This window comes from Crotalus tigris, unplaced genomic scaffold (genome assembly GCF_016545835.1).
Source record: "Crotalus tigris isolate CLP2741 ecotype Arizona unplaced genomic scaffold, ASM1654583v1 scf7180000017866.186403, whole genome shotgun sequence".
In the NCBI taxonomy this organism is placed as follows: domain Eukaryota; kingdom Metazoa; phylum Chordata; class Lepidosauria; order Squamata; family Viperidae; genus Crotalus; species Crotalus tigris.
Window position 1 is genome coordinate 114,349 of NW_024096687.1, and position 72,055 is coordinate 186,403.

The window sequence follows — 72,055 nt, forward strand, 5'->3', positions numbered from 1 at the left end:
TAATCAAGTATTCCAATTTGTAGAATTTACCAAATAGGATACCATATGTTAATGAAATTAAATCAGGAATAGAAATTTCTGATCTAATATAGAAGTTATTTCTGCATTTATGCTTTTCCAGTTTATTATAATTCCATTATGTTATGCTTAACTGCAAAAATATTTTCTTACTTCCATATTAAACTGAATGATTTATCTGACTAATGAAAAAAATAGGTTCATAAACAGACTTCTAATCTCGTTTCCATTTAAAAACTTCCTTGATATCCTGTGTCAGAAATAAATATTAGGCAGAAGGACTGTGTGATTTTTTTCCTGATGTTCATCCATTTCTCAAATATAGAATAATTAACTTTTTACTCAGGAGATCGTCAAAGTAAATTTGTCCTGCATGAACTCACAGTAACTCTATTACCTTGTGTCTGCCAAGAGAGCTTTTAGGTTGAAAATATAGCACTGCTTCAGCTGGAAAAATACAATCCAATATTTAGATGAGCAATGTTTACCTGCTAAAAAGGCACTATAGTGGAAGTATTTGTAACTCTTTTGCTATTTTGACTAGAGAAGAATCAGTTGGTTTCCCCTGCTACTCCACAAATTTGGTATTTTTATAAAAACAAAACAAACTTTATTCAGGAAAACATCTGAGAAATAATTAATATAATCACTCCCTTAGCAAAAAACTTGCTCCTTGGAAAAATTACTGTATGTACAGCAAGTACCTGCTGCCAAGCTTCTTCCTAACCTGGCATTCGTGACCTCTAGCGAACCACATTGGCTGATACTTTATACATCTACCAAAACCCAATTGTAAAATAAGAATAGAAATATGTGCATATTTACATAGGATTCCAAGTTCTCTGTCTCAGCACTTACTTACACCATATCTACATAGTGTATGCTCTGAACAAAGATTAACTACAAAAAACTTGCTCTGGTTATCCAATGCAGCCTAAAATGTGCCTTTAATTTCCCACATCCCAAGCTTTCTCTCCTCCCCAGGTCACTTTGCTCATCACTCCTTTCCCTGGTCACTATTCCCTGTAACTCCTAGTTGTTTGCTTTCTTGCTTTGTGTCCCACAACCCTTTTTACTCATATCCCACCACTGTCCTTATTATCACTACAGCCTGGCCACCTCTTCCCCCATCCCCTCTATTTCCCCAGTCTGATGAATTTTCCCCTCCTGTCAAACCATTTATCATTCTGCCCATTTCTCCCAACCCCTGGATAATCCTTTTTTCCTTCCTTATTACGCTGCCCATCTGTCTCTAGCCACCCTACTCCTACAGCCAATAATCCTCTAAAGAATAAAATAAGCAAAATAAAGCATTAACTTGCTACACAAAGGTTGGGCAGCCATCAGAGGTCAGAGTTGCACACCTGTATACAAAAAGGTAAAGATGACTGACTGTGTGTGTGTGTGTGTGTGTGTGTGTGTGTGTATTTGTGTGTATGTATATTGTTTAGAAATTTCATATTGCAATTTAAATGGAATTGAAAAACAATATTCATTTTAGATGCCAAGGACTCTTTTCATCATAATTTTTGCTTAACAGAGATGTAACATTTAAGTATTTGAACTGTGGATTATCTGGTTATTCACTCTGATTAATTTTGCATTTACTCTTCTAGTCTGATATGATGTAATCCATTTTTATTATTTAGATTTTAATTTCCTTTGGCAATAAATGGGAAACATTATTTTAAATGTATAAGTCTTTAGAGTAAAACAAACTGACTTGAGGCATGCAGTTCATCTAGTTCCAAATTAAAGTGATGTACAGGGCAGGCAGCAGAATTCATCATATGCTTGATCAGTGCTAAAAAAAAAGTCTATACCAATTATATATTATATAATTTGATCTAACAGTAATACTGATGCAATATAGCACAAGGAGTTTATGTTCAGTGAAAACTACTTGGAATATATTTATGTAAATTAACTGTACACAGTAATTTTCAGAATGAAATTGCAATTCTCCATGCTTACCTGGAAATAAGTTTAAACAAAATTAGGATTTAGAACCAAGCTATTGGGCACTGACTGGTTGAAGTGCACCAATAATCACAACTTTAAAATAAATGAAGCATAAAAACACAAAGCCATCCTGCTAATTTTTCATATTACTTACCATGGATTTTCACATACCCCCACCCCCAAAATCTAAAAAAGCATAGAAATTAAAAATTATAGAGATACAGCCACTTAGTTTTAGTTCTCCAACATTTTTGGCAATACTGTGGAAAAAGAGCCAAAAACTATTGCGTTCAGCAGAAGTGGCAGCAAATCCATCTGAAAGATAAAGCATGTCCTAATTTACTGGGATGAAAGTACTATGAAAACTCATCCTGCCAGATCTGCAGTTAAGACAATTAAAGAAACAAGATTAAAAACCTTTACAGTATTCTTCTGGAATCCCATTAATTTCGTTGGCATTACTATAGCACTAAGAACTGAGATTTTATTACCTAGCAAATGGGGCTGCTAGCGCCGGTGAGAGGCTCACAGCTCAGCTAGTGCTGGCACAAGACTCATGGCAGGGCTAGCGCCAGCGCGAGGACCAGCCACTCACACAGCCCAGTGGCCAAGAGACATGGCCCGGTAGTGGGCCACGGCCCATAGGCCGGGGACCTCTGTATTAGAATCCAGTAACTCCCAGAGAGCTCCATACTGGATGATCATTTCTAACGACAATTAAACCAGGAACAAACTATCTCAAGTTAATGGATAATGACACAAAAGCATATACTTGGAAATAAAAGACATGCAGCACTAAAGTATGCAAATTGAGCAGCCATTTAAGTTTGAAAAAGAGATAAAACAGACACCAAGATGAGTAACTCCATCATTTAATGTTATTACAGTTACAACAGAATGTCTAGTACTCTCATCAATACCTTTTCTTGTGATAGGTTTCTCACTCATGAACGTGTTAATATAGATAAGTTGCTATAAAATTACTTTTTCCCATCTATCTACTTAAGTAGGACAATAAAGGAACATTTTCTGCTAGTTTTCAAACCATGATTATTGAATCAAAGTTTGATTTCTACAAATAAGGCAGTTACAACCAAATGTTTGTTTGTGCATGCAATTCATGCCATAATTACTAAAAGAGATCTGCACTGAATGGAGCCGATTCCTCCTCCTAATTCTACCTTGTATCATATGCATTTCAGTGGACAATAAATTCCTTTTTGCACAATCTAACTTCACCATCTTTCTTTCTGCTTGACGAAAAATCTGAGAAATGAGAGAAAACAGAAATACAACAAAGGAAGAAACTAACAAAAGGAGAACTAAATAGAGACAGTGGTGTTTATATTCTACAGCTCCACATAATCACACCGAATATGGTATATTAGACATGGATCAACTAAGGAACCTATGTATCTCAGAAAGATCCCAATAACTGGTTTGGAAATTAAATTAAATTAAATTAAATTGAGCAAGAGTTCTTCAAACTCTTGGCAAATGACAGAACCAGCAGTATTATTTAATATATAAACTCAATCAAGAGAAGAGGTATATGCTGGTATCTTCAGATTCGCCATATTAGTGAGAAGAAGTGCTTTCAATGCAACTGTACATGAAGGAGATGCAGTGAGTAGCATAGGAGGTAGGATATGCTCGCAGATGGCTAACATGATCAGAATGCAAAAAGTCAACAGTCTTAATAAGGACCTGATGCTGTCGCCGAGCCTGTACCATGTCCTCGATGTCCCTTGTTAAGATGACAGAATCAGCTTTGGAATACAAATACAGCTCAGGCCATTTAGAAGGTTGGTTCAACATTGCTTCATAATGGCTCTCATGTATAAAGCGAGTCACAGGATACAACACAATCCGCAATGTCACCACCAACACCGCAAATGACAGTAGAAGAAAGTACTTTATGCATACATTGTACGATGCTAAGACAACTGAGAAGGCACGAACCGCACCCTTCAAGTTCCTCCTGCCAGGTGCACTATCAAAAACAGTCCCCACTACCCTCAGATGCTGGAACTGCTGTTGAGTGTGAAGAAGTTCCACAATGTAACGATAGAGCATGAACCCACCGTTGCTGAAGACATGGAAGAGTAGAGGCTTCGTCTCCACTTTGTAATCAAAAAGGACCTCCAACAGCTTTGTAGCCAAAGTCTGCATGGATTTTATACCCAAGGATTCTGAAAAGAACACAAGTCTCCATGGAGCTGTATATCGGATCACTACACACCCCTGTGAGGAATACACATATTTTAGAATGGGTTTATAATTTCTCTTTTTTTAAAAAAAAATGACAAAGTGTGTCAATAGGACTCATATTTAGTATAATTAATATTACTCTTTTCAGTGCCAATAACTCAAGCAAGTGCTCATAGCTTATGATCGCTGTGCAGTTAACATGGTATACAACCATTCACAGATAGCACAGCAATTGAAATGTTAGACCAGGAGTGGAAAATTCAGGTTATACTTCACCCTCAAATACAAAAGTTAACTGGGTTGTCTTGAACTAGCCAAACTTTCTCATCCCCTTTTCCCTCTGGGTTATTCTGTGAAGAAAAAAAATATGAAGAATTCTGTATGTGCCGCTTTGAGCTACTGAATAAAACACAGGACATACACCTACCTACAAAGGTGGTAAAAAGATGGACTTATGACAGGTCCCCTTAGTTACGCCCATTGCAATGGCTCTGCAGCCACATGATCAAAATTTGGGCACTTACAATCACAGAGGTCCTTCAACTCTCCCCAGGTTAAATTCCATCTTAGATTTTTTTTACATAGAATTTTCATGAAGAAACTGATTTCTAGTTTGATATTTTAAAAATTCTGAATAGGTGTTTTGTGGGAAAGGTGAAGATACTACTCCTGGTATTGTTTTTTTCTTGCTGATTTCTGAATGGGCCAAGAATGGTTCTTTCATTTACAGATAGATAGCAGGTGTACATCGGCCATTAAGGAAGCTGAATTTAGGTATGAAAAATAATATTCACCTTCTGTAGATAGATGGCGCTGTATTTCTCTAGATACCTGTCCTTGCAGCCAGCCCATCCGAGCATTATCACCACCGGAGGATTGATTTTATCTCCTTTTTCCGAAAAAGTTTCTGAAAATAAAAATAAAAATAGAGTCTGCATCTTAGTAGTAACCATAGCGCTACGACTCTAAAAGGATACAGGTGCATTTCAGCATCGGTGGCCAGAAAAACCTCGTCGTTGTACAGTATAGTCCTTTTTTTTTTTTTCCTGATAAGTTCACACAAGGTTAAGCACCTGAGCGCTGGAACCCGATTCCAGACCTCGGCCAAAGAAACCGACCTCGGCTCTGATTACGACACACTTTGGACGTGCCGTTTCCACTCCAGCGGGCGCCTCACCAATTCTGTGCCAGGCCATTTTTTCCCAATTCACTCACTCACCAGCGCTTCGTTCCGGAGGAAATTCCACCACGCAGCCCAACTCCCTCGCTCGCCTCCCCATTGCTGCACCGGCGTTCGCAACTGCCGCTTCCGTTTTTTTCCTCCTCTTTCCCCCCCCCCACCTCCGCCCCCGCCGGAAATGCCCGACTTTTTGTCCACCTAAACAGGAAGGATGGCCGAGCACGCGCGACAATTCTACCGCGGGTCTCCTTAGCAACTTAGCGGCCCTAGCAACCGAGGCACCATTCGGCCCTGCAGGAAGAGAAGCCGTGGTTGGCCGCTTGGCAGTCCGCTGGCCGAAGGGCATCCTGACCGAAAGGTGCGGAGCGGAGGCTCAAAGCAGTTTATGTACGCCGGGGACGTGATGCGGGTATGTGGCGCTTATATGGGGAAAAGCGAAGCGAGATGGCGTCTGTGGAGGTTCGCAGTCACCCAGGTCATGGTTGTCCCAAAGGTGCTTTTTCAGGAGGCAATTGGACTTTCTTGTATTTCTTTGAAGACGTTTCGCTCCTCACCCGAAAAGCTTCTTCGGCTCTGACTGGATGTTGGGGAATGGAAGGATTTATATTCCTTGCAGACAGCTGGGCATTTGCACGGTGCGGGAGGATGAACGGATTTCCAGAAAACATTGCAGACTACTACAGGAACCATTTGCAGTTCAGTTTGAGATGCAGACAACACAGACTCGTCCCCGACAGCCTGCGCCGATCTTCAACAGCCAGCGAAGGGACACAGGGCAGAAAATACCCTGCAGCCAAGAAGGCTCCACACACATCTGCACTACTCAGGTGATCCTGAGGACACAGGTAAACCTCCAAATGGCTTCAAAGACTCTCTAAAAGAATGCAAATGCCTAGCTGTCCGCAAGGAGTATAAATCCCTCCATTCCCCACCATCCGGTCAGAGTTGAAGAAGCTTCTTGGATGAGAAGCGAAAGGTCTTCAAAGAAAAACAAGAAAGTCCAGTTGCCTCCTGAAAAAGCACCTTTGGGACAAGTGAGATTATACCATAATTGAAAATAGGGATTCTCCTAAGCAGAGAACGGAAAAGGAGGGAGGGCTTTCAATAGCCTGAAATCTGAGCGAGCTTTGGGGGCTCTTTAGGTAGCTCTTAAGCAAGGAAGATTTTAAACTTCAGTTACATTTTGCACTTCACAGCTGATCTCTGAGAAAGAAACAAAGGAAGAAGAGCAAAATAGAATAAACATTGCAAGTGTTTGTCCCTTGAAAACCAGGTTTTGTTTTTACACTTCTACTGTGTGCACGCGTGTGTACACACACGGTGTGTGTGTGTGTGGGTGAACACACACAAACACACACACACCAGGAGTACTGTGACTCTAACAACTACATGGTGGAATAATTCTCATCACAGACCTGAAGGCAAGAAGGGGCTCACTGTTGGAGGGCTGGGGTCAGTTTTTAGCTCAAGGTTTAGCAAAAAACCTGCCTATGAATATTGTTGTTTTTGCTTACATACAAGAAAACCTGCTAAATTATAAATAGCACCAAGACAGCTTTAGCTCAAGATGCTAAAAGGGCTGCTCTTGATTTGACATGCAGAAATTTTTTTCAGAAATTTCAGAGATGCAGAACACTCAGAAGTCAATAAATAAATAAATAAATAAAGTCGGGCAGAAGGCAGCAGTAAAGTATATATTATTTCCAGGAAAATACTTGAATGTATCTATGAAGTTCCAAGTTGTTCACTGCTGTTGTTGTTTTCTGGTAACAAGTGAAGCTTCTAGCTTTTGCTCTCAATGAGCATTCTAGCATACAAATTAGTAAAGTTAAATCTAAATTGCTCTTTTTTTGTTGGCAGTACTCAGCTATTTCTGAGGATGTATTGTGCTGTAATCCTTGCCTTCTGGGCTCAATTATCTAAAATGATTTTGCATTGTCAAACCTCAAATAAACTTGAGCAAATAGACCAGAAGCGGCCAATTAAGTTTCAAAGAATAAATTGCATTAAAGGAAATGTGTTGTTGCCAACACTGTTTAAGGCTATTGCATATTCTGAGTTTAAAAAGCTGAAACCCAGAAATGTTTGTTTCATATTATACATTATACATAATTAAAACAAATGTGTATGTTTGGAATAGCTATTTTTTCCTACAGAACATTAAAATGAGATGAATTTTATCCAGAATAACAGAATTAGAAGGGACCTTGAAGGTCTTTTAGTCCAACCCCCTGCTTAGCAGGAAACCCTATACCATTTTAGACAAGCGGCTGTCTAGCCTCTTCTAAAAAGCCTCCAATGATGGAGCACTCACAATTTCTGAATGCAAGCTGTACCACTGGTTAATTGTTCTCACTGTTAGGAAATTTCCACTTAGTTCTAGGTTGCTTCTTTCCTTGATTAGTTTCTATCCATTGCTTCTTGTCTTGCTTTCTGGCGCTTTAGATTAGAAAATAGGTTGACCCCCTCTTCTTTGTGGCAGCCCCTCAGATATTGGAACACTGCTATTATGTCATGCCTAGACCTTCTTTTCACTAGACTAGCCATACCAAATTCCTGCAACTGTTGTTCTTATGTTTTAGCCTCCAGGACACTAATCATTTTCTTGCTTATCTCTGCACTATTTCCAAAATGTCAACATCTTTTTACAATGTTGTGACCAAAACTGGATACAGTATTTCAGGTGTGGTCTTACTAAGGCTTTATAAAGTGGTACTAATATTCACATGATCTTGAGTTTACCCTTCTATTAATGCAACCTAGGTTAATTCTCTCCATGTAGATGCAGTTCCATTAAGAATTACACGTTGAGTGCAGTTGGTCAGCCAGTTACAAATCCATCTGGTGGTGGTTCTGTCTGTCCCACATTTTTCTAGCTTACCAAGAAGTAGGTTGTGGTCTACTTTATCAAATGCTTTACTGAAATCCAAGTATTCTATATCCACAGCATTTTGCTGGTCCACTAATTTAGTCACTTTGTCAAAGAATGCAATAAGATTTGTCTGGATGATGTTTTTGACAAACCCATGTTGGCTTTTCATTATAACTTTGCTTGCTTTTAGGTATTCACAGATCTGTTGCTTGATTATCTTTTCCAGGATCTTCCCAGATGTCAGACTGATAAGTCTGTCATTTTCTGGATCTGGTTCTCCTCCCCACTTTTTTTTTGAAGATGGGAACCACATCAGCTCTTTTCCATTCTCTGGTAGTTCCCTGATGCTCCAGGATATTTGAAAGAAATGGTTCAGTGGTTCTGAGATCACGTCTGCCAGCTCCTTCAGAGCTCTGGGATGTAATCTTTCATGTCCCAGTGATTTTAACTTGTCTAGAGTGGACAGGTGTTCTCTTACCATTTTCTTGCTAATTTTAACTTGCATTCCTAGTCTATCTTTTATGGTTAGGTTTTTGGTATGTTGGGCTATATTTTCTTTTTGGGTGAAGAATGCAGAAATGACTTAAGCAGCTGTACTTTCTTTCTACTGCACATTACTTCCTTGCCATCTTCTTCCATTAGTGATCTGATTGTTTCCTTGACTTTTTTTTTATATGTTGAAACAAACTTTTTTTATTATTACTTTTGACATTTGTTGCAAGTCTTACTTCATTCTGAGCCTTAGCTTTCCTGACTTCATCTTTGCAAGTTCAGGCTATTTGTTGGTATTCTACCTTAGTTATATGTCCCTCTTTCCATTTTTTGTACTTATCCTTTTTGTCTTTCAGTTTATCAGAGCTATGTTGTGCAACCAAACCACTTCTTGGATTTCTTGTTTTTCTTTTTGTTAGATTCCATTAAACCATTTAAATGCCTAGCAAAAGTGTTTATTTGGACAAAACAGAAGCCAAACATGAATAAATATACTATGGATATATCAATTAATACAATGTGCTAAACAGTTCTGAATTTTGAATATTATCGTACACAGATGAATCATTTGGCATGGTTGCCAAAAATTAATAATCAAGAGAAGATGACAAACAAAAGGATACTGATCACCAACTGAAGATGATGTTTTTGGAGCTTTTTGCCTTCAAGAGTTATATAATACCTCCAATTTTCAAGTCCAATTATGGGATTAATGGAAAGAGGATGTCTTCCTTGATTCTTTTAGCCAACTTAATACTTAAGACAAAATATATACCAGCTTTCAGCTGAATACAAAAAGCAATGTGTATGTTAATTGCCAAATGGAATAAATAGGCAGCCTCTAGGAATCAATATATTGTAGGCATTATTCAAATAACTACAAATAATAATATTTGGAGAATTATACAGAAAAGTTTGAAAAAGGGATCTAATAAATTCAGGTTATAGTCCGGAAATACTATATGTAGAAGGGTAGTTCCAAAATGCTATTTATCTAAAAATAAATAGTAAATGTGGTATGAAAAGAGAATTGTATAAGAAAATAGCCTACAGCACTGCTATCTTACTCTTTATATAATCTCCATATCTCATTTCTTGCTAGCTAAATTAGAAAATGTAATTAATGGAGGGATTTAAGAAATAGGGTAACATTTTATTAAATTTGCTAGAGCTGTTTCTGGGAAGACAGCCTAATTAAAATTAATAGAATTGCTGGTTCTATTTCCTAAGGTTCTCAAATTATGACTGTTAAGCATTAAGATGAATAATACATTTTTCAGCTAGTTGGATGTCATTAAAAGAACCAAATCTAGCAACAACAATATGCACCCTAGCACTTAGAAAGTCTAGCTGGCTGATATAGTCTCACATATGTAACAATTAATTAATTTAAAATGTTGGCTTGAAGTGGGCTTGAAGCTAAAATTGTCATACTGAATTTATGATTATTTGCTCATTTTGTTCAGAATATACTATTTCTCACCATTTGGTTACCTATTCACAATATCAGTACAGCATCAGGAGAAATCTGTCTTGTGCAAAGGGACTTTATTTACTCGTTATTTCTTTTCTATTATTATCAAATGATTCAATTGCCCCTCCAAACCGCTCCTTCATTAACTGTCTGAAGGCAGACATAAGGGACTGTGAAAGTTGCAAGATAGAAAGGAATTAAATTCCCCTTTCCAATTCCTTTAATGGAAGAAGTGGAAGTTAAACTCTAACTACATATTGTTATGTATTGTGTGATATTAATTGTATCAATAATAATAGAGTCTTAAATTGGCACTTTTTTCAGAGATACCTCAAGTCATACTGATATATTTATTTTGGTTTGGAATGGATTTCTTTATGATAGATTCTATGCATAGTCTTTTTTTTTTAATCAGCTGATTGTTTGTCCATAAATGTTGATTTGCAACCTCAGGTTTCAACAACAGAATCTTATGAACTCAACAAGATAAAGTTACTATATATTCAACTTTGCTTTGTTTTAAATTCATTTATTTGATACATTCATTATATTTCTTAAATTATTTGAATGTGATTGAAGAAAGAGAGTTGGCATGGTCCTATTAATATGTGTTATCGACTGATTTGCATTATCTGATCTTCAACTTCTAGTGTGTAAAAGAAAAACATACCCATATGTACAGTACGTTTCATGAACTGAGAAAAAGATGCTATTCAAAAGTTATACATGCAGATTGCATTCCTGCCTTGATCTCTCAGTTACTTCTAAAATCTGTACACAAATAGTGGTCCACAGTTCCCATTCTGTCTAAAGTGGGACTACAGGCAATCCTTGACTTACAACCATAAATGGAACCAGAATTTCCATTGCTAATCAAGGTGGCTATTAAGTGAATCGCACCTGATTTTACAAACTTTTTTTTTGTTTATCCTGCTTCTCCCACTGACTTTGCCTGTTGAAAGCCAACTGGTAACATCACCAATGGCAATTATGTGATCCTGGGACACTGCAACCATCTTAAATTCATGCCAGTTGTCAATCACCTGAATTATGTTTATGTGACTGTGGAGATGCCATGACTGTTTTAAGTGCAAGGACCTGTCATAAATCACTTTTTTCAGTGTTGTCACTTTGAACAGTCACTAAATGAATAGTTGAAAGTCAAGGACTCCCTGTATCCTTTCTTTCTTCATAGCTCTGTTGTTGTACTCTGTATATTTTCTATAATGGAGTTTAAACATAAATGTCTTGATAATGGATGATATTACTCATTTTCTTAAAGGGTCATTGCACATAGTTGCTTTTGGCTGGAATGGGTTATATATTAAATATGTTGAATAACTTTATTCTCTTTTTTAAACAGTGACAGAACTCTGGTTACAAGAAAAAATGGAAATCCCATTGTATGAATGTGGGCTTGTTTTAGGTATTAAAGTTCTTAGTAACGTTGAAGATATGCAGTAGATATACCACACTGAGGTATAAATTAAATATGGATGGTTCAATAAAAGTAGTATCTTTTTTCGAATGCAAATATTAGTTATAAGTAACAGCTCAGAAATTTTCTGTAAATGAAATGATTGAGATATGTACTTTATATTTTGCTCTCTTGTCAGTACTAATATTAGTTATGGCTAATAAATTTTCGGCCATAACTCTTTGAGAAAACTGATTTATTCTGAACTTTTTCCCCACACAGATATTCTGCCATAGACAAAAACTCCAACAGATCAGTTTGCTAATTTTGTAATGGATTTATGTGCTTTTGTCAGGACTGATTTGGTTTTGAAGATGTGATAAATTATTTACATAGATTTAATGTTGCCCCAATTGTAGTCTTTTTCTAACTGTTAACACCAACATTCTTATGTAAGAATCAAATGTGAGTTTTTGTACTATGTATAGAACATAAATACATGGTTCAGTGTTTTTATTAAATATGCATTTATTATCAAGCTGGAAGATGTGAAAAATATTTTTTGGTTTGAATGGGATTGAAAAAATGTTGCAAATTTATGAAAATATTAAGATATAAAATGAAAGCATGAAGAAACCAGAGTTGTGAATAACCTTTAGCAAAGGAGATTAGTAGAGAAATAATGATATTACTATCAAAATAGTTGTGTGGAGAGTTTGTTTCAGATCTATTTTAATTAACCATTCTGAACCACTTCACCAAATTTGCCAACTTCTTGAATCAGGCTATTAGCTGGTAAATCTAAACTATGCAATTGAAAGTTGGCTTGGATTCTGGTCTTGAAATAATTCTGATAAATATCAGAAAAAACAATATGGCAGTTTTTGTTCTGATTTAAAATCCTGAACCAGAGGATTCATCCAAATAATTTGTTCAATTTTTAAGACCATTTAGGAAAATATCAAAATTGAGATAATATATTGGCTACAATTAAGGTATAATTAGTATTCTTCAGTGGGCAGATTGGAAAGCTAATCTGAGAAAGTTAGCTAATTTGAATCTTAATCTGATCTTTGTTTTACTTATCAAAAAGAAAATTAGTTTTTCTACAAGCCTGCCAATATTTAAACTCACTCTCATAAGAATAATTTTCTTATTGGCAGATGTTGTTATCAGAGATGAAGGAAAATGACTTTAATGGGTTACACAGTAAAGTTATAATCTTGTTTCATGAAGCTTTTCATTTGAACTCATATGGGTAAATTGACCATACAATCTTTTATTACATTATACATAATATTGTGCTCGTTTTTTATTCCATCCATTTGTTGAATGAGCTATAGTACCCCAGTTTACACTAAACCACAGGTCGGCAACCTGCGGCTCCGGAGCCGCATGCGGCTCTTTGAGCCTTGCCCTGTGGCTCCCAACCTCCTCTGCCTTTGCAGAGAGAGAGAGACAGAGAGAGGCAATTGTGCTTCCCTGCTTCAATCTCTCTCTCTCTCTCTCTCTGTGTGTGTGTGTGTTTTGTGTGTGTGTGTGTGTGTGTGTGTGTGTGTGTGTGTGTGTGTATGTGTAAAAGAGAGTGTACTCACATGTTCTCCGAGGAGCTGAAAAGCTTACTGGGCGGAGCTCCTCCCTTTGCTGCATCTCTGCAGGAAGCAGGAAGCAGGAAGGGCAGGAGAGAGCTAGCTAGCCCAGCTAGGCTGACTCAGGAATTCTGGGAGTTGAAGTCCATGAGTCATAAAAGAGACGAGGTTGCCTACCCCTGATCTTGTTGGACAACAGCTTGAAGCTTGCCAGGTGAGCAGCAGATAGGAGAGGGGGGGGGGGAGAAAGAGAGAGAGAGAAAGAGAGAGAGGGAGGGAGAGAGGAGAGAGAGAGAGAGAAAGAAAGAGTGGGGAAAGAGGAGTGGTAGACCAAGGGCAGATAGAGAGGGAGGGAGAGAGACAGAGAGAGAGAGAGACCCTCTTGACATCTAAAATGAAGATAACATTGCATATATCCTTTTTTTAACCTGTGTGTGTGTATGTATGTGTGTGTGTGTGTGTATATACACATACATACATACATATACATATACACACACACACATACACACACACAAATACCCCACCACACACAAACACACACACCTATAATAAAGGTAAAAAAGGATATATGCAGTGTTATCTTCATTTTAGATATCAAAAGGGTTTTGCGGCTCCCAGTGTTTTGTTTTTGGTGGGAAACAGCTCTTTAAGTGTTTTGGGTTGCCTATCCCTGCACTAAACCATAAAGGGTAAGTACACAAATCAAATTTGATTATAGATTCATTACCTACATTACCTGCAATGGCATCACTTTATAAAATAACCTTTCATGATTTATTATTTGTTTGAATTGGATCTTTCTGTACTCATTTTATAAAAGTGTCTATTTAGGGTTCAATATAATTAAAGTTACAGTTCTCTCTTTGATTGATACATATTAGTTTTATTATATTTTTGTATTGATGTGTGTATAAGCACATGCTTCAGTGGCATGATTTTTGAAACACTTAAGAAAATGGCTGAGAACTATCTTAACTAAAAAGCCCTGGGAAAATAGATTCAAAGAAAGCTTTTGCTGCAGTAGAATGGGTTTGCATATTTGGAATAAATTTATCAAATATAAAAATGTGTGTGCAAGTTCTTCCAAAAATATGAAAAGGTGTAGTTATTTTGCGAAGCTGTATATAATGAAACTTAGAAAGGACCTTTCGTCTCTATCAATCATCAAACTAGATAAAATGTCTGAAGATTTTCTGAGGTTGCAAATATTAATCTAATAAAGTCTTAATCTCTCTTTTTCATTTTCTCACTAGAAAAACCATACCAGACATGACTTCTATAAAGGAGCAAGCAGCAATCAGTAGATTAATAACTTTCCTACAAGAATGGGATAGTGCTGGCAAAGTTACTCGAAAACGTATTCTTGAAAATTTCATACTTGCTAACCAAGGCAAGACTGGTCCAGAACTTGAGATAGAATTCTCTCAGGGAGCCAGTTTATTTCTGGCTCGTATAACTGCCTGGCTCCGGCTGACGTATCCCTTTCGAGAATTGATGGTTAGGTAGAGCAAGGAAATACTAGGAAACATTGTTGAAATTACCAGGATGGGCTACATATTTAACTACCCCAAAAAGCGCAGTTTTTAAATTTGTAGTCTTGGATACAGAAACAAATTCTGAAAGGGTATTCACAATTTTTATTCCTTCATGGCAAAATAAACAGCCTGTTTGATAGTTTCTTAAAGCTAGCCCATTTATTGTAACATAAATATAAGCCCAGACGCAGAATTTTTGTAAATAGCTTTAAAATGGACAAAAAGGATAGGGGAAAATAAATTCAGCTAAGGCTTATTTAGCAGAATATATTAAAATAAAAGCCTTAACTAAGTAATGATAGCTATATGTACGGAACATGCCTGGAACAACAGTTAAAATCAGTTGGCATCTTTCTTTCAGCTGCAAGCGGGTGAGTAAATGATTTTCAGGAGTCGGAGGAACCTTACAATTGTTAGCCTTCTATGTTGTTGAAAGAAGGAATGTTGTTTATATTCTCCTTGTATTATCAAAGGATGTACAGGTAGTTCTTGACTGATGGCCACAACTGAGCCCAAACTTTCTGTGGCTAAACAAGACAATTGTAAACTGAGTTTTGCCCCATTTTATGACCTTTCATGTCACAATTGTTAGTGAATCAGTGCAGTTTTTGAGTTAGTAACATAGTCAAGTGAATCAGGCTTCCTCGTTGATTTTGCTTATCAGAAGAATGCAAAAGGTAGTCATATGACTCTGGGACATTGCAACCATCATAAGTACATGCCAGTTGCCAAGCATCCAAATTTTGATCACATGACCATGGGGCTGCTGCAACGGTCATCAGTGTCATAAGTCACTTTTTTCACTACTGTTGTAACTTCAAATGGTCACCAAATGAATGGTTGTAAGTCAAGGACCATCTATATAGGACGTTTTGTTGGTTATGCTTCTGTATTTTCTTGTTTGATGAATCTCTGTTTTCTGCACATTTACTTATTTACAAGTTCTTGAAAATAAAATATGGTTACTGTTTTAAACATTCTTTGGTAGCATCAAGGATACGTTGCTTGAATAGTAGCTTATCCCAAATTGGAGAAATGTTATATAATCCTTTATAATACATTTGCAGATTTTATCACATGTGAAATCATGCAACATAGCTGCATACCAAGGATAGAAGCAATTCTAGAAATAACCCTTGAAAGCATTTTAATGAAATCTGAACCACTATCCCCTTCAGTTTGTCTGGATGGGATACAGATTGCTACATGTTAAACGAAAATTGCAAGTTCTAATTTTCTGTGATAAAAGTATTGCTAATTCGTATGTCATCACAAAAAAGAAAAAGAAAAACATTGAGGGTGATGACAGTTTACTGAGAAGGCATCAACAAACTTCTCTTTAGGAATGAGTGAAGTAATGTTAAATAGTATTCTACTTCACACACACACGCACACACACACACACACACAAACAGAATTGCCGTAAAGCCTTTTGTTCTTCAAATTTTTGCAGCCAGCGGTACCTTCTTGAATTTCTGGAAATTGGTGGTATCCTCACCTTATTGGAAATACTTGGGCTGAAACAACTGAAAGAGGAAGACAAAATGGAGTCTGTAAAACTTCTTCAGTTAGTGGCAAAATCTGGCAGGAAATTCAAAGAGCTTATCTGTGAAAGCTATGGTAGGCTTATTTCAACATCTGTTTAAGATAAGCAGTTTGGAGGTATCAGGATAATTATTTTCTTACATAATTAAAATCTTTCCTTTCTCTGAACTTCATTGAAAGAAAAGAATTGCTTCCCTTTTGTAATTCAGCAAAATGATGAATCATTTCAGTGTTCCAATTTACATTCATTTTAAAAGACTGGAAGTCTTTGGTCTTCATAAGATTATTTCCCTTCAATGGAGTATTATGGCCTTTTTTCTTTATTGCAATATGTTAGAGCAGGGGTCCCCAACCCTCGGTCCGTAGACCAGTACCGGGCCGTGGCATGCCAGCAACCGGGCTGCACAAACAAGCAAAGCCCAATCTGTGGGATGCAGGCAGCACACAAAACCACAGCCCCTCTGGTCTGCAGAAAAAACTCTCTCCATGGAATGGGTCCCTGGTGACCAAAAAGTTGGGGACCTCTGTGTTAGAGCCATGCATGAAGTAAATTGAAGCATAATTCCCTTTTGAAATTGCTGCAAATTGTTAACTTTTTGAAATTCTATTACAGCATTCCAACTACTAGAAAGTGAAAAGTTAATTCCATTGTCATATATCTCTAGATCTCTATACAATATCTATGTATCTATATCTACAGGATGTTTATATATCTTTCCTTTATCTCTATATATCATCCACTCAGTTGATTCTTTTCTCTAAAATATGGATATATAGCATGTGGAGACCAGATGCTGAATCATAAATTCCCACAGTCCCAGCCAGTACAACCAATTATGAGGATGCTGGAAGATGTAATTTAGCAACATTTGGCATCTAACCATAAGGAGTCCAGTTCTAAGGAACATTTAGTTTTTTATAAAACAAACACACAAAGAGTTTGTGCAACTGAGATGTAATCCCAACCAAGTTAGTTGGATTAACTTTGCATAAGGATTGTAGGCTTCAACTAGCACAATTTCAGAAACTGGCCTACTTAAAAAGCCAGATGTTGCAATGAGCAGTTCCTTGCTTCCAAAACAGCATATATACGAGGGCAATTCGGAAATAAACCTCTGGTTATCAATGACAGACACTCGCAGATACAGAACTTTTATTATACACATTAGAAAACTGCAATATTACATTACTTTTCAACATAATCACCATTCAAATTGAGGCACTTTTCATAACGTCTTACAAGGTTTGAAATTCCTTAGTAGTAGTTGCTCGGCTCCAAATCTGGGCTATGGGGGAGGTGATCAAAAACATCCCAACGGAACTGCTTCAAAAGTTCTTGGGTGCATCTAGCAGTGTGTGGGTGAGCATTTTCGTGAACCAACACCACACCGGAAGTCAATATGCCTGTAAGGACCCACCCCACTTTGCATCTTAAGAAGACAGAACTCTTGGAATTATTCTTCCAACAGGCATCCTTTATTAAGAGAAAATGGTTGCAGGCGTTTTAGACAGGACTTGGGGTCCAAGCTCTCCCATTCAAGGTTTTAAGGGGTTCCCCAGTAGCCCCACCCAATCACCCCCCTCTTCCAGCGACAGTCTCAGGCATTACACTCCCACCCCCTTTTCCTTACTGCGGCTGGATGGAGACTTCAAAGAACTACATGAAAGGTAATAGCCCCATTCTTATGGTTAGTCCTTTTGGTGATACACACATCCAGTTCCTTTCTTCAGAGAAAACTACATGAAAGGTAATAGCCCCATTGTTATGGTTAGTTCTTTTGGCGATACATCCATTTTCTTTGAAGTGTACCAAGGGAAGTGAGGGCCATAAAGCCCCTTTGTTCACCCCCTTCCCTTCATCGTATGACAAAATCTATAGAAGGCAGAAATGGGGTTTTTTATAATTGATAACTAGAGATGAAATATAATTGGATTCTGACAATGCCCCGATGCTTGTTATGGATAGTGGTAATGTTTCACAGTAGACTCCTGAATTGATGGTTGAACCACGCTCCATGAACTTCACTAGCAGTACTCCTTTGGCATCTTCACATTTGGCAGGATTTTCTATGGTGCCACTTCCGGTGTGATGTTGGTTCATGTTTTTATTGGTTAATTGATACTGCTGATGAGTTCAAAGGAACTCATTATTGGCAGATTTTTCTTAACCTATTTGTTCAGAAAGCTTTTTCCTACACAGGTGTGCGATCAATTGCTGAATTTTTGGCCACTTCCAAGTCAGAAGCGACACAAGAGCAAGTGCAGATTCTTCTGGATACTTTAGGACATGGCAACCCGAAATACCAAAATCAGGTGTACAAAGGGCTGATTGCTCTTTTAAAGTGCACTTCTCCCAAAGCCCAACAGCTGTCCCTACAAACACTCAGGATAATACAGGTCAGCAAAATAAATGAGAAGTGGGATAAAGCATGAAGTTTTGCAACCTCAGTTTTATGGATTGAATAGAATTTTATTTCCTTTAAATAAATTAATTGATAGATTTGCAAATGCAGTGACCAACAGTAATAATGTGTAACTCTCAAGACATAACACTCATAACTGAGAGTGAAATAGAAAGATTTTTATAGCTATACCGTGAGGTATAATGCACATCTTTGGACCATGACATTTCTACTATCTTAGGCATCATTTTAGAGTCAGTTTTAATTTTTGCATTGTCACAGTGTTACAGGGTTGTTGTTGTTGTTGTTGTTTTGAACTGGAGGTGTATTTTGCAATGTGAGGGTGGCAACTGACACAAAAAAGACAGGCTTTTTTGCTTTTTTACTATTTACATTGAGGCTGTTTAAAGCAGCTATTTATAACAGTTATATTCAATGTAAATGGATCTCAGGCTTGCTCCTAAATCTTGCACCCAAAAATTATGCCCTGCAAGCTCTCCTGCTTTGTCCCTGTTTTACTCATCTCTCTCCCTCATTTCTGGGTTTATCAAGAGGAAATGAGAAAAAAAGGAACCGGCTGGATTTACTGTAATACGCTCAGCACAGTTCACTTTTCTCCTGGCTCTGCTCAGCTGAACACCTACCGCTTGTCTATTAGGGGAACAACCTCTAATCAGAGTCTTCTCCCAGTTATTCCACAGAGACCAGGGCTTCACCCGCGATGATAATCCCCTCCATTCTGTCTTGAGTCTTGGGTGTTGATATCTTCTCTCTATTGCCTTCTTCCAGGGAACTCAGCCATAGATCTTTCTTCTTCCTTCTCAACCAGGAACTGGCAACTGCTTTGCAAACTCACTTAACTTCACTTTCCAGCCTTTCTCTCCAGCTGCTCTATTTTACACAGACTTTTTCCTCTCCTCCCCTTTTCTCCTTCTCTCTCCAATTTTTTTTAGTCAGACCAGCAGCATGGCCCCCAGCAATTGAGGAGATAGGGCTCTAGTCCCCAGCACTTATGCGCAGGCTCAACCAATAGGATGCTGTTTCCACATTTGCATTTTCTAGCCACAAATGTATTATGCATAAATTTTCAATAAAACAGAATTTGTTTCCCCTGCTGTCTAAAAAATCATCAAATTGGTAATTATGGAAGGGGAATCATGGAAGGGATGGAGGATAATCTAAGAAAATACAGTATACTGCAATACAAAAATGCAAGCTGTCAACTTACCTATCAACTTAGGGAAATAATGTATGTTTCCAATAAAGTGGGTCTGAAAGGCTGCTATAATAAATGTCCATCTTTAAGTCTTTGTACAACTATTTATTTATGCTGTATCACCTGAATATATCTCCCTCTCTGAAACCCAAATTGAATGGAACTGGTTTTCATATCTGAAACAAATCTTGTCTAATAATAATTAGGGCCACTGACTTGTCATAGCAATACATGCTTGATTTGTAGAACAAGCATTGTCTAATGTGATTTGCTAGTGAGAAATAATTATATTATTTGAAACAGAGATGACAATAAAATCCTTTTGCTAAATGCTATTTCAATATCTTATTTAGCAAAAAGATGATAATTAACAGAACTAATGCCAGGAAGTTGTTAGCTCCTCAACCAAGGTTTGCCTTTCACATTAGTAAAACTAATTTTAAGAAATCATGGGTTCAAATAACTACTCAAATAATAACTACTGGACGGTCTTCAGCCAGCTACTATTTTTCATCTGAAGAATGGCTTAACTTTAATAAAGATAAAATGTAACTGCCTTCTGGCAACTTGCAGCATTATGAGGATACTCCATATCTGGGAAATTTTGACTTTATTGTTCTATTTGACATATGAAATATTTTAAAACTAGGCCATTGTGCATAATTCTGCTTTAATACCTACTTAAAGACTTCTTTGCCAGAACTATTTATTTCTCAGGCATATTTCTTTAATGTGCCTAATTTTTAAAGTACTTTATATATGTTTTTAATGTATTATATATACCTGCAAAATTAACTTCAGTGAGTGGCACCCATTTGCCATTATATATTTACATATGATTTGAATATTTATTATGTATTTATTAATCAAATTTATATAACTCCTCCATTTCATGAAAAATGGCACATAGTGATGTACAATAAATGGTAAAAAGGAATACATATATAAAAACAGACCTTTAAAATAGAAAATCAACATTAAAATATAGATGATTAAAACTAAATATATATATGATAACATTACTGTTTTGTCTTTCCCTTGCGTTTTACCTTATATAATCTGGTGATTATATTACATGTTTTTAATTATATTGTTTTAACCTTTTGTATTGTTTGCATGGTTGTTTTATTTTTTGCTTTCTGGTATTGTTATGTTATGTTTTGGCATTCTTTATGCTATCCAGAGTTACAATAGATAAATAAATAAAATTAATAAATAGAATTAAAACTAAAAGCAAGTTCAGAATTGTTCAAGGGCAAATAGGTAATCTGTTGCAAAAAGAAATTCAGCTGTGTTGGTCAATGTAGTGTCTACTGGAACATGCTAAATCTAAATATTTACATATTTCTGACATGTATTCTCCAATTTAACTGGGCACATGCAGTCCCTCCAAAGTATACGGGCGGTTCAAAAATGCAAAAAATAATTAAATAAATAAAATTAAAAATTTGAACTGAAGCATTCTGAGATGAACATATTATTTTACATAATCCAGTTCAGGAAATAATACTCCCCTATTTCTTTTTTAATTTGCCAGTCAATTGTGGGAAAAGCGCATCTGAGCATTGTTGATTCTGTGCTAAGTGTGCTTCGCTCTCTGAATTTTGAGGTACAATATGAAGGTAAAACTTTTTTTCCCCCTCTCTTCAATGGTTATATTAAGGAAAATACATTTACTGGAAACTGAAAATTAGAGTTTAAATGAAGGAGTGGGTAAAACTAACATATTTCTAAAGCAGGGGTGGTGGGAGGGGAACTGTCTTGAAAACTAAGATTGTATGTTAAAGGAATGTTACACCCAACATGAAATCTTATATAAATAACCATAACATTTTCCTTACCTGAGTCATTTCAGATATTTTGTCTATACTGCCCATCATAACTGTTAATCTTGTTGCCAAGGGAGTCAAACCATGTGTGCATAAGTTATGTTAGTTTAGTTTTACTGAATGAGTGGCAACAAAGCCAAGAGATCTCTGAGACTAATAGGAAATAAGCAAAATGTGTGTCTTCATACGAAATTAAATGTTTTTATGTTACTAATCATTGTTTTAAAATAAACTTCTTAAAGTTTTGATAACATTCTACAGGTTCATTATCAAAATTATCTAGCCATTTTACAGATCATATTATTTCCACATATCCAGTGCACTGACAGAGTAAGGCTTAGAATCTTTTATAAAACAAATATAATCCCTCTGGATCCTGTAGAAATAAGAAAATATCTTGTATCTTCAATTTATGAGAACATCCAATACTTTTTTCAGTAGAGCCATGGACCAAATTTTGCTATGACATTTCTCAGTTGATAAATTATCTAAATATTTCCAGTGCTGAGTGATTTACAATTTATGTTAATTTATGCTGAATGTATTCTTATAAAGTTTTCTCCATGATATATAGGCAATAAACATAATTTTGGTGAAACTTTGTATAGTTATTTAGCAATTATCTTTTTCCCAAAACTGACAGTTTTTCATATATCTACCAGCGCTGGAAGACTGTTCCCTTCTGTTTATTACCCTCCAACATTTTGTTGCATAATTATGATATAATTATGCAATTCTTACGGTGGTTAAAGGCTATCAGTAGAAAATCTTCCAATATAATTCCTGCATAGAAGCTGTCAGAAATTTCCCAGAGTTCTACAGCACTTGTCATTCATTATCCAGATGTTAATTTCTCAAAATTCTTTCAACCTTAGGAAAGGATTTTCTGTATCTGTTTCCTATAATTACATATACATTTTGGAGGTCATGTCTTTAGATTGAGAAGAGTAATTTAGTATCAATTTCTCAAACTTTGTTAATGGGCACTTGTAAATTAGGGCTATTTTCTTGTAACTACATACTGTAAGTATGACTTTATTTGAATCCATAAGAACCCCAATATTTTGTACCTTAATTGGAGTTCTACCTCTTGTTTATTCTACATTAACAGATTTTATAAAAACCTCTTACGTATCTTCCCTTATTTTTCCACATTTCCCATTAGTTCTAGCTTATATTGATCATAAAAGCTGAGATATGCATCCTGTATGAGTATTGTATACTCTTCCTCTAGATCTGGATAATGTAGTAGTAATAGTTTATTGATTAGTCTTGCAACCTTATCAATAAAATAATAAAATAAAATAAAATGATGATAAATCATTGACTTAGAAATTAAAAAATACTGAGGTTGGAATATAACTCTGTCTGGGATAATAACATATAAATTCATTATTTATTTTACTATAAATAGATTTCCTTGATTCTTTTATATTTTCAATTTTCACCCACTATTTTGCTTCATATTTCAAAATGAAAGGGATTGTATTAACCTAGCTGTGCAGCTTGATAGTATTATTTTAGACTTTCCCCCTTAATTCTATTTTTTAAAAAGACAGCTGTGCTGATTTCTCCAATAAAAAGAGATCAGAACACAAAACACACTGTAAGGGCCTGTATAGTTATTGACTGAGAAGTCATGGCTGAATGATCATGTCATAATGATCTTCCTATTAAGATCAATTTTAGACTGCATATAACTTTCATTTTTAATAGACACTTCTATTAAACAAAACAAAAATGATCTATAACAGTTTTAATGAATTTGTTTTAAAAAAGACTTAGTTCTCTTTAAGGGATAAGATAGAAAACCTAAAGATAAATTGCATCTTAATTGTTTTACCCAGGACATGAGTAATGGCTGATTTTGACAAGGGCTGATTATGCTATTTTGGGGAAATACCTTTGTATTGATCATTTGGTTGCTCTATTTTTTTCGCTGAAAACAGATTTGCAACTTAATGACATGACATCCAAAGTACATAATCATTCTTGGCTGATCTTGCAAGCTGGACAAAGTCCACCCTAGATAGTACTTGAATGGAAAACTATCTCTTCAGTTATGAGCTAAAATATTAAAGTTAAAAAAGAGCCACACTGGGAAAAGTAGCAATCTAAGTTTGTAAGGCTGATATGAAAATTACATGGAAGTAGTTGCCAAGAATTGAATTCAAATAGAGTGTGTCTTTAGTATTCTGTAATTCCTCCATCATTATAGGTCATTATAATATCTAATGTTCCCATGCATGTTTCATATACGTCAGCATCTCTAATGACAGAGCCATTTTAATGAAATCAGACCATAGAGCAGTGGTTCTCAACCTGTGGGTCGGGACCCCATTTGGAGTCGAACGACCATTTCACGGGGGTCGCCAAACAAGGCTGTCCGCCATTTCCCCCCCTTTTCTTTGGCCACGCCCCTGGCACCCGGTGATGTATAAGTGGTTAGGGGGTCACCACAACATGGGGAACTGTATTATGGGGTCACGGCATTAGAAAGGTTGAGAACCACTGCCATAGAGAATCAGAGCTAAATGATATAATGGGTTTTGTCCTATCCCCCAGAGTCTATGGAAAAACTGAGGATGTATTGTATAAGAGATACTATCTAATTAAAACTAGCTTGTGGCAAAATAGGAATTTTGATATCTTACTTCTTGTAGCTATTCAACTGATTAAGGACCTTATGGCTTATGATGTGCGACCAGCTCTGCTAAAAGGCTTGGTTACATTACTAAAGCCATCAAGGCAGGAGACAGCCAAGATGCAAGCAAGAATCCTGGAAGGTAATATGTTGAACAGTGTTGTTTGGATTTGTCCATAAGGAAGATGTTTCCCACTTTCATACAGGTGGTCTTCAACTTACAACAGTTCATTTAGTGACCATTCAAAGTTACAACAGCACTGAAAAAGTGACTTACAACCATGGTCACATGATCAAAATTCAGATGCTTCGCAATTGTCTCATATTTATGATGGTTGCAGTGTCCCAGAGTCATGTGATCAGCTTTTGCAACCTTCTGACAAGCAAAATCAATGGGGAAGCCAGATTCACTTAACAATTGTGGCAAGAAAGGTCGTAAAATGGGGCAAAATTAACTTACAAATTTCTCAGCAACATAAATTTGGGGCTCAATGGAGTACCTGCAATTATAACTGTATTTGCAATCATACAATTGTATTTATAAGTGCATGAGAAGAAGGGAAAATTTTGCTATCAGAGGAAGCAACATGAAATATATATTATCTAGCTAAATCCATATCATTGGTTTATCTCAGATTCTAAATTTTCAGAAACTAACCCTGGGTTCTGAGGCGGTAAATCCCATTATAAAACTTCACCATTGATTGTAGCTGCATATGTTGGGAACGGGAGGACAGGACTGTGTTTTTCAAAGGAAAACATACATCAACATAGCTGAAAAGTCAAAAAATCAAAATCCCTGCCTTTACTACTGAAATGAAAAATAGCTATCTAAGTCAAATACTGCTGCTGCTTGAAAGCTGGAGAATTTGGAAATGCTTTTCTTGGACAATCTGATTAAGAATGTTCTACCTGGCTCCAACTCAAATCAAAAACAACTTTGAGAAAGCTATGAGATACTATATTTGATTTCTATATATCATCTGTTCAGAAGCAGGCTCTTTGCGCCTAATGGAATCCTTGCCAGCATATGTACAGCAAGCTGCAGCAGCCAAAACCATTGGGTAAGCAATTTTTAGTTACTGGAACTAGCTCTCTAAACATTTAAAATAAGTGCTCTGTGCAGAAAAGAGGTAGAAGGAACCACGAGGTCCAAGGGCAAACCAGAATAAGTATGAAACAGGCACCCTTCAGATACTTCTTAAAAAAAAGTTGTTTTGACAAACATTTTATATGCATTCCTGCTTGGTATAATAGAGAAGACTATTATTCCTATAATACTTTATAATTAAGACTTTTATCACAATTACAATTTATAAGCTATTGTTATGGAGGAGAGAAACAGGTAATTCTGAAGGAGGGGATAATTAAATAATTGAAATAATTAGGATGTACTTTTTTAGAAATTATACCAATCCAAATTAATAATGAAAGGTCAATAGTCATTTATAAAGATCAGAGTAATTGGAATATTATTATATATGGACAGTTTTATTGAATGTGGACAGTATTACTGAGTACTTATTATTTTGTCTGAAGCTCTGTTGGTATTCTGATCTTAATGTCCATATTAACATCTGATTTACATCACAATAAGGACAGTGATACCAACTACGTATTATTATAGTATTATTGTACAGAGACAGTATTACTGAGTATTTAGTTTGGAGCTTTATTGGTATCCTAAAGAAGGCATATTTAATTATTTAGATCAGTGGTAGTGAACCTATGGCACGGGTGCCAGAGGCGGCACTCGGAGCCCTCCCTGTGGGCACACAGTCTCTCCAACCCCGCCTCCTCTCTCGGCCCCCTCCTCACCAGCAGCCCCCCTGGAGGAGAGTCGCCCCTGGGCACAGCCCACGCGAAGCAACATAGCCAAGGACATGGTAGCCGGGCAGCGGGGACAAGATTCTGCCCTTGCACCCCGTCACGCGCAGATGATGCTGCAGGGCATGGGCAGAGGGCGTGGCCACCATGGCGCTGCTGGGCTGCCTGGGTGATCTGTGGGTGGGCAGTAGAGGTGGTGGGTGGCCCAGTGGGCAGGGCAGAGCGGGGACGGGGATGGGGGGTGGTTTGGGGGTACTCGGTTTCTAAAAAGTTCGCCATCACTGGTTTAGATTATCATCTTTGAAATGCAAAGTGGTTATTTAAATAAGTGATTTAGGTGTTATTAAATTATTTAAATTATGCAATGTAATACCTGTTTTATAGTAGAGTACACAATGTATGTCGGCTCAAGGGCCATATCACTCTTTACCCAGTATCCTGAATGCTGCATTCCCAAGTGGGGGGAGCAGTTTTTCTTTTTCTTTTAAAAATAATTGTATTATTTTTACAGATAAAGTGGTATAGCAAAATCAGGCCCAATTGGAGCTTTTTACTTCATCAGAAAAGGATGCAATGGCATTTAAACTATGCTGTTGTTGCTGTTGTTATTCCATCATCTTTTTTTCCCCAACTGGTTACAGTATTGTTATTTTTGTTGCTGCTGTTGTTACGGGGAAAAAAGCAAATGGAATAGTACCAAAGAAAATCTGATTATTTATTTAGGGTTCTTTGAGATTTGTGCGGATTTAAAGGGCAACATAGATTTTGTAAAAACCACAAGCAGCCCTTTGCTCTTTAATCACCCATCCAAAAAGAAAGAGAAAAACATTTCAGTCTCACTTGTTTTGAGGACAGCAAAAATGAGTGCTGGGGTAGGCCACGTGTAGCCTGCGGTACTCAAACTATTACTTCATAAAAATTACTTCAGTGTTGAACTGAAACACTAGCCATGCATTCAGACCTTACCAAGCCAGTCTATGTTAGTATTTTGGTTCTAAACTATTCAATGTTCCCCTTGCAGAATTCTGGCCCAGGAGTCTAGGGAAGTGGCTGAGGAGCTGATCTTCTTGAATGTGGTACATGGCCTTATGTGTGCTATGGGCAACAAAGACCACACCAACGGTCAGAGACAAGCTAGCATCACATTAGAGGCAAGTACCATTTGGAACTAGGGGACAACTAGGGGTAGTTTATTCCTGTCATTTCTGGAACTGAAATTAAGAGTTTGCATATACAGTTGGGATTATGGTAGTTGAACTCAACAGAAACAGGATCAGACTGTGGCCGAAGTACAGGGAGGGAACATGTTGTAGAAAAGGGATTGCTTCCATATTTAAGTAAAGCTGGCAGAATGATATTCCTATAGAGCAGTGGTTCTCAACCTTTTTAATGCCGCAACCCCCAACCGGTCATAAGTCAAAGACTACTCAACCGGTTCTAAGTCGAGGACTACTCAACTGGTGCAGCACCGTTTGCAGAATGGGACTTTTGACGGGCTCAGCAGAGCAGAGACAGCCTGGACAATTCCTATTGGCTTTTGAAAGCCAATAGAATTAGACTCTATTCAAGAGAGACTATTCTATTGGCTTTCAAAAGCCAATAGAATAAAAGGGAGTAGCACAGCTAAGGAAAAGGGGGAAAAAATGGCAGACTGCGTTTTTTGGCGACCCCCGTGAAATGGTCGTTCAACCCCAAATGGGATCTCGACCCACAGGTTGAGAACCACTGCTATAGAGTTTTTTATTTCAAAACTGCTACTGATAGTGAGTATAGCTTCCCTCATCTCCCTCTCCGCTCTAGCACAAACACAGGAAGAAAAAAACAAAATACCAACTAAACCTGCCTAAGAATTCCTACATAGTATTTTGTTTTAATTGAGCAAATAATTTGAAAGGGACACGTCACACAGTGATTTAGTACAAGTGAAGCATCTTAGGAGAGAAACATCTGCCACTACCTAGGATTGAACTCTCAACCCACTCAGAAAGTTGAGAGTTCAATCCTAGATAGTGGCAGATTTTTTTGTTGCTAGGGCACCACAAAAAAAAAAAAAAAAAAAAAAGCTGCTGCAAACACTGCATGGTATCAGGAAGGACATCCAGCCAGTAAATGCTCAGCTCCATCCAGTGACCCCAACTCTTCCCCAAAGTAAGGAATTACACAGTGTTTCTCAACCTTGGCCACTTGAAGAGGTATGGACTTGAACTCCCAGAATTCCCCAGCCAGCTGTGCTGGCTGGGGAATTCTGGGAGTTGAAGTCCATACCTCTTCAAGTGGCCAAGGTTGAGAAACACTGGATTACAGGGTCATAAAAAGAGGGGTTTTTAAAAGCATTCTTCCCTTGGAGTAGTTGCTAGTGTTTCAAATGCTGCCACTGCCTGCCTATACAAGCACACTTAGCAGTAGACCCAGCAAAAAGGATTGCCAGAGGATACACATAGTGATGCAGAAAACCAGTTAACTTTCCAGATGACGCAACTATTTTATCACTTCAGGCTGGGGGTGGCTTTGGAAAACAATTTGTAAATGTTTCAAAATGTTTGCAAAATTGTGATACTTTTTCTTATAGCTGGACTGATGTTTCCTTGTAGTATTTTGTACAGATATTTATAGAGATTGAGAACTACGTGCGGAGAGCCATGGGAGAAAATTTGTTTGAGCTATTCATGGTATGTATATATTGTCCTGTATATATTGTGCTTGCCTGACAGCTTGTCAATTTTAAGCACCAAGTTTTATATTTTAAGGGCAGGATTAAGGATTGAAATCAAAATGTATTTTGAAAACATATTTCAATAGCGGTTGAGTACTCTATCTCACTGAGGGAGAACAGACTAAATAAATACCACAAAAAAGTCAGAATATCAGCATTTAATAAAATCCAGGTATTATATATAACTTTAAATCAATTACACCAATTTTTCTGAAAATGTTTTTGTTGTTTATATTGGCATAGTGAAAATAGCTTAATATTCATTTGTAAAACTAATTGTACCATTAACAAATATAGCAATATTTAAAGTGTACAATGTAGAGGTATACATTTAGAGAAATTTAACTGACAGTATTAAAAAGGACATATCGTTAAAACAAAAAAAAAAATTTTCCCTAACTTTCTATTCCCATCTTTCCAAATGAGACTAAATGTAAACATTATTCTCCTCTCCCTGCTAAGTATTTTTAGATAGCCCCTAAATCTGTTCAATTTCGATTTTGTTTTGCATGATTGCCCCACAGTAGTGGTTCCTAGATTTAAATAAAGATAAGAACCTGGCAAGGCATAAACCAGTGGATAAACACAACACAGGGATAGTTCAGTCTTAAAGCTAGGAAAAGAATGGCCAAAAGTCTGTTGACCAAAATTGCGTGGAAGAAGCTTAAAACACTGGGACAGAGAGACAGGCAGAAATATAATGGTTTCTGTTGTTTGCCTTAGGCAGATCTCCTGACTATATGACTTTATTGTCCATTTGTTTGTAATGTCATTATTTTCTGACATGTCCCGGCTCCAATATTCTTTCGTCAGTTTTGCAATTCTGACTTGCTCATGAATGAATTTTCTCTTGTTCACAGAATTCTTGCCATGCAGCTTCATTAACCATATTAGCAGAGGCTGTTTTGCAATTGTGGTACACACTGCATTATAATTGAATTTGTTTACCTGGTATATTTTCCCTTTCAAACGTCTTTAGAATCTTCTCCATTTCAAAATAATTCAATAATGGAGATCAAATTAGACCCATAATGGCCTGATCTTTATTCGTATTAATAGCACTTTCAAAGGGAACTGACTGCTTAAAAGGAAAAAGGGCACATCTGTAAACCTATAGACCATAATGCCTTTGCATAATTGTGCCGTATTAAGTAAGCCTTGTCATTTTATAATAATTTCCAAACAAAACTCCCTATAGAAATGTTCAGAACCCAGAGACAAGACCTTCTGGATTATTACCAATTATGCATGAATAGAACACCCAGATTGAGATCAAAGGGCAAATTAATTATTTAGAGAAGATTACTGAAATCTGCCATTGCCAAGACCAAGTGTAGAAATCTTTTGCCCCTCAGATTTAAGGAAATTGTAATTCCCAGCAACCATAAAGATAAATTTAATTGGACTTAAAACAAAGGCTACTAATGATTGCAGAATTGGCTAAGCAATTTACATTACTTCATTCCTCAGTATTCTTCTAATGTGTGGAATATAATTGAAAGGTGACAAGTGACTGAGTGGGCACATGATTTTTTCCTACTTCATTAGTCACAGTTGGCATATCCAATGTGATCAAAAGACTGAGGCCATCAAAACCCCAATTTAAGGACCCGGACATTAATCTGATTAACATATGCATGTTCATGTCTAATTAAACTGCAGCATAATAATTACAGTAAGACCTATGTTAACTTTCCATTGAAAATGTTTCATATGCTTGCCCATGCATCAAAGTGAAATCAATTGATGCACTTGTATGAACTTGCCCTTTGTTTTCAGCAATTTGTGCTATAAACAATCATCATGGGATACGAATTAGGAAGATGTGTAAAGAGAATTTCGTTTGAATGGTTTTGAGACAGGCAAACACAAGAGTCATTTGTGATCTCCATGTTCTCAAATTAAAATTATGAACATTTTTCTTTCTGCAGCAAGATGCTGCAAATTTGTACTTGAATATGGATGCTGTACAGGCTGATATACTGGCTACCAATATAGTCAATATTCCAGCAGATTGTTTGGCTAAAGGAAAAACGCTTTTAACAGGTATGCTTTTTGCAGTCATGGGCAAAATCTGCAATAAGAAACATATATACAAAATTGTATATACAATTTACAGAATTGTAAATTCTCCTTTGGTGCAGAATCAGAAAAACATTTAACACATACAGCTAAATTCAGAAACTGTTTAAATTAGTCAAGCAATAAAAACATAAAACCCAGTATTTTTATATATGCTTTTGTGTTTGTATATATAAAACCTATGGAAGGAAATACCAGCTGACAACTTAAAATAGTTGTCGTATCACTGTGTTGTAACTTTATTGCAAAATAAACTGGTCCATAGTCATTTGATTAATTTTTGCAGCACAAATCTCTGTGATTTGAGCTGAAAGGTGTTTATGTGTGTACATAGGTATGCAGATACATACGTGCTTAAAATTAGTCCAGTGCTTCAGTAATAGATTTGTTTTTCTTGGATTGAAATTGCTTTTCTCACCAACCTAGAGACAGAATTGAGCCCTGAAGAGGAATGGCAGTCTGAAGACAGTGAAGTACTTTCTGAGCCACTTACTTAATTTCTTTCAAGTATTAGCTTTATTGTTGATTTTAATCTTTTCTCCATTTTTCTGGAACCCTTTGCACAAAGTACCTTTTTCAAAAATTTTTCATGCATCCCTCTGAAGAAAGGATGGAGAACTATGTAACTGCAGTGCAAACTATGTGGCATTTGAGAGATTGGGACAAGTGATTCCTATTTTCACTGACTAGATAATTACTTGACTAGTTTTCTCATCTGTTGAAGTACAGATCGTACTAAACTATAGTTCCCATAATCTCGCAACAGTGGTTCAATACCACTGGAAGGCTCAGGAAAATGTAAGGAACAAAAATGGCTCTTACCATTGGATAATTTTTGGTCAATTTCATAGTCCAACCCTGATTCGTATCATTCTGAATTATATATTAATGTGAAACAGTTCTTTGTACAACTAACCTAGACTCTAAAAGAGGAAAAGGAAAATGTGTTAAATAAAATTGCATTAAATTGTTGCATTTAATCTATACTTCAAAGTTATACTTACCTTTAAACTAATTTATTTGCTTACTTACATAAATACATACTTTCTGCTACATTCTTTTATAGCCTGTATGACCAAGAACATAATATTTCCAATTATACATACATGTGTTTGCTAAAAAACCAACCTTAAAGCACAGCAGGTAGAGTTATCTGTTGATTAAATGTTTTGAATTACAATTTTCATTATTCCAGCTAAAATGTTACAATGCAACAATTGGAATAGAGCTGTCTACACTGAAAGTAGTTTTTCCTCAAATAAATTCGTAAAGATCATTTATTTGGTGTGAAAATAATTGAAAACATGACTCATCTTTTCTAATAGCATTCATTATTAAATATATAATTATTTATTTATTATTCAGTAGCAAACAAGGTTTTTAGAAAATAAAAATGTTGTTTAATAAAGTTTTTTATCTTAAGACCTTTGATTTTAGGTGTAACCACACATACTCAGGGCTATCTATTTCCAGAAATGTATATTTAGAGCAAAGGTTGATATTCATGCTAAGTGATCTATCCCTTACAATGTTCAGAGCATGTATCTTAACTTTATCTCAGTTGTTTCCAATCCCCAAGACTGTAAAATTGCATTTTTATTATCTTGTAAATCTTTCAGTTCTGAACTTAATTATGGCTGTTGACTGCTTTTTATTTTTTTTTTAGTCAATAACCCTATCTTTATGTGTGCTTATGGCAATCATTATTGGACAATAACTATCTGAAAGTAACAGCAAAATTTGCTTATTTAAAAAGAAATGTGCCGTTCAGTAGCACAACTCCTACCATGAATACTCATCCAATTGGATTCTTCACTCACAGTGAAAAGGTCAGAACAAACTAGAGACCTACAGAAAATGCCATAGTGTTTTTGCAAGGCAAGAAGTTAATGAATTCAGAAACATTTATTTAAACAGCTTCACTCGCTTTTTCCATCTTAAGAACAACAAAACCAGTTTAAGATTCACTGGTTTGCGCTCAGTGGTAACAGATAAAAATATGTAGTCAAAAATTCTATATACACAAGAAATATGCTTAACATGAACACTAACGAGCCTCCCTTATGCAGCTTTCAGTACTGTAAAAGAGAGAAAAAAAAAGTCCTAGAAATTTCTGGCTGAGAGTTGTCCCTTTCCTGCATCAGGTTTAAAAGACCCACTCCAAAGCAGATAGGCTGGATTATCTGTTTGCTTTTAAAATGCATTAATTGCCAACCAAATAAGTGACAGACAAATAGTGAGGGGCAAAGGTTCATTTAACAGATGGGCAGTTATTGAAGGCGGCGTTGATTCAGGTGCTTGCTGGCTTGTTCTTCCATTTGCATGGCTAGCGTTAGTTCATCTAGAGTCTCTGCGGAAAGTGAAAAAGAAGAAAAAAGGCAAGTTCAAAGTGAGTGAAGTCCAGATTGTAAGAGAATTCAGAAAACGTTTTTTTTCCTTTCTATATTGAAAGGAAATAACCCCGCATGAGGCCCATATGAAGTTTCATTAAATAGAAACATTAACTGGACTAGGATAAATGGAAATGAGAATGTTGGCTTTCCCTATACATCTGAAATAGAGAGCACCTCTGTGCTAGAATGACTCTCACAGGTGCTGCAGCATGAGGTTTGTTTCGTTAATTTACATCCTAGCACTGTAACTATAAGTAGATGGCAAAAGGAGAAGGGGACATCAGTGGATGACATAGCGTCATTGACTCAGTCGGCATGGGTTTGGGTGGACTCTGGGAGACAATGGGGGGGGGGCCTGGCATGTTGTGGTCCATGGGATCCCAAATAATCGGTCATGACTTAGTGTCTAAACCAGTGGTTCTCAACCTGTGGGTCGGGACCCCATTTGGGGTCGAACGACCATTTCACGGGGGTCGCCAAACCACTCTGTCTGCCATTTTTTTCCCTTTTCCCTAGCTGTCCTACTCCCTCTTATTGGTGGCCACACCCACTTGGGGGTCACCACAACATGGGGAACTGTATTATGGGGTCACGGCATTAGAAAGGTTGAGAATCACTGGTCTAAACAACAACAAATTATTCTATAGAGTTTAGAATGCAATTTGCAAAATGCAATAATAAAGCTTAATTAATAATCCAAGATGAATACAAATGCAGCCTTTGTACCTTTCAGATTGAGAAAGCTTTTGGATCCTTCATTTATGAAGCATTGGGTTTGGTACACAAAGGCCTCTAGGTCATATTTTGGTTGTTCCGCAATGTCCAGGAGATAGTTACAGTCATTCATTTTCTGAATACAGAATATATAAGAAAATTGGGATGGGTTTGTGAGATAAAACAAATTTACTGAATTGACAAAAATCAATGAAAATATCTGCCAAATTAGCAAGAATATGTGAAGTTTTTTTTGTTAATAAGCATCATTCCACAGACATAAGCATAATTTTATTATCTAGAGCATAATACCTCAAAAATATTAGTCACTTTAGAAAACAGTGTCCTGTTAAGTTCTGAATATTCAAATATACCTCCCTGATTTCCTTAAGTTCTTCTATTGCTTTCTCTTCAAATTCGCTAATCCGGGTGAGAGCGTCACGAAAACTGGACAGATGAGGAGACAGCTCATCTTCAGAAAGCTGCTATTCAAAAGGAAAAATATTAGCACAATTGCACCTGTTTTGCTAAATAAATTGGTCTTAAGCTAGGCATATACATACTTCAAGAATATGGTCTGATTCTTCTCTGCTAATCTCAAACTCTTCACTCTCAGTTTCCATACAGTTTTGTGCCTCACCAGCTGTTCCATTGCTGGGAAGTTCCTTCACTCTGGAAACAGAGCAGAGGGATTTCAACATAAGTCCAACTGTTGAAATAAAGAACTCAAGACAGCCTGATACATAACACAGATAAAGAAGCACAGGAATAGTACTTCAACTTTTGTTTCATATGAACAAACATCCTGCACACATTTCTTCAAGAAGGGCAACACGGATTGAGCAGAATGGAAAATTTCTATCTGATGCAGGGAGTAACTGGATTAGGCTTTCCTTCCCTTGTAAATTTGACTACAAACGGTCCTGATAATCAGTTTTTTTCTTCTTCTGTTGATATAGTAAATACTTCCTGAGATTAAGTTGTTACTGAGACATGTCTAAATTGAAGAGTTGTTGTTTTTTTTGACATTTTGATAGACTGCTTTTTGAGCAAGGAAAAAAAATAACCAATTTCTTTGTATCAGAAATTCTGGGCAAAATTTGCCATTTCTAATGAAGTTCTCCTACCTGAACCACTTTAGAAATGGCAATCTTAAAAAAAAAGATTTTCCCATTTTGTCCCCAAGATATGGTAAGATTTGCAAGTTCAGATATCACTCACCTATCAGCATATCGCAAAGTATTTAGAGTATATTCGCAGGAACTCATACCTGGGGAAATCATTGCAATCTAAAAGGAAACAAATTTTTTACCAGCTTGCGTTCAGCTCTCACCTTCTGCTAATCTACCTGCTTGAACTGACACCTCTGCTATCTTGTCCTTATTTATAAGGAAGCATTTTTTTTTCAGAATAGTTACTCAGAATTTAGGGTCCCACAAACTTATAACTTTTCCAATCAAATATGCCCAGACCAACATCATTTAAAAATCTTTTTCCAAAATTGTAGATTGGTACATAGATTGATGAAACAACACAATAGTTCTTGTGTTAAGATCATAAGACCTCCTACCCAAGTTTTTTTTTTAAATTTTTTATCTCGCCTTTATTATTTTCAAAAGTAACTCAAACTGGCGAAGCGAACATACCTAGTACTCATTCTTCCTCCATATTCCCCACAAAAATAACCTGTGGGATGAATTGGACTGAAAGACTTACCATGCAGGTTCTGGAATTTGTTCCAATGAAAGAATCCCTCAGCACCTGAGTAAGTTTACTTTCCCGAAAAGGTGTATGTTGTTTATTTTGACCTAAAGCACGGATACATTCCTAAAAGGTGGGAAAAGGAGCAAGGATAATAATTTGCCCATGTGTTCAGAGCCATAAACAATCAGTAGCAAAGAAAGATTGTAGGCCTCACATTATCTAGGCAACAGGGCAATAGGACTTTTGCTCTTTATTGAGGCCAATCATACACTAAAAATGCTATTATGTTCCAGTCTGTACCTTCAGTGCCAGCAAGCTTTTGTTTATTTCTGCTGCTTCCATCCGTGTCTGACGATCAGCACTAGATGTATCAGCACCTCTCTCATTGCCAGCTAAATCCACCAAGGAGAACTTGCCATGAAGCTTTCCTTTTCTGCGCAGAATAATTTGAAAGCAAGCATGCGATCGAGAGGAACTGGAATTGGCAAATGTATGTCCAGATGTCCTATAATGATAATAGAATTACCAATTACATGATACATCAGTAGAAGACAGTATGTTTTGGTTAGTCTTTTACCAATCAAAAATTTATTGTCACCATCACTATGCTGTGGCATAGCCAACCAGATGCAGTGGCCAAAGAGCAGTCAGAGAGGCAGAGGGCAAGGGATACAGAATTTAATTGCCTTTCAATTTTCACTTTTAAAGTTGGAAGGTCCTAAATGGTCAAAGGAAGAGACGTACAGTCCTCTATTTCTGTACCTGAGAGGCATTCAGAGCATCTATGAGGCATTAAGAAAATACCCATTCTCCTTACTTTGAACTCAAAGGGACAGAAAGCCACAATGGCTTGTCTCCATCACTGTTCTAAGATAATTCACTAAAGCAGCGGTTCTCAACCTGTGGGTCGCGACCCCATTTGGAGTCAAATGACCATTTCACGGGGGTCGCCAAACAAGGCTGTCCACCATTTTTTCCCCCTTTTCTTTAGCTGTGCTACTCTCTCTTATGCTATTGGCTTTTGAAAGCCAATAGAATAGACTCTATTCAAGAGACTATTCTATTGGCGTTCGAAAGCCAATAGAATCTATTGGCTTTCGAAAGCCAATAGAATAGACTCTCTTGAATAGAGTCTAATTCTATTGGCTTTCAAAAGCCAATAGGAATTGTCCAGGCTGTCTCTGCCCTGCTGAGACTGCCAAAAGCCCCAGTCTGCAAACGGTGCTGCAAGGAAAGCTTCCCTCCCTGCTAAGCAACTACTAAAAGTAAGTAAAAGAGGGCCAGGGGTGGGAGGTGGGAGGCCGGCAAGTGCACGGAGGGTTTCTGGTGCGCGTAGGGCCCGGCGGGTGCCTTATCTGCCTGGGCTGGGCCAGCTGGTGGCCCAGCCGATGGTCGCCCTGCGCTGTCACTTGCCGTGGCCGCCCAGGAGTGCCTGGGCCTGCCTGCCGCCGCCCCAAACGGGCAGCAGCCAAGGTAAGGCTAGCGGGGCAGCGGCAGGCGCAGGGAGGGTTTCTGGCATGCACGGGGCCCGGCGGGTGCCTTACCTGCTTGGGCTGGGCCAGCTGGTGGCCCAGCCGGTGGTCACCCTGCGCCGTCGTTGCCCCTTGCCAGCTAGGCTTTGGCCAGCGCAGGGGGCGGTACCACGCATGCGCGGCGCTCTCAGGCAGGGAAAGTCCTCGACTTACGACTGGTTGGGTAGTCCTTGACATACGACCGGTTGGGGGTCGCGGCATTAAAAAAGGTTGAGAACCACTGCACTAAAGTATAGCTTCTTTCTCACCGATAAAAAATATGCACTGTGTCCTGCATACTTCATCTTTCTTCCCATAACTTGGGCCCAACACATTTCAATTAGTGTTCCTATTTCCAAATTTAAGTATTAAAATGTTAGCATATCATGAAGGTCACTAATCTTTGTAAAGACTACAAAAGACACTTTGCTATTCAAAGTGACACTTTTGTAACTTAAATGATAAAATGCCTTCTCTAATTCTTTTCATCTTTCAGAATTATTTTTTCTAATAACCAAAATATTATTGGATTTTTAAAAATGTATAAAAACAACTGTTTTGTATAGAATTTGATGCAGATTGTTTCCTTGGAACAAAGTTTCTTTTCATTCTGTAATCAAATGTCTATGCTATAGTATATCTTAGCTCTTAGACCATAAGAGTTAAGCCAAACCCAGTCTCTACAATTACGAAGAACAATAGCTATAGCACTTAGACTTATATACCGCTGCATAATGCTTTACAGGCCTCTCTAAGAGGTTTACAGAGTCAGCATATTGTCCCCAACAATCTGGGTCCTCATTTTACCGACCTCGGAAGGATGGAAGGCTGAATCAACTTTGAGCTGGTTGAGGATCAAACTCCTGGCAATCAGCAGCATTAGCCTGCAATATTGCTTTCTTACCACTGTGCCACCACAGCTCTTACATAACACTCCCTTCTCCCCGATAGACCTGGACATGTTCAGAGAACAGTAAACATGTTAAGCTAAAAAGTGGCCAAAAAAACAACTAACCTGCAGGCACTTCCTATTTCAATCATTCGGATAACATCCTCAGCACAATTTACACGCATTTCTTGTAGGCCAACAACCTGGACCTGTTGTTTGCCATCCTCTAATACCCGCAGCTTTGCTTTTTTGTTTAAAAGATCAAATAGCTGAAATAAGAAAAAACAAACTGATTCAAGTAAGTATTAAAATGAAGACATTGAAATGTACAAACTGAAGAGCCCAAGTCTCTTCTGAGCTTTGTGCTGAAAATGAAAAAAAAAAATTGCAATATGCAGCTTGAACCATATTGTTAAACCCAATAGCTATCTTAATTCTTTTCTTATAGTAATGGTTCCTTCCTTGCGTAATATTATCCAAATATCTAGCATGAGCATGGATCTTCATATCCAGTTATAGTTTGACAAAACTATATTCAGATGTTTGAATGGTCTCTACGTATCACTATGTTAATAACACTGTGATAAAACTGTATCTACCAATCCAAGTTTCATTGGCTAATACAGAAGGACCAAAGAGCAAGCAAGAAATGCAGCAGTGCCAAATGAGTTTGCCACTTATCCAAGCCAAGAGAAGTATCAATCCCGTCAATTCCCTAACAGCAATACATTTTATACAAAAGACTTTATATATATTTTTGCACTCATGAATAACACATAAATAATAAATATACATGGCCTCACCTTTCCATTATATATTTCAAAGAAGGTCACATATATGTCTAGGCCTTGGGCCCTATACCGTGGCTGATTCTGAAGGAGGAATACATCCTGTGCTAGTAAGAGAAAGAAAATGCCAAAACAAGACTGTATCAAGCTTACGCACTTTCAGCAATTATAAACTATAGGGGTGTTAGCAATCACACAATATTTAACTAGTAACTTTGGGAAAAGTTAGCATGGGCTTCTTACATCCTACTCTAACGTGCTTGCAGCAGAGAGCATATAAGCCATGCTTGGTCTTTGAACACTTTATCATGAGACCACACTCAAAAAAAATAGTATGGGCCAAGACAAAACTAAACTTTTTTTAGTTAAAATTTAATTGCATTCAGGTTGAGATGGTATTCCCCATATATTTAATAGCTCTCCTTCCTTCATATTAGAAATTAATATGGCAGTAACTTTCATGGGAATTTTGGGCACTGTGTCCAAGACTTAATATCGAGGGGGGTAGGCAGGCTGTCCAGTTATTGATTTAATTTTTAAAATATTCAAATTGTGATAGTACTTACACGCAAAAGCGTATATTCCTTTTGAAGCTTTCTGTACTTTCCCAGAGAAATCTCCTCCCATAGTCTAAAAAAACATATATTAGAAGACAAGATCTTAACAGTTAAACAGGAATCTGCCAGTTTGATTATTTGCAAGCAGATTAGATTTTAATTACTGCTGATACTATCCAACATAATAACTTGTTCAAAAAGTACTCTTACACCTACTTTTCTGTAAAGATATAAACGAAAGCATGAGTGTTTCAAATTTTCAAATTGCAGTCATCACTCAAAGGTTTCTTTATATCTTGAAATAGAAGCTTTGTTATACACGTAAACATACTACTACTAAAAATGCTATTAATCATACTACAGGATTACCACACAGGAATAATAGATTAGTAAATAATTCCAGATACATATTAATATGTGTAACTGGCTTTCCATTTATCAAAATCTGTTCCCCCTCCCACACCAATTACACTATGGACTGAAATTAGAGCAGACTATCACTCCTTAATTCTACTAGCTCCAGGCTAACTTTAGCAAGCTAAAATAAAATATTTTATTGTTCATCTACAGATTGCCTGGGAGAAAAAGTTTACAAATGAAGCATCCCATTTTCAGAATTTAAGGCACATATAATGAGTTTCCAATTTCATCAGGTTTGCAATTCTTATAAACTCTGTAAAAGTAACATGCTTTTAAGCCAAGAATTGTTCAGATAACCATTTAGAAGCAATTCGGACTATTTCCGTTTTATTCAAGTTATTGACTAATTCAGGGAAATGGAAATTAAAAATATAACATAAGCCAACACTCACATGAGTTTTTCCACTACCTGTTTGGCCATAAGCAAAACATGTAGCCTTCCCTCCTTCAAAAACGGTGTGCACAAGTGGCCTAGCAGTAAACCTGACCAAGCATAAGAACAAATAGAAAATATCAATGAATGGAACTATAAAAAAGCAATCTGTAAAATATTATCTGCAGCAATTACATCTGTGGTCAATAAAATACTGACACAGATCAAATTTCTAGACATTTTCAGGATCACAAGTGCACAAAGGTCAACACTGTAATTATAGTTGTTTCAGTAAAAACTCAAAGAAAGGAAATAGGACCATGAAGAGCAGAATTACCTTCGAAGAAAAGTGAGGTCCATTGCCAGGAACATCCTCCACTAAGTATGGACAATTTTCACTATCTTCCAGTGGGCAAAAAAGGAGGAATTCAAGAAACATTGGTTGCCCATGGATCCATGGGAGATTAATTTCTATCACTTCCAAAGAAGTGTCTATAACAGCTCTCTATGTCAAATCATGGTTATGGAACTATGACTTCTTGAAACACAGTAGTTGTATTTTAATGGAACGTTTCGTTCTATAATTCCGGAATGTAGAATTACTGCAAAATGCAGCTGTGCAAATATTTAAAATGTTTACAAAACGTATTAACACAGGTGAAACACCCCTCTTCAAAGCATTAAAGTAGCTGTATGCTACAAAAGTTGCAGGTACTTCAAAGGCTTAATTTAGCCTCTTTCATGTATATGAGTGTACTGGCAACATCTCTATTATGTTTACCAGCGCAAAGCTCATGTTAGCAAAGCCTACATAATAAATACGTACATATACAAGTAGTCCTAAAGCACTGAAAAAAGTGACTTATGACCATTTTTCACAGGACCATTGCAGCAACCCCAGGGTCACGTATCAAAATTTGGACGCTTGACCACTGATATGAATTTACGACCATTGGGCAGTATGCTAGAATGTTTGTCCAGACTGGCGATTCCACAGAAGGTTGTAGAGAATCACAAGATGGGATCTCCAGATCCAGATAGGCAGGTAGGTACTGGCCAATCAACCAGTCACCACGGTAGAACGCAAAAAAACAGAAGACAGCAGTGATGATAGATTATAGCAGTGCCAAAGGGCAGCAATGTAAGGAAGGAGTATGAGAAGCTGGAGCAGGTTGTGGAGAAGGGCCTGATGGAAGAACTAGAGAGAACGTGGAAAGATTAAGTGGTCCTAGTGGCAGAAGCACTCAAGGCTGTGACTCCTATGTTGGGAGAGTGTTGATCCCTGGAACAACGTCATAGCTCTTTGTCCAAAGAGTGCAACGCTAGGAACAGCTAAGTTACTGCGCAGAACTCTCAAACTCCCAGGCCTCTGGTAGAAGACCTGAGATTAAGGAAGACACATGCCATGTATAAGAATAAGAAAGGTTTTTTTTTTTTAAAGATACATGTATAACAGCAAATACAAAGAGCAAAAGTCTTATTCCACAAAGTCTCTTGGCAGCATAGCATTCTGAAAACATCATGTATGATATAGTCCTCAGTATCTATCGTTAACTTTGCAAAGTGTCTCTGTTCTGCCAGGAAAAAAAATATGCATTACCAGTAAACCATCTCATTGGTAGCTTTTTCATCAAACGAGAAGTCAAATCGAAAAGACTGGTTTTCAAGATATTTTGTCAGATCCACTTTCAGCTTTGGTTCATGCACCAGGACGCTGTTCTTGCTAACAACAGTGATTATATCACATTCTTTCTTTCCAAGTTCTGTTTACAAGGAAAAAGGTAGGAATAAAATTCCATGAATAGGACTTTGTTAATCCCACAAACATTTAAATATGCTAGGAAGACAATAGTTTGCATGATTACTGTTGCAGAAGATCAATAAATAGCCTTAGTACACAATTTTGGGGGGAAATCGTGATTGCTATGGGAAGTGTAAGAAAACAATTTAAACAATGATATTTGTTTCAGCTGAAAAGTGATAGGAATAATTAAAATTAGATGTGATAAATTATAACTCCTCTCCACTGCACCCCCAAGGAGGTTTGTTCAAGAGGTCTAGTAGTAGTGTAATGTATTCTTCCCTGGTTTCCTGTTTTTGTTCGACATTGCTTTAAAATGATATTTTAACTCCCTAACTGTACGCTAGCTTTCAACGCATAATATATGAAGACACAAAGAACCCATTATGAGGAACAATAGTGAATTGAAATATGAATATGTGAAAATGTGAAAAGTATTGAGTGTTATCTTACCTTGCTTATTTAAGGGTCGTTTTCTCACACAGACACAAATTCTATGCTCTTCTATCTTAAAAAAAGATTGCAGATTGCATTAAGGGACAAGGTCAGAAAACTTTTCTCACTAATCCATCAGGGTTGTCCAAGTGTGGGAGGGGAATATCAAAAAAGTTAATATTGCAGGCACAGCTATATCTACCACCTTTTTATGACACACATCAAAAAGAGCCAGGGTTTTGATTGTGTAGTTGTGGCCATCATCTTGACCGGTGGCACCCCAGAATCCATGCACATTTTAAGAACAAAAAGCATTAAAAAAGCTCATAAGAAAAGACACTTTGTTAAGAACTCTGCATGACCACAATATGTGAGCCTCAAGGCTGTTGTGGGGAAAAATAAGAAACAAGATATGTTCTCTGCCTTGAGTTTTATATAAAAAGGCAGGATAAAAAACAGTTTATTACTATTATTATGAATAGAGATTGAAAATAGTAGTGTCATTGTAATGAAGATTTTAACTTAAAAATAAAATTAGTTCTTTCAAAATATCATGAAATCTAAGAAAACTCCCAATGTAATTATCATAGCATCAGATGATATATGCGCAAGAATCTTTTTCAGGAATTTAAATCTGTGGAATGCCTAATATAACAATTCTGTTAGTTTCCCCTACTCCCACAAACACATAACAGAGCATCCAAAATTACAAATATTTCAGTTGCTCTCACTCATATAAGTTATCTGGACAAAGCAGATTTGCAAATATTGTAAAGAAAATTAAAAATAGTCTAATGTTAAATGCCGGAGAAACCAGGAGATTCAGGCAGTTCAAATGAGTATAAAGATTTATTACAAGCTTAAGCTCTCTACAAGAATCTGAACTACTAATGGGTCAAGGGAAATTAGCGAGAGTTATGAATAGAAAGGAATTCAAGGTGGGCTGGACTTAGATCTCTTGGGGGGGTGCGAAGGGACTGATGACATGTTTGACCCCTCCCTCAGGCTCAGCCTGATCATCTCCTACATCTAGTGAAACCTAAATTGCTATCTTTTCCTCTTTAAATTAATTATTTGTAAGTACACTTTAGGAATAATGAAGACATTTAAAATAGTTTACGTATCTTTACTTACTGGATCATTCATTGATAATGATTGGCAATTAATAGTGTTTCGATATTCTTTAACCATTCGTGCAAAATCCCAATTTGGACAACTACTGTCAAATTCCTGTAAAATAAAATAGGTGGTCTTGGATTAGTGACAACCAAGAATCCATTTTTTTCCCTCTTAACTATATGAAGTGCTAATTTGAAAATAGAGGGAATATAGAAAAGCGAATAATTAAGCAAAAATTCCAGCTAGAAGTTGTCTGTTGTATTACTTGAACTGTAATCTTCTTTATAAAAGTTTTATCAGGTAATAATTTAATCTGCTTGTAAAAATAGGAAAGCAGATGCTGTTGAAGCATAGTTCTCATTAAACAGTTTGGCTAATCACAAGCAATGCTTGGAATGACAATGCACCACCATCTGGAAGGCCAAGACTTTACAGACCTTGGCCTGAAGTAGAATTTCCCAACTTCCAGAGATATGGACTTCAGCTCCTAGAATTTCACAACCAGCACAGCCATTGCTGAGAATTCTGGAAGATGAAGACCACTCATCTGGCAGCTGTCAAGGTTGAGAAATGGCTAATCTAAAGAAGTCAGCATTCTCAGCTAGCTTATTGCAATATACATCAGGCCTAAACCTTTTTTTAGAAGTATAGCCAATACAGTGCAAAATGACCCCGCAAATGCTCCAAAAAGATATCACAAAGTACTGTAGAACGTTCTATTTCCCATGTCACACTGATTCTGATGCTGTGGGATGGTGAATTTAATTGAACTGAATTGAACTCAACTGAATTCTTCACCTGACAACACTAAATATTGCTTCCAATACAGAAGATTAATTTTCCAGAATATTTGGTATTGTACAGTCCTTATAGCTAGGGAACATCCTATCAGCTGCAACTACTTCTGTTTGTGGAACTATATTATTGGACATTACTTACTGAATGCAAAATTATTTTTTTATGGAAAATATTCATGAAACACAAAATATTTTGCATGAGACATTGACAGCATTCAGCTGTTAAATGAAACATCATATAGAACATTTAATTGAAGAATTAAGCAACATATTTTTACCTGTGCACGCCTGTTTCTTATTTCAGAAAACTGGGCTTTCTTCTCTTCCCTCTTATTTTTCATTTTTTCCATTTCCTTTACAATATTAGATTTCCTCCGAGCTAGAGAAAGCAGTGTTATTATTGACAAAAACCAAACTATATTCAAGATTGCTATTCTATCTATACATGTTCAGGATGGCCTGAATAACTGAAAAGTTCACCATTTTATTGCCCTTAGGGAAAATATCAGTAAATAATATTAACTTATAATAAAGTATATATAGGTTAAAATTTATATATTTTATACAGCATGACCAGTAGTTCCACCTACTACTACATTTAACAGACAGAATTGGCCAGCTGAGTATATTTCGAATATGTGAGGTAATATTCCAAATTGCAGAGCTGAATTTTTTTTTCATTTTTGACTGGTAGAATCAATCCAACTTAAAGCTAAGCTTTAATTAACATACTCAATTATCAATTCACCAGCTCCATAAAGAAGACAGTAACAGAAGCTCTCTGCCAGATTGAATACTATTCACTAAAGAGACAGAATTAAGGAGTAAACGTGAACAATGTTCTTCTACCTTGAATGGCAGCAGACACAATTCTGAGAGACTGTGGAGGTTCTTCTGTCACTTCATTACCATTAGGCTGTATACTACATCTATCAGAAGAATAATTATTTCTAGTTCGAGCTCGTACAACTGTTGAAGAAAGAAGCTACTGGTTAAAAGCAATAGCCAAGGCAGCATAAAAAAATAGCACAATGGCTTATAATATTTAATTCAGAAGAGAAAAATTAACTCATAAAGGGCCTCCAATTTCTCTCTCGACTCATTATCAAATTGATATCCAGAATTTAATTAGTTTATCAAAATAATTCTATTCTGCCATCTTTACAGAAAAAATATTAGCCAAATGGTACCTAAGCATTTGCTTTATGCCATTAGAATCTAGTCCAAAATACATTTTTATTTATATATTTTCCCCAGATTTTCTCAACATTCTTCTGAACCAAAATGACACCAAATGGCACTCATAGACTCAACATTTTAAAAACCTAAAATTTGAACTTTTTTCACTTAAAAAGTGATCAAACTCTTGCAAGTCAAATCCTTTCTGGAAGAAGTGCATCCTTGTTCAATATCACACAATTGTAATATATATATTTGTGTATGTATATGCATTTATGCATACACATACACACAGAGAGTTTATTTTTTGGTGTTTGTGATCCTGCATGAAATAATGAGATAGTGTCCAACACATGATCACTGAAGACTATAACATTTGGCTAGTTGGTTATATAAGTTAGCCACCAAACTGTAGAATTCAAATTAGGAACACAAATGAAATAAACCAATTGTGTAGTTGCAATAGTATTCTGCAGCCTTCCAGTGACAAACAAAATTATATCAAACTACTTGATATAAAATATCTGATCAAGACAATAGAAGTAAATGTTTAGTTTTGCAATTAGAAGGTAAACAGAGTTGGCATTAGACTAAAATGTCAATCCATTTTCAAATATTTAGGGGAGCATTCAAAAATACTGATTTATAAGATGTTTCAATATTGAGAAATGAACAATATCTTTCTCCAGTTTTCTTGCATAAATTAAGTATATGGTCAGAATATGTTATACTAATCCAAACTCACCAGGAAGAGCTGATTGGCTTCGAGCTGGTACAGAAGCAGAAGTTTCTACCTCCATATCATTTTCCAGAGGACTGTTTGGTAGTTCTGTTATGACCGACATTTTGCTGCCTTGGAACCTCAGTGCTAAGCAAAGTAAGAACAAAATATTGTTAGGAAGCATCTTAATAGTATGCAGCCAAGATAGAAATTGGTTTAGTGAAGCAAATTTAAGACTGTGAATGTGGGAAGGGAGGATATAGCTGATGTCATATGACAAGTTTCTGTGCATGTGTACAAAAATGTGGAATAATTTAATTTTCCTATAAGTCATTTTTATGGGATTTGTTGTTCTTGAGTCAAACTCTGAGCGCTGGCATTTGAAGATCCATAATCAACAGTTGTAAAGCTCAGAAGCACACATATCTTGGGGGGGGGGGTGTTTAAATTTATGTTATTCCATTACTAAAGATGCATTTAACTATTTTAAATCCTACTTTTCTACTTAAATAACAAGATAATTATGAAAGAGATTTGAAAACCATGGCTTACAATGAAATATACTATCAGAACATTTAATACATCAGTCAGAAATATGACATGGTTAATCAATTAAAGATTTCAAAAATGAGCAAAAGTCCTCAACTTTATGCCTCAACTCTTATGACAAGAACTGGGAATAGATGAAGTTTGAGACCCATAAAATATTCTTAACGGTATCATGCTTTGCAGGGGTGTGTGTGTGATATTAACCTTTGATCAAAGTCAAATCAATGGAGAATTCCTTAACACAATTTTCCTTGCTTCTTATGTTCATATCATATCACAAGAGTCACAGATTCATAAACTCTTTTGGTGAAATTATCAGTTTGACTCCAGTATTCTGATCATCATTTTATAATGCTGTTCATCTACCAACCTTTTTTGATGTGGGGGAAAAATCAATTCCTCCCTCATTCAAGGTTCAATTTTTGCACTTATGTTGCTGTTATTATATAGTGTCTCTTAATGTAGAGAAGGATGTACTGCACAGAACCTTTCAAATCTAAAGTAACATGCTATTTTGAGACACATTCAAATAAGTAATAAAACCAAGTATTTTCAACTCTCAGAATATAATTCCACACTTCACGTAATATATATTAGAAACAAAATATCACTAATGTTTAATTGGAAGATTTATTGAGTTGTTTCATCAGCAGAACAATCACTGCTAGCAGATTATAGAGGTATAAAACAGAAGGAAAATCCTACTAAGCAAGTAGAGATTTGCTCAAGGGATATGAATTTGGGCATTAAGATCATTTGCTGAAAAGATTAATCACTCTGTATTATATCTTTAGAATGTTCTAGCTCTTAAGAAAATAAAAGTAAATTATTACAGTATAATAAAAAATACAATGGTTTAAATAGTAGTGAACAATCATATTGTTATGACACATATTCAGTAGGAGTGACATTGTTGATGTCATACTAAATTGCAGTTATGAAAATCTTAAACATAAAATACTTGTCCAAATCCATACTATATGGAATTTCTCAAAAAAAAAAAACATTGAGTATGCAGAGAATTATTGTGCACAAATTTTTGAGATGTTGAAATTGTAACAAAACTCTTAATTTAAGAGGTTTATATATTTATTGTTACTGATCACGTGCCACATGACTAGCTTCAGGAAATCATTTTCAGGACAGAAGACTGCAACTATTTGTAATATTTATGGCAATTAAAATACTTTTACCTTCTCTAGGACCAGGGATTTTTGAAACTGTTCTGCGATTTTGTTTCTAAAATTAAAAAAAAAGTTCCAATTTAATAAATAACAAAAGCATGTGTGTCTGTGTCTCTCTGTCTGTATTGCTAAAAACACATAGAAAACACACCAACAATGAAAATCACTCTCTTGAAAAATTAATTTACTGGGTGATATTTTAACGTTGGTTGTGAAGAAGTTGATTGGGGGGGGAGGAAAGAGTGCATAGAATTCCTTTATCACCTACAATAGCTAAGAAACTTGATGGCTGAAGCTCATGATCTTGAACATGAGAAAAAAAGTACTTATGTCCTGAAGATAGATCAGAAACTTTTAAAACAACTGAATGTAATCTAAATGAATAAGGCAACTAATAATAAAAAATATTTGAATGGAATCTGGTGCTCTCCGTTACCATTTGGACAAATTTCTAGCCAAGAAGGAATACAAAGCCAATGTGGCCAGTTACGAGTCTGCAACATTTAGGCAGACCACAGATTGTCTTTACAAGATACATTGAATACCAATATAAATGCTTATCGATATTAAATGTTTATCTACACAATAATAACTTATTATTAACTGTTTAAAGTATTCTTATTCTTTGTCCCTAAACTATCTAATATTACACTAGATAGTTTAGAAACAATTATTTTTTAATTTAATCAACATAGACTAGTTTTATACCACCTTGGGGATAAGTATAAAAACTAGAACTAAATAAAGCATTAATGTAGAAAGTAATTAGTGGACTGTTCTGATAAAATTTCTCCTTCCACTATTCATAAATTTAACTACACTAGGTGCTTTATAATTGCAAAACATTTGCCAATTCATGTTGACAACATTTATTTACATATTTAAACTTTCCTGAACAAATCCTATTTTTTGCAGATGAGCAAAAATTTATCCAGCTGGTTTATTTTCTTTCCACACATTTGGCAAAACATAAATAGTATTCCAAATGTACTATCAGCTGGGAAAAAAATGTTTTGCTAGCTTGTGAAAATGATTTTTGTTGTTATGATTTAAGTGTATGTTTTGGGCATCCATATACTATTAAAACTGTTTGTCTGTTTGTAACCTTCAATTAGGCGAAACGATGCATCAGTTTTTGAATCAATGTGCTTCAAATGGGCTAACCTAAAGACTGCATCCAAAATCCAGGACCCCTGACTCCCATGGGATTGAAATTTGACAAAATTGTAGGTGCTTGAGCACTACCATAGTGCCGTGGTCAGCCGATCAGCATTTCTAACACCCCCTACAAGCTTGCTCCAACAAAATCAGTGGGGAAACTGACAGGAATTTAGAAGTTCCAGTCTGGCAGAGAGATAAGCGGTTGCTGCCAAGTGAGGGAAAAGGCAGAGGTGGCACCACACAAGACTGAGAGTGCACAAGAGGTACCAAAGGGCCAGGAAGGATGCAAGAGGGTGCAAGAGAGATGCTGTGCAAATAAATGAGGGTGCAAACAGAAGCAACAGGATGGGCAAGATGCACAGGAGTGTGGAAGAAGTGCCAATCAGGTGGGGATGTTGCCCAGGGGATTCAGCATGGGTTGGGGATTGTATGTGAGTGGGTGCATGAAGGGGAGGTGGCAAAGGAGACATAGCAAGCATAGGGGGATAGTGTGTGGGGTGTGCAGTGCAGGTTGGGGAAGATTTGTAGAGAACTGAGCAGGGATATAGGCATGAAAGGGAAGCACAGAAAGGTTGGAGAGGAGGTGTAAAAATTAAACGCAGGTAAGAGAAAAATCGTGGTTTCCAAAAACAGTGTCATATGAAAACCAAAACTGTGCATGTATATATAATGTAAATTCACTGCTTGAATTTATCTATTTTAAATATCATGATACTTAATCAAGAATCAAAGAAATAACTTGAGATTAATATACCTGTACAGTTACATTGTTCTGAATTAGAATTTTCTCTTTTACATCAGCAACTACAGCAGCTGTAGACAGTTCTGGATTTATTGCTATCACATCATCAAAGTCAATCTTCAAATAGGAAAAAAAACACACACACAAAACAGAATGAAAAATCTAAAATATGCTTAAGCATGAATCTCAAACATTATCAATTCAATCCAATCAATAATTTGCTTGGCACGGCAAATTAAGCAGTAAAATTATTGTTTCAGTGATTATTAAGATATTAACTGACTTGTCAACCAATATCATTTTCACAGTTCCATGAGAGGTACTATATTTCAAGATTGTGGGAAAGCCATTGACCACAAATGCTTTAAATCTTAGTACATCCCAATGATTTCTTAATACTTACTATAAGACAGTGCAAGTATTACTACTTACCGAACATTAATTGTAAGAAAGACTGACATTACAAAAAGGGTATTCACTATCCAAGACTAAAACAATAAACTTCTGCAGATGACTTCTCCTTCACAGTTTTATGCATTTACAGAAGTACAGTGAATGTCATGACCACCAAGTCTACTTGCTTGAGCTTAGAATGACATCACAATCCTATTACTACTGCTGCAATATTCTAACAGCCATTTTCTTGATCTGCAAGCCACCTAAAGCAAGCACATGAATCTTAATTTCCAGATAACAATTCAGCTTCTACTGGTATTATATCGGATTCTAAAAATTGCCACTAATAAAGCAGTAGGTTCTGATTTTAATGTGTACATTAATATGCATGTTACACGAAATTTAATTTAATCCCAGTTGTGTTTATCCTGATGATAAACCCTGTCATATTAAGTATAATAACTCCCAACTACTACATTAGAACTGTAGCCTAAATAGCCAACTTACTAATTCAACCCTTTGCTTTTAGATTTCCTGCTATATGATATAATATATAGCAGAAGATAGATGTACAAATATATGACATATAGCACAGTTAGGAGAAGCTATACAACAATAATTGGAGAATATACAGTGGGCAAGTAAGAGAACTAGTTATTTTTGTTGCCTTAATACACTAGTATGCAACAGAATCTATTTCTGGTAAGGGACCACACTAGGTGCTAGTGGTGCATCCCTTAAACAAGTAGCAAGAAAACAATATAGTAAGTGTAGCCAAGACAAATAGATTTCATTTCTTTGATATTTAAAGCAACTATAATTAATTTAATAATTACTATTTTGTCACATTAATTACAATGCACTACATATGAGGGTCAGTTTGGTCTAGTCTAGTGGTTAAAGCACTAGGGTAGAAACCAAGAGACTGAGTTTCTAGTCTAGCATGAAAATTGGCTAGGTGACTTGGAACTGACACTCTTTCTCCAAGGTTGTTGTTGTGGGGAAAATCGGCGGAAGAAGGAGTACTATGTATGTTCACCATCTTAAATTATTTATACATAAATATAAAAAAGGTGGGATAAAAATAAATAAGGCAGTGCTGGGAGATAAGCCCTTAGTGTTCTATTGCACATGTAAGGCAGCTTAGAAACAACACTGTACGGTTATAACACAATTATTACATTCATCGTCAGCAGTATATTATGTACTTATCAGAGTCAAACGATAAGCTTTTAACATATTGAAATCTTGCTAAATAAATATAATGATCATTACTCAGTTTTGCTTGAAAGTATATAGGGATATATAAAGTCTATTTCTAAGTTGGCGTTTTAGGATGCTCAATTTTTTTTCTTCTTAATTTAAATTATAAATTTGGTGGCAACTTTTGGAATAATTCTGGAGACTCTATGCATGGCTTTTAGAAGCTGTATCTCTGTTTCTTTAAGGACTTTGTCTCTTCGTGGAATATAGGTAGTCCTCGACTTACAACACTCAGTGACCGAAGTTTTGGGGCACTGAAAAAAGTGGATTTGTGACCATTTTTCAGACTTATGACCACTGCAGCATCTCCACGGTCAGTTGATTTACATTCGGATGCTTAACAACTGACTCACATTTATGATGGTTGCAATGTCCCTGGGTCATATGATCACTTTTGCAACCTTCTGACAAGCAAAGTTCATGGGGAAGCCAGATTCACTTAATAACTAATTTAACTGCAGTTGTCAGTTAACAAATGTGGCAAGAAAAGTTATAAAATGGGACAAAACTCACTTAACACACTTCTTACTTAGCAACATATATTTTGGGCTCAATTGTGGTCATAGGTTGAGGACTACCTGTACTCAAATTCATTTGACATAAAACATTTATGTATGCTTTATCTTGTAAGCAATCTCAGCAATGTACAGTTTTTATGATTCCTTAAAATACACTGCCATTTAAAACTTCCAATAAGAAAATGTCAACATTTTTAGAGAAACTGCTATTTAGCTGGTCTTCAACAAAAAGAATGAAAAAAAACCTCTTCCCATTATGAAATGAGGAAAAAATAGCTGTGAACAAAATAACCTTGAAATATATATTTAATAATTTCCAGTTAGACTCATCTTACTCATTCTACATAAGCCTGTTTTATAGTTGATTTGAGGCAGGCTCCAACTCATAATTAAGGAAAAAAAGTGTGCTAAATAGGTCATACTTTCAAATACTCACCTCTTTCCCTTTGAGACTGTTGTTTTCAGTCCATTCTACAGATACAGTCATTTTTTCCAGACTTATACTTTTGATAGTTGCACCATGGACTGAACCTAAAATGCAATGTTTATATTTTATTATATTTATTTTATTATATTATATTTATATTGTGTGTATGTATAAAAGATATTTCAGAAAAGTACTATAACAAGGACTAGAAAATAAGAGAAGGAAATTTTCATAAATATGAAATAAAAAAATAACATGAGTCTATGACAATTCGCCATGGCCAACTCGCCACAGTCAATTCACCACAGCCAACTTGTCGTGGGACAAATTGCCACAGCCTACTCTCCATGGGACAATTCACTGCGGGACAAGAGTTACATTAATATCAAAGAAATGGTGGAATAAATCCATTAAAGAAAGGATGCAAAAGGAGGATGAAATGTGAATGACTAAAATTAAAATAATTTATTTTAAATAATTAAACTGAATTGTTAAATTGTTCTGCCACAAGTTGTCCCATGGCAAGTTGACCATGGCAAATTATCCCGTGGAGAGTTGGCCAAGGTGAGTTGGCCACAGCAAGTTGGCTGTGATGCGTTGTCCCATTCCGTCCACAATGGTCTTTTTTATCCAGAAACTGAAAGTAAATGCCGGTTTCTGGCCCAAGATTCGTAAATTGTGGTCAGGATAGTGCAAATGGCCATAAATGTTGACCAGACGCCAAGCACCAAAATGCAGTCATGTGATTTCACAACCTTCCTAAATTGGCTTTCCCCTCAGAATTCCTACCCGTGAAATCATTCCTATTTTTTCCCCCTATTTTTTCCCCCTTAGCTTATTAAAGTCAATTCTCATGAAATCTAGAACATTGATCTGGCTCCTTTCAGTTTACCTCACAGTACTTTTTTTTTCTAAAAAAAAAAAAAAAAGGTACAGGAACTCACACACATCATACAATCCGCTTTGCCTATCCTACAAGGTTCAATCCAAAAAAGGTGCCAGAACTCCGTTCCGGGCATTCTATGACAAAAAAAAGCCCTGTCAGGGAGTATAAGTGAATCTCCTTGTGAAAAAGCTAGTTATTTACAAATGTTATCCACAGCACCTATATAATTATCATCTCCAGCTAAAAACAATACACACTCCGAAGATTCTGAATATTAAACAATGTTATGCAGGCTGTGCTTTTTTATGTTCTGCAAGAGTAAAAAAAATAAGTATCAATGAAATTTTCATCAGAAATTATCGCATGGTTGTTCTAAAACACAGGTGGGGAACTATGGCCCCTTTATGATTTGTGGACTTCAATTCCCAGAATTCCTGAGACAGCATGGCTGTCTCTGGAATTCTGGGAGTTGAAGTCTACAAGTCATAAAAGGCCCATAGCTCTCACCTCTTGTTCTAAGCACCAAGGAGCGAGCCACATGGAGGTACTGCTCAGCACATGTTCAACCAGCTAGCCCAGGGGTAGGCAACCTTGGCTCTTTTATGACTCAAGTGGACTTCAACTCCCAGCATTCCTGAGTCAGCTCAGGAATTTTGGGAGTTGAAGTCCACGAGTCATAAAAGAGCCAAGGTTGCCTACCCCGGCACTAGCCATCCCAGCGAGTAACATTGGGCAAAACGGGAGTTTTAAGTTGCTTCTTTGACTCAGAAGCAGCCGAGGGGACGGCAAGGCAAAGGCACAACTCTTCTGTCCTGAAGAACCCGGAGAGGGGAACAGTCTGGAATTTAGTCCAGCCACACCATCTTTCTGCATTACAGACAAGCGATTAACGCATGAGCATTAATCTCACGGAGCCTCCAGGGAACATCCAGGCACTCCAAAACAAATCGCATTTCTCCTCTCAGCACTCACCATTGCTGCGTTCGATATTAATCGATAACCCAGGCTGAAGGCACTTGTAAATGTTGGAATCCATATTATACTACCAGAGGAACCTCAGACGTCTGCAAACTAACAACCCCTCTTTCAAAAAAACCGGACACCGCACAAGAGCACTCAACCAACTGCCGCCGCTTTGAATGGGGCGCGCCGAAAAGGCTGCCGGGAAACTACGTCCATCGGGAGACCTCAACGGTTTGCAGAACTACACCTCCCAGCATGCAGTGCGAGATCCTCTCGTTGTCCATTTGTCTACTTTAAAACTACATTTCCCAGAGAGACTTGGTAGCAAAAGTTGGTAAAATCGATTCAAATCTGATACAGACGGTACAGGAAGTGGTAGTCCCCTAAGAAATTAAACCACTTATTGTTCGCGTGGTATTTGTAAATCGTGTCATCTATAATGGGATGCATTTGATGGCTGGTGGTCTCTTAAAAAATTGGGGATATTTTGTTATTTTTTCCTTTTAAAATCTTTATAGAAATATCCCGGTTTTTACCAATATTACTAATATTTTATTGGTCTTTAAACAGGAAAAGAATAAATGAAGTCAAAATTAGTATCATTTTCGGGGAAAGAAAATGCTGGCACATTTATTAAAATACATATAACTCCTTTCCAGGCATACATAACTCTGACATGTTAGAATTTATGAAAAAGTTTTTCAGTTTTCTTGAAATATATATATAAAAAATCTTAGTTGCATTGTTATTTTAATTAAGTGGATTTCAAACATACTCCATCATTAGATGTTGGTATAAAAGAATGTCATCAGAAAATTGATTGCCAAGCTCACAAGTCCCTGTGCTGTCCTGTTGTGACTCTTCAAAACCTTTTTCTGACATTTGAATCTACCTACTATTACAGACAAGCTGATTCATTTTCTCCTCTGGCTTTACTGCTGTTCGGCTCATCGCCATGGAGACCCAGAGAGAAGGAAACAGTACTTACAACTAACTAAGGCTTGTTGAACATCATAACCAATGCACTCACTGGCTGCTGAAAAGTATTATTTGCTTTAACAAACAGAATAAAATTTGGGCTATAATTTTGAGGACCCTGAATACATTGGGGATGGTTTAATTGGTTCCACCAGAAGAAAGAACTAGATAGGCTAGAGCAGGGGTGTCAAACTCAATTTCATTGAGGGCCGCATCAGCATTGCGGTTGCCCTCAGGGGGCCAGGTGGGTGTGGCCAGGGTGTGTGCGGCCTACTGGGTGGGCGTGGATAGAGTAGGTGTGGCCTACTGGGTGGGCATGGCCAGCTCTACATCATTTGCGTCAAGGGTGCATGTTGGGGCCTGGGCAGGAGTGGGACAGATCTGAGGGTCTCTGGAAGAAGGGGGTGGGACCGGGGCAAGCGCCAAGGCATGATCCATTTCTTCATTCCTCACAAAGGATGACACCTCCCCAGCATGCACCAAGAGGGTGGGGCCAACACAGCAGGGGCTGGTTCCTCACTGTTTCTAGACGGCCTTGTGGAGCTAAGACTGAATGCATTTCAGCATAGATGGTCACCACAAAATTGTACATTGGGTCCCGGCCGGCCTGGGCCAGGGCCAAGACAACAGGAGCCGTTCCCTCACTGTTTCTAGGATGGCTTCGCGGGCCACATGAAACTACTTCGCGGGCTGCATTCGGCCCCTGGGCCTTGTGTTTTACATGTTTGGGCTAGAGTTATGTCTAGAAAGGAGTAAAGCTTTTTATTAGCTTTTCTACAAACGCCTCAAAACGTTTCATAGCTCTATGGTTGCCATCTGCACTTCTAATAGTTAATAAATTTGTTTGTATAAAATGCTAGCTTCTGCTTCTCCAATTATTCTCAGATTCCATGGCTGATTTTCTGGGCATGACAGGTTCGTGTATTATGTTAAGCTATGACTTGAACAAGACACAATTGGCTGAATTCATACTAAACTGAATAATTTTGCAAACTTCAGAGTTCATGCAACATTCTATATGAAAACTAAACAAGCAGCATTATTGTTTACTATTGTCTAATACATTGAATAACACTAAAGATGCACTTTCTTTCATATTATGCATCACATTTATTCTTCCTCAGGATTTGGATTTTATCAGTATAGATGTCATCCCATGCCTATTCCAGGCATGCCAGCTTGCAGGGTTGAAGTATTAAATACAGAGATTCTAGATGTAAAATAATAGGACTGTGAAAGCATCTAGTTGTCCAATGCTTATGTGTACCATTGTCATCTTCCAGATAATAGCCAATAAAAAAAAAAAAGAAATCCCCCTCCATTACAAATTCCTGAGTCAGCTTTCCGCAAACTAATAATGTTCATGCACACTGGAACGGCATCTTCTAGAATTCTAGCCAGCTTGGCCAAAGGATACAAGTTGGAAAGATTGCTCATTGTAACCCTGGCAATTACAAACATAAACAGTAATAACTGGCATGGTAATATTTCAAACTATTGTATGCAATCTTCTATTATTTTGTCAGGATGGTTACACCCCATAACTACCAGCAGAGCATAGCAACTGAAACTCCAAATGATACTACAGTTCTTTCCTACAAGGAAATATGAGTAGCAAGTACCTTTCAGATACTGATAAATATAACCCCTTGTAAATATCTGGAAACGCTTTTCAAGATGACAGATATAGCATTTTTTCACTGTCGTAACTGTGAGATGGGGTTCCGTTCCAGACGACTGCTAGAGAAGCACACCGAAAAATTCTGCATTGGACGAGAAATGGCAATGAATTTAAAATACTGGCACAGGCAAGCACAGCATAAAAGGAAAGAGTCCAAGAAAACAGAAATGGCAGACAGCATGGTAAAAGAAACGGCGTGATTTTTATTAATGAAAATTATTTTGAAAGTTACTTTGATTGGCCTGAAGATGAGAGCAGGAGATTGCTTGATAATGGGCTTGATAATAATCCTGCACTTTATACCTGCACTTTTTTTCTGATAGACTAGTAGGAGATAAAATTGTTTTGTTTTTGTATGCTGAATAACCACCTACATGAAATCGTCTTGTTTTTCCTTGTAAAACCTTTATTCTAGGGACCCAGATTTTGTACTTGAGAGTCTTCAAAGGAACAGTCAGTGGAGTAACACATGGAAGTACTTGTATGTTTTAGCTATTCAGTATAGGAATGCTAAATTTGTCATCAATTAAAATATGCTTTTTAAACGTTTAGAAGAAAAAATGGCACAGGAATGGAGGAGAATTGTAGTAGTGCTCATATATAATATGTCTGTAATTATGGCACTCTAATGATTATGAGCCCCCCTTGATACTTGAATAAATTCATTTCATTCAATACCTCCTATCAAGCATTAGGAAAAAATTAGATGCATGCATTTGTTTATTCTATTACTACTATTACTAATAGTACTACTACTAGTGGTAGTAGACAAATTTTTAATTTCTTCTCACAAACATTTCATTTTCCTCTTGAAAGTATAGCATGACTACTGCTGGCTAGTAATTATGGGAGCTATAGCTAATATATAAAAGACATTCCAACCTTCTTGAATATGTACCTTGGTCATGCAGTATTTATTTATTTTCTCTCTTGGGTGCTGGTATCTAATGGATCAACATTATTAGCTTCATGTGTCAAAGCCAGAAAAAGACAATTTCAGACATGTCAAGGGGAATGGGGAACACGAACAACAAGTCCATAAAGTTCGAAGCGCCGATGATAATGGAAAAGTTTCAGATAACCAGGCCTTGAAGAAACTGACTGAAGAGGTAAACCTTTGTCTTTCTCATAGATGACTTTGCTCCTATCAGCTCATCAACCTCTACCAGAGTAATTAACTGATTTAGGACTTAGACATTTTAAACTGTACTTTGGCTTTTGGATAATTTTAGCAAATCAAATTTCCAGCATCTAGTTCAGATTTCTCCTACAGACTGCTACTACATGGTATTTCTTGATAAAGGAAATAAGTGAATAGTGTTCAAGTATGAATCTTGATATAGCAATGAATTAATCAGTGGTTTTTTAACCAACATTTATAAAGGAAGTATGCTATTTAGTAATTTTTCTGTTTTACAGTTCCACAAATTAAGGATATCACTTGAAGGCACACTTCCAACATTTCGGACACTCCAGGTAAATGAACATGAGAAAATTTAACATTTTGGGGGGGCTGAAAAGAAATTTATAACATCACACATACAGGAATATAAACCCATAAAAATCTATGCAGCACTGCTTTTCTGTTGTGTCAGACTAGGGTTACAGTTTATTTTGTAAATTATCATTATGGTTCCTTGCACAGTCAGCCAGATGTTCAGACTGGATCTGGCATTTTTTTCTTCCCAAGAACGTGGGATAGGCAGATGTGGATTTGGATGGTGTTAAATTACAAGCTTATCGCCATAATTTAATTATTATAATTATAATATTTATAATTAGCTGTGTAATACAGAACCACAATTCACATAGTATGTTGTTCCGGTTCCTTGGGAAATTACTCCAAACTCACTTTTGTAAGTATTATGTATTACAAATACATAACCATACCCAAACCCTCTGAATTTGTTGGCGATGTCCATTTTGCTCTCTGAGTTCATGGTGACCTAACCCTAACCCTAAGTGGAATTTTCATCCAATGGGATTTTACCATGTATTTTACCAGGAAACATAGATAGGGCAGGCTACAAAAGGCAGTGGTCAGTGCCCTACTAACCATACACAAGCACTCAGATTTCTTGGCAATGTCCATTTTGCTCTATGAGTTCATGCTGACCTAACCCTAATCCTAAGAGGAATTTTCCTCCAATGGGATTTTCCCATGAATTTTACCAGGAAACATATTTACGGCAGCCTAGAAAAGTCAGTACCTTCCTAACCATACCCAAGCACTCCAAATTTGTTGGCAATGTCCATTTTGCTCTCTGAGTTCATGGTCACCTAACCCTAACCCTAAATGGAATTTTCCTCCAATGGGATTTTCCCATGTATTTTACCAGGAAAGATAGATAGGGCAGCCTAGAAAAGTCAGTGCCCTCCTAACCATACCCAAACCCTCTGAATTTGTTGGCAATGTCCATTTTGCTATCTGAGTTCATGGTGACCTAACCCTAACCCTAAGTGGAATTTTCTTCCAATTGAATTTTCCCATGTATTTTACCTGGAAAGATAGATAGGGCAGCTTAGAAAAGTCAGTGCCCTCCTAACCATATCCAAGCACTCCGAATTTGTTGGCAATGTCCATTTTGCTCTCTGAGTTTATGGTGACCTAACCCTAACGCTAAGTGGAATTTTCCTCCAATGGGATTTTCCCATGTATTTTACCTGGAAAGATAGATAGGGCAGCTTAGAAAAGTCAGTGCCCTCCTAACCATACTCAAGCACTCCGAATTTGTTGGCAATGTCCATTTTGCTCTCTGAGTTCATGGTGACCTAACCCTAACCCTAAGTGGAATTTTTCTCCAATGGGATTTTCCCATGTATTTTACCAGGAAACATAGAGCAAGCTACAAAATTCAGTGCCCTACTAACCATACGCAAGCACTCCAAATTTGTTGGCAATGTCCATTTTGCTCTCTGAGTTCATGGTGACCTAACCCTAACCCTAAGTGGAATTTTCCTCCAATGGGATTTTCTCATGTATTTTACCAAGAAAGATTGATAGGGCAGCCTAGAAATGTCAGTGTCCTCCTAACCATAACCAAGCATTCCAAATTTGTTGGCAATGTCCATTTTGCTCTCTGAGTTTATCGTGACCTAACCCTAACCCTAAGTGGAATTTTCCTTCCATGGGATTTTCCCATGTATTTTACCAGGAAACATACATAGGGCAGGCTACAAAATTAAGTGCCCTACTAACCATAGTGAAGCACTCCGAATTTGTTGGTGATGTCCATTTTGCTCTCTGAGTTCATGTTGACCTAACCCTCACCCTAAGTGGAATTTTCCTCCAATGGGATTTTCCCATGTATTTTACCAGGAAAGATAGATAGGGCAGCCTAGAAAAGTCAGTGCCCTACTAACCATACACAAGCACTCTGAATTTGTTGGCAATCTCCATTTTGCTCTCTGAGTTCATGGTGACCTAACCCTAATCCTAAGAGGAATTTTCCTCCAATAGGATTTTCCCATGAATTTTACCAGGAAACATATTTAGGGCAGCCTAGAAAAGTCAGTACCCTCCTAACCATACCCAAGCACTCCGAATTTGTTGGCGATGTCCATTTTGCTCTCTGAGTTCATGGTCACCTAACCCTAACCCTAAATGGAATTTTCCTCAAATGGGATTTTCCCATGTATTTTACCAGGAAAGATAGATAGGGCAGCTTAGAAAAGTCAGTGCCCTCCTAACCATACCCAAGCACTCCGAATTTGTTGGCAATGTCCATTTTACTCTCTGAGTTCATGGTGACGTAACCCTAACCCTAAGTGGAATTTTCCTCCAATGTGATTTTCCCATGTATTTTACTAGGAAAGATAGATAGGGCAGCCTAAAAAAGTAAGTGCCCTCCTTACCATACCCAAGCACTCTGAATTTGTTGGCAATGTCCATTTTGCTCTCTGAGTTCATGGTGACGTAACCCTAACCCTAAGTGGAATTTTCCTCCAATGTGATTTTCCCATGTATTTTACTAGGAAAGATAGGGCAGCCTAAAAAAGTAAGTGCCCTCCTTACCATACCCAAGCACTCTGAATTTGTTGGCAATGTCCATTTTGCTCTCTGAGTTCATGGTGACGTAACCCTAACCCTAAGTGGAATTTTCCTCCAATGGGATTTTCCCATGTATTTTACCAGGAAAGATAGATAGGGCAGCCTAGAAAAGTAAGTGCCCTCCTAACCGTATCCAAACCCTCTGAATTTGTTGGCGATGTCCATTTTGCTCTCTGAGTTCATGGTGACCTAACCCTAATCCTAAGTGGAATTTTCCTGCAATGGGATTTTCCCATTTATTTTCCAAGAAATATAGATAGGGCAGCCTAGAAATGTCAGTGTCCTCCTAACCATAACCAAGCATTCCAAATTTCATGTTGACCTAACCCTAAGTGGAATTTTCCTCCAATGGGATTTTCCCATGTATTTTACCAGGAAAAATAGGGCAGGCTACAAAATTCAGTGCCCTACTAACCATACCCAAGCACTCCAAATTTGTTGGCAATGTCCATTTTGCTCCCTGAGTTTATGGTGACCTAACGCTAGCCCTAAGTGGAATTTTCCTCCAATGGGATTTTGCCATGAATTTTACCAGGAAACGTATTTAGGGCAGCCTAGAAAAGTCAGTGCCCTCTAACCATACCCAAGCACTCCAAATTTGTTGGCAATGTCCATTTTGCTCTCTGAGTTTATGGTGACCTAACCCTAACGCTAAGTGGAATTTTCCTCCAATGGGATTTTCCCATGTATTTTACCTGGAAAGATAGATGGGGCAGCTTAGAAAAGTCAGTGTCCTCCTAACCATACCCAAGCACTCTGAATTTGTTGGCAATGTCCATTTTGCTCTCTGAGTTTATGGTGACCTAACCCTAACCCTAAGTGGAATTTTCCTCCAATGGGATTTTGCCATGAATTTTACCAGGAAACATATTTAGGGCAGCCTAGAAAAGTCAGTGCCCTCCTAACCATACCCAAGCACTCCAAATTTGTTGGCAATGTCCATTTTGCTCTCTGAGTTTATGGTGACCTAACCCTAATGCTAAGTGGAATTTTCCTCCAATGGGATTTTCCCATGTATTTTACCTGGAAAGATAGATAGGGCAGCTTAGAAAAGTCAGTGCCCTCCTAACCATATCCAAGCACTCCGAATTTGTTGACAATGTCCATTTTGCTTTCTGAGTTTATGGTGACCTAACCCTAACCCTAAGTGGAATTTTCCTCCAATGGGATTTTCCCATGTATTTTACCTGGAAAGATAGATAGGGCAGCATAGAAAAGTCAGTGCCCTCCTAACCATACTCAAGCACTCCGAATTTGTTGGCAATGTCCATTTTGCTCTCTGAGTTCATGGTGACCTAACCCTAACCCTAAGTGGAATTTTTCTCCAATGGGATTTTCTCATGTATTTTACCAGGAAAGATAGATAGGGCAGCTTAGAAAAGTCAGTGCCCTCCTAACCATACATAAGCACTCTGAATTTGTTGGTGATGTCCATTTTGCTCTCTGAGTTCATGTTGACCTAACCCTAACCCTAAGTGGAATTTTCCTCCAATGGGATTTTCCCATGTATTTTACCAGGAAAGATAGATAGGGCAGCCTAGAAAAGTAAGTGCCCTCCTAACCGTATCCAAACCCTCTGAATTTGTTGGCGATGTCCATTTTGCTCTCTGAGTTCATGGTGACCTAACCCTAATCCTAAGTGGAATTTTCCTGCAATGGGATTTTCCCATTTATTTTCCAAGAAATATAGATAGGGCAGCCTAGAAATGTCAGTGTCCTCCTAACCATAACCAAGCATTCCAAATTTCATGTTGACCTAACCCTAAGTGGAATTTTCCTCCAATGGGATTTTCCCATGTATTTTACCAGGAAAAATAGGGCAGGCTACAAAATTCAGTGACCTACTAACCATACCCAGGCACTCCAAATTTGTTGGCAATGTCCATTTTGCTCCCTGAATTTATGGTGACCTAACACTAGCCCTAAGTGGAATTTTCCTCCAACGGGATTTTGCCATGAATTTTACCAGGAAACGTATTTAGAGCAGCCTAGAAAAGTCAGTGCCCTCTAACCATACCCAAGCACTCCAAATTTGTTGGCAATGTCCATTTTGCTCTCTGAGTTTATGGTGACCTAACCCTAACGCTAAGTGGAATTTTCCTCCAATGGGATTTTCCCATGTATTTTACCTGGAAAGATAGATGGGGCAGCTTAGAAAAGTCAGTGTCCTCCTAACCATACCCACGCACTCTGAATTTGTTGGCAATGTCCATTTTGCTCTCTGAGTTTATGGTGACCTAACCCTAGCCCTAAGTGGAATTTTCCTCCAATGGGATTTTGCCATGAATTTTACCAGGAAACATATTTAGGGCAGCCTAGAAAAGTCAGTGCCCTCCTAACCATACCCAAGCACTCCAAATTTGTTGGCAATGTCCATTTTGCTCTCTGAGTTTATGGTGACCTAACCCTAACCCTAAGTGGAATTTTCCTCCAATGGGATTTTCCCATGTATTTTACCAAGAAATATAGATAGGGCAGCCTAGAAATGTCAGTGCCCTCCTAACCATATCCAAGCACAATCCGAATTTAGTTGACAATGTCCATTTTGCTTTCTGAGTTTATGTTGACCTAACCCTAACCCTAAGTGGAATTTTCCTCCAATGGGATTTTCCCAAGTATTTTTACCCTGAAATATAGATAGGGCATCATAGAAAAAGTCATGCCCTCCTAACATACTCAAGCACGCTCCGAATTTGTTGAATGTCCTTTTGGCTCTCTGAGTTCATGGTGACCTAACCACTAACCCTAAGTGAATTTTATCCTGGGGATTTTCTCATATATTTTACCAGGAAAGATAGTAGGGGCACAGCGTAGAAAAGTCATGCCCTCCTAACCATACGTAAGCACTCACTGAATTTTGTTTGGTGATGTCCATTTGCTCTCTGAGTTCCATGGTGACCTAACCCTAACCCTAAGTGGAATTTTCCTCCAATGGGATTTTCCCATGTATTTTACCAGGAAAGATAGATAGGGCAGCCTAGAAAAGTAAGTGCCCTCCTAACCATATCCAAACCCTCTGAATTTGTTGGCGATGTCCATTTTGCTCTCTAAGTTCATGGTGACCTAACCCTAATCCTAAGTGGAATTTTCCTGCAATGGGATTTTCCCATTTATTTTACCAAGAAATATAGATAGGGCAGCCTAGAAATGTCAGTGTCCTCCTAACCATAACCAAGCATTCCAAATTTCATGTTGACCTAACCCTAAGTGGAATTTTCCTCCAATGGGATTTTCCCATGTATTTTACCAGGAAAAATAGGGCAGGCTACAAAATTCAGTGCCCTACTAACCATACCCAGGCACTCCAAATTTGTTGGCAATGTCCATTTTGCTCCCTGAGTTTATGGTGACCTAACACTAGCCCTAAGTGGAATTTTCCTCCAATGGGATTTTCCCATGTATTTTACCTGGAAAGATAGATAGGGCAGCTTAGAAAAGTCAGTGTCCTCCTAACCATACCCAAGCACTCTGAATTTGTTGGCAATGTCCATTTTGCTCTCTGAGTTTATGGTGACCTAACCCTAACCCTAAGTGGAATTTTCCTCCAATGGGATTTTCCCATGTATTTTACCTGGAAAGATAGATAGGGCAGCTTAGAAAAGTCAGTGCCCTCTAACCATACCCAAGCACTCCAAATTTGTTGGCAATGTCCATTTTGCTCTCTGAGTTTATGGTGACCTAACCCTAACCCTAAGTGGAATTTTCCTCCAATGGGATTTTCCCATGTATTTTACCAGGAAAGATAGATAGGGCAGCCTAGAAAAGTAAGTGCCCTCCTAACCATATCCAAACCCTCTGAATTTGTTGGCGATGTCCATTTTGCTCTCTAAGTTCATGGTGACCTAACCCTAATCCTAAGTGGAATTTTCCTGCAATGGGATTTTCCCATTTATTTTACCAAGAAATATAGATAGGGCAGCCTAGAAATGTCAGTGTCCTCCTAACCATAACCAAGCATTCCAAATTTCATGTTGACCTAACCCTAAGTGGAATTTTCCTCCAATGGGATTTTCCCATGTATTTTACCAGGAAAAATAGGGCAGGCTACAAAATTCAGTGCCCTACTAACCATACCCAGGCACTCCAAATTTGTTGGCAATGTCCATTTTGCTCCCTGAGTTTATGGTGACCTAACACTAGCCCTAAGTGGAATTTTCCTCCAATGGGATTTTCCCATGTATTTTACCTGGAAAGATAGATAGGGCAGCTTAGAAAAGTCAGTGTCCTCCTAACCATATCCAAGCACTCCGAATTTGTTGACAATGTCCATTTTGCTTTCTGAGTTTATGGTGACCTTACCCTAACCCTAAGTGGAATTTTCCTCCAATGGGATTTTCCCATGTATTTTACCAGGAAAAATAGGGCAGGCTACAAAATTCAGTGCCCTACTAACCATACCCAAGCACTCCAAATTTGTTGGCAATGTCCATTTTGCTCCCTGAGTTTATGGTGACCTAACACTAGCCCTAAGTGGAATTTTCCTCCAACGGGATTTTGCCATGAATTTTACCAGGAAACGTATTTAGGGCAGCCTAGAAAAGTCAGTGCCCTCTAACCATACCCAAGCACTCCAAATTTGTTGGCAATGTCCATTTTGCTCTCTGAGTTTATGGTGACCTAACCCTAACGCTAAGTGGAATTTTCCTCCAATGGGATTTTCCCATGTATTTTACCTGGAAAGATAGATAGGGCAGCTTAGAAAAGTCAGTGTCCTCCTAACCATACCCAAGCACTCTGAATTTGTTGGCAATGTCCATGTTGCTCTCTGAGTTTATGGTGACCTAACCCTAGCCCTAAGTGGAATTTTCCTCCAATGGGATTTTGCCATGAATTTTACCAGGAAACATATTTAGGGCAGCCTAGAAAAGTCAGTGCCCTCCTAACCATACCCAAGCACTCCAAATTTGTTGGCAATGTCCATTTTGCTCTCTGAGTTTATGGTGACCTAACCCTAACCCTAAGTGGAATTTTCCTCCAATGGGATTTTCCCATGTATTTTACCAAGAAATATAGATAGGGCAGCCTAGAAATGTCAGTGTCCTTCTAACCATAACCAAGCATTCCAAATTTCATGTTGACCTAACCCTAAGTGGAATTTTCCTCCAATGGGATTTTCCCATATATTTTACCAGGAAACATCGAGCAAGCTACATAATTCAGTGCCCTCCTAACCATACCCAAGCACTCCGAATTTGTTGGCACTGTCCATTTTGCTCTCTGAGTTCATGGTGACCTAACCATGGTGACCTAACCATGAACTCATGTATTTTACCAAGAAATATTGATAGGGCAGCCTAGAAATGTCAGTGTCCTCCTAACCATAACCAAGCATTCCAAATTTGTTGGCAATGTCCATTTTGCTCTCTGAGTTTATGGTGACCTAACCCTAACCCTAAGTGGAATTTTCCTTCCATGGGATTTTCCCATATATTTTACCAGGAAACATACATAGGGCAGGCTACAAAATTAACTGCCCTACTAACCATAGTGAAACACTCCGAATTTGTTGGTAATGTCCATTTTGCTCTCTGAGTTCATGTTGACCTAACCCTCACCCTAAGTGGAATTTTCCTCCAATGGGATTTTCCCATGTATTTTACCAGGAAAGATAGATAGGGCAGCCTAGAAAAATCTGTGCCCTACTAACCATATCCAAACCCTCTGAATTTGTTCGCGATGTCCATTTTGCTTGCTGAGTTCATGGTGACCTAACCCTAATCCTAAGAGGAATTTTCCTCCAATCGGATTTTCCCATGAATTTTACCAGGAAACATATTTAGGGCAGCCTAGAAAAGTCAGTACCCTCCTAACCATACCCTAGCACTCCAAATTTGTTGGCGATGTCCATTTTGCTCTCTGAGTTCATGGTCACCTAACCCTAACCCTGAATGGAATTTTCCTCCAATGGGATTTTCCCATGTATTTTACCAGGAAAGATAGATAGGGCAGCTTAGAAAAGTCAGTACCCTCCTATCCATACCCAAGCACTCCGAATTTGTTGGCGATGTCCATTTTGCTCTCTGAGTTCATGGTCACCTAACCCTAACCCTAAATGGAATTTTCCTCCAATGGGATTTTCCCATGTATTTTACCAGAAAAGATAGATAGGGCAGCTTAGAAAAGTCAGTGCCCTCCTAACCATACCCAAGCACTCCGAATTTGTTGGCACTGTCCATTTTGCTCTCTGAGTTCATGGTGACCTAACCCTAACCCTAAGTGGAATTTTCCTCCAATGGGATTTTCTCATGTATTTTACCAAGAAATATAGATAGGGCAGCCTAGAAATGTCAGTGTCCTTCTAACCATAACCAAGCATTCCAAATTTCATGTTGACCTAACCCTAAGTGGAATTTTCCTTCCATGGGATTTTCCCATGTATTTTACCAGGAAACATACATAGGGCAGGCTACAAAATTAACTGCCCTAGTAACCATAGTGAAGCACTCCGAATTTGTTGGTGATGTCCATTTTGCTCTCTGAGTTCATGTTGACCTAACCCTAACCCTAAGTGGAATTTTCCTCCAATGGGATTTTCCCATGTATTTTACCAGGAAAGATAGATAGGGCAGCCTAGAAAAGTAAGTGCCCTCCTAACCATATCCAAACCCTCTGAATTTGTTGGCGATGTCCATTTTGCTCTCTGAGTTCATGGTGACCTAACCCTAATCCTAAGAGGAATTTTCCTCCAATGGGATTTTCCCATGAATTTTACTAGGAAACATATTTAGGGCAGCCTAGAAAAGTCAGTACCCCTTTATGGAGTACTGCCTTGTCGTGACGAAGGGGCTTGCGTAACTCAATGAAGCTATAAGCTATGCCGTGCAGGGCCACCCAAGACAGACAGGTTATAGCAGAGAGTTCCGACAAAATGTGATCTACTAGAGAAGGAAATGGCAAACCACTCCAGTATCTTTGCCATGAAAACCCCATGGACAGTACTAAAAGGCAAAAAGATATGACGCTTGAAGATGAGCCCCTCAGGTCGGAAGGTGTCCGATATGCTACTGGGGAAGAGCAGAGGGCTAATACTAGTAGCGCCAGAAAGAATGAAGCGACTGGGCCAAAGCCGAAAGGACGCTCAGCTGTGGATAGATCTGGTGGTGAAAGGAAAGTCCGATGCTGTAAAGATTTTTTCTCCATAGGAACCTGGAATGTAAGATCCATGAATCAAGGCAAGCTAGGCGTAGTCAAAAAAGAGATGACAGGACTGAACATCGACATCTTAGGAATCAGCGAACTAAAATGGACAGGATTGGTGAACTTTAACTCAGATGAACCATCATGTCATACTACTGTGTGCAAAATCCTCAGAAGAAATGAGATCCTTCAGAGTCACTAAAAGAATAGAAAAGCAATACTGGGATATCAATTCCCAAAATGACAGATGATCTCGATTTGAACCAAGGCTAAACCATTCGAATATCACATAGTCCAATTATGCCCCAACCACTGGTGCTGAGAATGAAATTGACTCAGTTTTATGAGCTCCTACAGCACCTTATAGAATTAACACCGAAAAAATGATGTCCTTATCATCATGGGATTGATGCTAAGAGTAGACGCCAAATAGATAACCAGGAATAACAGCCACAGTTTTGGCCTTTGAATCGCAAAATTGAAGCGGCACAAGGCTAATAGAATTTTTGGCAAGAGAAATACGATGGTCATAACAAACACTCTTTTTTCCAACACCCAAAGACTGCTCTACACAGACATCACGCAGACGGTCACCAGAATCAACTGACTATGTGCTCTGCAGCCAAAGATTGAGAAGCTGTATACAGTCAGTAAAAACAAGACCAGGAGCTGACTGTGGCTCAGATCATGAGCTTCTCGTTGCAAAATTTAGGCTTAAATTGAAAAAAGTAGGGAAAAGCACTAGGCCACTCAGGTATGAACTAAATCATATTCCTGATGAATATACAGTAGAGGTGACAAATAGATTTAAGGAACTGGATCTGATAGACAGAGTGCCTGAATAACTATGGATGGAAGTTCGCAACATTGTACAAGAGGTAGCAACTAAAACCATCCCAAAGAAAAAGAAATGAAAGAAAGCAAAATGGCTGTCTGAGGAAGCTTTGCACATAGGTGAGGAAAGAAGGAAGTAAAGGCAAGGGGAGAAAGAGAAAGATACCCAATTGATTGCAGAATTCCAGAGAGTAGCTAGAAGAGATAAGAATGCCTTCTTTAAATGAAACAGTGCAAAAGAAATAGAAGAAAACAATAGAATAGGGAGAACCAGATCGTCTTCAAGAAAATTTGGAGATATGAAGGGAACGTTTCATGCAAAGATGGGCATGATAAAGGACCAAACAAAATGCAGAGACCGAACAGAGTCAGAAGAATTAAGAAGAGACTTGCAAACTACCCGAAGAACTATACAAGAATGAGCTTAACATCCCAGATAACCACAATGATATGGTCACTGACCTCGAACCAGACATCCTAGAATGTGAAGTGAAATGGGCCTTAGAAAATCTGAGCAACAACAAAGCTAGTGGAGGTGACAGTATTCCAGCTGAGCTATTCAAAATCTTAAAAGAAGATGCAGTAAAAGTGCTACACTCAATTTGCCAGCAAATTTGAAAACTCAACAGTGGCCACGGGATTGGAAAAGGTCAGTTTACATTCCAATTCCAAAGAAAGGCAATGCCAAAGAATGTTCAAACTATCGCACCATTGCACTCATTTCACATGCTAGTAAAGTTATGCTTAAAATCCTACAAGCTAGACTCCCGCAGTATGTGGATCGAGAACTACCAGAAGTACAGGCAGGATTTCGAAGAGGCAGAGGAACCAGAGATCAAATTGCCAACATACGCTGGATCATTTGGGTGGGGGAGAAGCTAGGGAGTTTCCAAAAAAACATCTACTTCTGCTTCGTTTGACTTGCAAACAAGCGTTGATTGTATGAATCAACAACAAATTGTGGCAAGTTTTAAAGAGATGGGATAACCAGACCATCTCATTTGTCTCTTGAGAAACCTATATGCGAGTCAAGAAGCAACAGTGAGAACTGGACACGGAACCACTGATTGGTTCAAAATTGGAAAAGGAGTCCGGCAAGGCTGTATACTGTCGCCCTGCCTATTTAACTTATATGCAGAGCACATCAGGAGAAAGGCAGGGCTAGAGGAATCAAAAGTTGGAATTAAGATTGCCGGGAGAAATATCAACAACCTAAGATATGCAGATGATACCACTCTAATGGCAGAAAGTGAAGAGGAACTAAAGAGCCTCTTGATGCGGGTGAAGAAGAAGAGTGCAAAAGTTGGCTTGAAACTCAACATTAAGAAAACCAAAATCATGGCATCCGGCCCTCTCAATTCATGGCAAATAGATGGGGAAGAAATGGAGGTAGTGACAGATTTTATTTTTCTGGGCTCCAAGATCACCTCAGATGGGGACTGCAGCCAAGAAATTAAAAGACACTTGCTCATGGGGAGGAAAGGCATGGCAAATCTAAACAGCATCTAAAAAACAGAGACATCACCCTCTGCCACAAAAGTGGTATAGTCCAGGCCATGGTTTTCCAGTTGCAAGTATGGCTGTGAACAGGTGGACCTAAGGGAAAGGGATGAGCGCAAAGATTGAGGCTTTGAACTATGGTTGCTGGAGAAGACCTCCTGCGAGTCCCTTGGACTGCAAGGCGTTCTCAAACCGGTCAGCCTAGAAGAAGATAACCCCGACTGCTCTTTAGAAGGCCAGATCTTGAAGTTGAAACTCAAGTACTTTGGCCACCTAATGAGAAAGAAGGATTCACTGGAGAAGAGCCTAATGCTGGGAAAGATTGAGGGCAATAGAAGAAGGGGACGACAGAGAATGAGATGGCTGGATGGAGTCAATGAAGCAGTAGGTGTGAATTTAAATGGACTCCAGAAGATGGTAGAGGACAGGAAGACCTGGAGGAACATTGTCCATGGGGTCGCGACGGGTCGGACACGACTTCGCAATTAACAACAACAACAGGGTTGAACTGTGGGGTCCGTGGTGCTCTTGGAGCTTGGTTGTTTTCTTACAGATGTTTCATTACCAGACTAACATCTTCAGTTGTAGAAGGTAGTGAGGCATGCTCTTATTTTTAAAAATTAGTGGATTGCCTATTTAGTGTTGGTGGAAGTGGCCTTGGTGGTTCCTTGATTAGGCTATTGTTTACAGTTAGCTTGTTTGTTTTAATTGACAGTTCCTTGTTTGGAGTATTGTTTACCACCAAACCTATTAAACCTACATATTTTGTAGACTATAAACATGTTTGACTATTAGCTCCAATCACAGTAGGTTGCTTTTGATACTGGACTTTGCAAAATTAGGTCTGGAAATAGGATGGATGATTGTTTCTGTTTGAAGAGGGAATAGAAATGAAAGATGACCTGTTAGCTAACTCTATTAGTTATAAGAAGGGTGTCTGCATGTGAGCAGAGTATTATTTTATTTTATTTTATTTTATTATTATTATTGTAAAGAAATTTGGAATTGTGTGTGTTCTATCCAGGGGGGAGGGGTGTTGTGTCCTGGACCTGATGAGGAAACTCAGCAGGCCCAGAATTGTTGCAAATGGTCCCGGGCATTCTAAAAGCTGCCCAGGACCAAACAGAGTGGCGCCAGCCTTGCGCGCATGTGCAAGGCGCGAAGAAAGAAGAACTCTTATTGGTTCACTCTGTCCGAGTTTCAAGCCCTATAAAAAAGGCCTGTGTGTCTTTTGCTTTTTGCTTGGAGTTGGAGTAGGAAAATAAAGCATTGTTAGTTGTCACCATGTGTCTTCATCATTCACACGTGAATGAAGGTTTTAACATCAACCCTCATCCTTCTCTTCATTAAACAAGACATACCCAATTCCAGCA

At 37.6% G+C, this 72,055-nt stretch overlaps 3 protein-coding genes across 13 annotated transcripts; 1 reads left to right on the plus strand and 2 right to left on the minus strand.

Annotated features, from left to right (window-relative positions):
• Window positions 1-2,836: 2,836 nt before the first annotated feature.
• Window positions 2,837-5,471, minus strand: TMEM53 (transmembrane protein 53). The gene is made up of 3 exons (XM_039343647.1): window positions 5,411-5,471; window positions 4,986-5,098; window positions 2,837-4,224 (listed from the first exon to the last, which is right to left on the minus strand). The coding sequence occupies exons 1-3, from the start codon at window positions 5,469-5,471 to the stop codon at window positions 3,559-3,561; spliced, it is 840 nt and encodes a 279-aa protein (XP_039199581.1). The 3' UTR covers window positions 2,837-3,558.
• A 71-nt stretch (window positions 5,472-5,542) lies between these two features.
• ARMH1 (armadillo like helical domain containing 1) lies at window positions 5,543-32,676 on the plus strand. Of its 9 annotated transcripts, none has more exons than XM_039343631.1 (13): window positions 5,591-5,780; window positions 9,295-11,688; window positions 14,472-14,693; window positions 15,056-15,124; window positions 16,207-16,373; window positions 18,499-18,695; window positions 21,454-21,538; window positions 24,409-24,531; window positions 25,381-25,453; window positions 27,238-27,367; window positions 28,808-28,885; window positions 30,861-30,975; window positions 31,438-32,676. In XM_039343631.1, exons 3-13 carry the CDS (start codon window positions 14,488-14,490, stop codon window positions 31,506-31,508), a joined length of 1,314 nt encoding a protein of 437 aa, XP_039199565.1. In that variant the 5' UTR covers window positions 5,591-5,780; window positions 9,295-11,688; window positions 14,472-14,487; the 3' UTR covers window positions 31,509-32,676. The 9 variants fall into 9 exon arrangements, with proteins under 9 accessions (XP_039199573.1, XP_039199565.1, XP_039199566.1 ...); XM_039343632.1 differs by having other exon boundaries at window positions 11,573-11,688; XM_039343637.1 differs by having other exon boundaries at window positions 11,573-11,688; window positions 14,472-14,575.
• On the minus strand, window positions 32,339-54,689 carry KIF2C (kinesin family member 2C). 3 transcript variants are annotated; one of them, XM_039343627.1, is made up of 21 exons: window positions 54,511-54,689; window positions 52,662-52,756; window positions 50,061-50,165; window positions 48,155-48,200; window positions 46,437-46,559; window positions 45,362-45,481; window positions 44,791-44,891; window positions 43,731-43,826; window positions 42,615-42,669; window positions 41,961-42,123; window positions 40,380-40,470; window positions 39,577-39,640; window positions 39,026-39,117; window positions 38,349-38,491; window positions 36,123-36,327; window positions 35,835-35,945; window positions 35,340-35,407; window positions 34,682-34,790; window positions 34,493-34,603; window positions 34,131-34,254; window positions 32,339-33,361 (listed from the first exon to the last, which is right to left on the minus strand). In XM_039343627.1, the coding sequence occupies exons 1-21, from the start codon at window positions 54,572-54,574 to the stop codon at window positions 33,282-33,284; spliced, it is 2,166 nt and encodes a 721-aa protein (XP_039199561.1). In that variant the 5' UTR covers window positions 54,575-54,689; the 3' UTR covers window positions 32,339-33,281. The 3 variants fall into 3 exon arrangements, with proteins under 3 accessions (XP_039199561.1, XP_039199562.1, XP_039199563.1); XM_039343628.1 differs by having other exon boundaries at window positions 34,493-34,600; window positions 54,511-54,688; XM_039343629.1 differs by lacking the exons at window positions 52,662-52,756; window positions 54,511-54,689 and adding an exon at window positions 50,481-50,581.
• Window positions 54,690-72,055: the final 17,366 nt, after the last annotated feature.

Bases quoted from the DNA above. Each gene is read 5' to 3' on its own strand.
- ARMH1 (XM_039343639.1), top strand. From the start codon at position 14,488: ATGACTTCTATAAAGGAGCAAGCAGCAATCAGTAGATTAATAACTTTC. The intron at 28,886-30,860 runs GTATGTATATAT...TTCTTTCTGCAG, and splicing joins ATTTGTTTGAGCTATTCATG to CAAGATGCTGCAAATTTGTA. The intron at 30,976-31,437 runs GTATGCTTTTTG...TCACCAACCTAG, and splicing joins AGGAAAAACGCTTTTAACAG to AGACAGAATTGAGCCCTGAA.
- TMEM53 (XM_039343647.1), bottom strand. From the start codon at position 5,471: ATGGGGAGGCGAGCGAGGGAGTTGGGCTGCGTGGTGGAATTTCCTCCG. The intron at 5,099-5,410 runs GTGAGTGAGTGA...TTTTATTTTCAG, and splicing joins TCCTCCGGAACGAAGCGCTG to AAACTTTTTCGGAAAAAGGA. The intron at 4,225-4,985 runs GTGAATATTATT...TATTCCTCACAG, and splicing joins GCGCCATCTATCTACAGAAG to GGGTGTGTAGTGATCCGATA.
- KIF2C (XM_039343627.1), bottom strand. From the start codon at position 54,574: ATGGATTCCAACATTTACAAGTGCCTTCAGCCTGGGTTATCGATTAAT. The intron at 39,641-40,379 runs GTGAGTGTTGGC...ATGTTTTTTTAG, and splicing joins CAGGTAGTGGAAAAACTCAT to ACTATGGGAGGAGATTTCTC. The intron at 39,118-39,576 runs GTAAGTACTATC...TTCTCTTACTAG, and splicing joins AGGAATATACGCTTTTGCGT to CACAGGATGTATTCCTCCTT.